The sequence below is a fragment of the Balaenoptera physalus genome (assembly GCF_965194825.1).
Source record: "Balaenoptera physalus genome assembly, chromosome: 5".
Classification (NCBI taxonomy): Eukaryota; Metazoa; Chordata; class Mammalia; order Artiodactyla; family Balaenopteridae; genus Balaenoptera; species Balaenoptera physalus.
The window spans coordinates 120,033-192,121 of record NC_138884.1 but is presented as its reverse complement, the minus strand read 5'-3'; the positions used below and the strand labels follow the sequence as shown (position 1 = coordinate 192,121).

Genomic DNA, 72,089 nt, shown 5'->3' with positions numbered 1-72,089 from the left:
GAGGGACACCGTCAGGGAAGAGAAGGAAAGAGATGACAAACATCTGGGCCCTAACACCACAAGGGACAGACATAAACTTGACATTTTAGCCTCAATAAATATCACAGCAGTGGAATCAGGGTGGAGAGGTACAGATGTGATTTTTCGAAAGATATTCAAAAGCTGTGTTGTGAGAACTCACAGAGGAAATTTGTTGGGGAATCTTTGGGGACAGTGATCGGAGACAACTGAGACTCAGGTGGTACGGCTCCATCTGTAGGAAACAGAAAAATTAAACTGTAGTTGGTTTTCTGAACAAGAGAGCAGGTGTTCAGGCTATCACAAATTACCTGTAGAAAGACTTAAAGTTTTGTCTTCCTCACTTCACCCTTCAATGCTTCTTGGAATCCTGTCTCCTTTCAGGGGGAAATAAGTGGCAGCAGCAGACAGGGTGAGGAAAGAGACTGGGGCCCCTGGATCCCTGCACCATGACACTTGTGACCTCATCATATTTGCTTATTCTTGTTTATCTAAGTTTACCCCTTCCCTCTCAATTCCATGCCTTTATCTCCTTATGATCTCATCCCTGTTATAAATTTATCCTGTTCATACTTAAGCACAGAGCCAGATGGCCAGCATGTGACAAGAATTTATTCTACGTGATCTAAGATGCAGAATTAGAATCATTCTGTAGAGGTTTCCAGGAAACAGTTGGAGATAACTACAAGAACGGAGTCTCTAGGAAGTCATAGAGTTTTACGAAATTGTGGCTTGGCTGGTGAAACAGAGAATTTCAGATCACCAGAGTTATGCTCAAGGAAGCTGGATGGCCCCTTAGCAGGAAGTGGCAGAGACATTCCCTGCCCTGAGTAAGAAGGTTGTGGACGACACCTAAGGCTTTGACTCATCACGCTTCCTAGCTGAGGAGCTAGATGCCAGGGCCTAGAGCGGGAGGGAGGGAAAGAGGCATGGCTCCTGAAGCTGTGGTATAGCCTGATTGCTCACACCAACCAAGTAAACAAACCCACATAGTGTTTATAAGCAAAGAAGTTCAGAATTCAACAAAATTGTCTAAATTTTATGAACCAGACACTTCAGCTCAACTTACGAAGCCAAGAAAGATTTTAAAAACCAAGGCAACTCCAAATACAGGAAGAAAACAAACTAGGTTGTCATTTTCAGAGTTCTAAGAAAGGAAGAGGCCACAAAAACTCCAAAAAAATGTTAAGGCAAGTATCTGGCTTGCCTCTGATTTATGTGAAATAGGAAAACCAGCGATGAGGGGCAGGATGGGGACCACTTTACCCACAGTGGTTAGAGAAGGCAAGAGTTGGGATTGGAATGTTGAGAAGAGGCAACCGTGTGGAAACCTGAAAATCAAGCATTTCCAAAAGAAGACATGCGAATGGAGAATCCTGAAATTGAGAACAAGCTTGGTGTGTTCCCGCAGCAGGAGAGAAGGTCCCAGTGGATGGAGCGAAGTGAATAAGGGGAAGGATGGAGGGAGACAGGTTGAAGAGAAAGGAGGAGCCCTTATGTAGGGATTGTAGAGTTTAGTAAGGAACTTGGATCTTATTTTGTTTCTAAAGGAAACCACAGACTTTTTGGCCTAAGCAACTAGCAGTGAGGAGAAGACAGTACAGATGGTATGAGACACACACTCTTTACCTCAAACCATCATGGAAACAGAGAGAGCGAGAGAGACAAGGAAGTTGAAACAAGAGCTTCAATCATTTCTAGGAATAAATGGCAATAGGGTTTTGAATCACATGATCAGCATTCATCTTGGCTGTGGGAACAGGCTCTGGGCTTCAGGAGGGCCATGAATACAATGGGGCAGTGAACTTTTATTCACAGAGAAGTCAAGGAAGAACTTCAGATACAGAGGAGTGCATGAAAAGTTGTAGATTTTAGAAATAGGAACTAAGATGATGTGTAATCCCTTGAACAAGTCAACATTTGGGAGGGAAGACAGAGCCATAAATGCAGACAATATACTCTTTGGTGGCTAACTCTGAAACCCAGGATCCTGGGTCAGATTGATTCTGAAAGACAAAAGGTGAAGAGAGGAAGTGTAGACTAACCAATGGTATTTTGAAGGCCTCACAAATTTGTGATGCTGACCGTTCTTGTGTAACTGGGAAGGAGTGAAGGCCACAGGTAGGAAAGTCTTTGAGGCTTGGGGACCTGTAATCAGACATTGAAGTAGAGCAGACAAAAAGGCTGCACTATAAAGCATTTTTTAAAGGAAATGAAATGTACTCAACTACCATATTTGTAAACTGTACAACCAAATGAATATTTCTTCAAAAGAATAATCTTAGGAGCTAGACACTAATTCCAGAAATGATTTCATTCCTCATGGCAACTTCAGAGCTCTTTTACAAGACACATCCATGTACATATCTACATGAACAGACCTGTCTGATTTCCTGAGTAATATTTCTCTGTCTTTGATATATGACTGAAGGCTGGTTCTCAAGCCAAACCTACTCAAAAGAATAAATATTTGATACCACTTATGATTTTTCAAAAAAGAGTTCTTTTTTTTTCTCTTTGCAATTGGAAGATTTTATTTTTTCCAGTTTTTTAAAATTCATTTTTATTGGTGTATAGTTGATTTACAATGTTGTGTTAGTTTCAGGTATACAGGAAAGTGAATCAGTTATACATATACATATATCCCCTCTTTTTCAGATTCTATTCCCATGTAGGTCATTACAAGTATTGAGTAGAGTTCCCTGTGCTATACAGTAGGTCCTTATTAGTTATCTATTTTATATATAGTAGTGTGTATATGTCAATCCCAATGTCCCAGTTTACCTTCAACCCTCCTTTCCCTCTAGGTAACCATAGGTTTGTTTTCTACACCTGTGACTCTATTTCTGTTTTGTAAATAGGTTCATTTGTACCATTTTTTTAGATTCCACATATCATATGATATTTGTCTTTCTCTGTCTGACTTACTTCACTCAGCATGAGAATCTCTAGGTCCATCCATGTTGCTGCAAATGGCATTATTTTGTTCGTTTTTATGGCTGAGTAATATTCCATTGTATATATGTACCACATCTTCTTTATCCACTTCTCCGTCAATGGGCATTTAGTTTGCTTCCATGTTTGGCTATTTGTAAATAGTGCTGCAATGAATATTGGGGTACATGTATCTTTTTGAATTATGGTTTTCTCTGGATATATGCCCAGGAGTGGGATTGCAGGATCATATGGTAGCTTTATTTTTAGATTTTTAAGGAACCTCCATACTGTTCTCCATAGTGGCTGCACCAATTTACATTCCTACCAACATTGTAGGAGGGTTCCCTTTTCTTCATGCCCTCTCCAGCATTTATCATTTGTAGATTTTTTTGATAATGGGCATCCTGACTGGTGTGAGGTGATACCTCATTATAGTTTTGATTTGCATTTCTCTAATAATTAGTGATGTTGAGCAACTTTCCATGTGTCTCTTGGTCATCTGCATGTCTTCTTTGGAGAAATGTCTGTTTAGATCTTCTGCCCATTTTTCTCAAGAAAGGAAAACAGAGCCAGAGGAATCAGGCTCCCTGACATCAGACTATACTGCAAAGCTACAGTGATCAAGACAGTATGGTACCAGCACAAAAACAGAAACATAGATCAATGGAACAGGATAGAAAGCCTAGAGATAAACCCATGCACATATGGTCACCTTATTTTTGATAAAGGAGGCAAGAATATACAATGGAGAAAAGACAGCCTCTTCAATAAGTGGTGCTGGGAAAACTGGACAGCTACATGTAAGAGAATGAAATTAGAACACTCCCTAACACCATACACAGAAATAAACTCAAAATGGATTAAAGACCTAAATATAAGTCCAGATACTATAAAACTCTAAGAGGAAAATATAAGCAGAACACTCTCTGACATAAATTGCAGTAAGATTTTTTTTTTCTTTTTTCTTTTTTAAATTTTTCTTTTTTTTTTCTTTTTTTAAAAAATTTTTCTTTTAATAAACTTTGACCACCTCTTCTTTACCAGACAATAGAGTGAGTGATTATACAAAATGACCTCAAGTAAGATATTTTTTGATCCACCTCCTAGAATAATGAAAATAAAAACAAAAATAAACAAATGAGACCTAATTGAACTTAAAAGCTTTTGCACAGCAAAGGAAACCATAAACAAAATGAAAAGACAACTCACAGAATGGGAGAAAATATTTGCAAATGAAACAACTGACAAGGGATTAATCTCCAAAATATACAAACAGCTCATGCAGCTCAATATCAACAAAAATGTTCTTTTAAGTTTGAAGGCATTTTCAAACTTGTTTTGAGCATAACACTGTTACAAAGCATGGGATTCCAAAGCAACTACAGAACATTTTTTGCTTTCATCTATAACGAATTTTTGAAAATTCATTTGAAAACTGTAATACACAAAAGTCAAAGAATAAACAGTCCCTTATAAGCTGGTTTGAAAACAAACCAGTATGGTAATCTCCAGGTCCATCCATGTTGCTGCAAAAGGCATTATTTCATTGTTTTTTATGGCTGAGTAATATGCCACTGTATATATACACCACATCTTCTTTATCCATTCATCTGTTGATGGACACTTAGGTTGCTTCCATGTCTTGGCTATTGCAAATAGTGCTGTGAACATAGGGGTGCATGTATCTTTTCGAATTATAATTTTCTCCAGATATAGGCCCAGCAGTGAGATTGCTGGATCATATGGTAGCTCTATTTTTAATTTTTTAAGGAACCTCCATACTGTTCTCCATAGTGGCTGTATCAATTTACATTCTCACCAACAGTGCAAGAGGGTTCCCTTTTCTCCACACCCTCTCTGCATTTATTATTTGTAGACTTTTTGATGATGGCCATTCTGACCAGTGTGAGATGATACCTCATTGTAGTTTGGTTTGCATTTCTCTAATAATTAGCAATATTGAGCATCTTTTCCTGTGCCTGTTGGCCATCATGTTTTCTTTGGAGAAATGCCTATTTAGATCTTCTGCCCATTTTTTGATTGGGTTGTTTGTTTTTTTGATATTGAGCTGCATGAGCTGTTTGTATATGTAAGGAGAGTAGAAAGCAATAAAATGTTGAAATAATTGCATGAACACTGCTGTGCAGGTAAAGGTGGCAGATAACAGCACAGTAAGCCTGGAGGTAGGTTGGCCAGAGCGTTAGTGCCAATCATTGTCTACTCCTGTCCTACCACGTGGTTCGCACACTCTAAACCCCCCTCATGATCCAGGAGGGTTGCTGGAACTTGAGCTTCCATGTCTGAGTTGCAGATCAGATGGAATGGGAAAGCTAAGAGAACTAGAGAAGTATTCCTTCTAGAAGTAGAATCTCTATAAGCAGGTTTTCCAGAAATCTCATTTATGTCTATTAATGTCTCACTGGCCAGAACTTAGTCATATGATTACACGCTGAAAATAAGCCCAGTTGGAAATTGATTTCTCAGACTAAGGAGGAAGAGGGGGACCATAGATACTGGGGAAGCAACAGGAAGTCTCTGCCCAAATTGCTTTCATCTCTTTAGCATACTGCTTGTGATACAGCCTCCATCTTCAGTTTCCTTTGACCATCTAGACAGGACCAGTAGTTTTCTCCATTACATGGTTAGTCCTTCTCTCATTTTTGAACAGAACTGGAGTATGATTTAGGACACTGACATTTAATTTGAAAAGTTATGATTTTGAAGCCTGACTTTTAAGTAAACAAGAACTATTTGAATAGTTTGTAGTTTTTTCATACTAAAGGACCTCTTTGTATAATATAATCAAACATCTAGCTCAATAGAAAGAGCACTGAAGAATGCAACTGAAAATGATGCTTTGAAGTTAAAGTTGGTTAAATCCCAGCCAAACTAGTTTGCTGTCATACTTCTGTTTAATATGTTTACATTGGAGAAATTCTAAAACTTGTATACTAGTAAAATTGGTTGACATAGCTTGAGAAACACAAATTCCTTTCATTAGGTCTTTACCTAGCAAAGGTGTTTTTGTAGAATTTGCTTGATATACTAATAACTTTGCAAACCCACATCTTGGCTATCTTGAATAATGCTGCAAGGAACATAGCAGTGCATGTATCTCTCCAAGATCCTTATTTCAATTCTTTTGGATAAAAATCCAGAAATGAAATTGCTTGATTATATGGCAGTTTTATTTTTAATTTTTTGAGAAACCTTTGTACTGTTTCCAAAAGCAGCTGCACCATCTTACATCCCAACAACAGTGCACGTGTTCCAATTTCTCCACGTGCTCACCATCACTTGTTAGATTTGTTTTTTGTGGGTTTTTTAGTTTGGTTTTGGATTTTTTTGTAATGGCCATTTTTTTTTTTAAACTTTGGGTTTATTTATTTATTTATTTATTTACGGCTGTGTTGGGTCTTCGTTTCTGTGCGAAGGCTTTCTCTAGTTGCGGCAAGTGGGGGCCACTCTTCATCGCGGTGCGCGGGCCTCTCATTATAGCGGCCTCTCTTGTTGCGGAGCACAGGCTCCAGACACGCAGGCTCAGTAGTTGTGGCTCACGGGCCTAGTTGCTCTGCGGCATGCGGGATCCTCCTAGACCAGGGCTCGAACCCGTGTCCCCTGCATCGGCAGGCAGATTCTCAACCACTGCGCCACCAGGGAAACCCTCATTGTGCTTTTAAGTTAAATTTTTTGATGATTAATGATGTTAAGCATCTTTCATATACCTATTGGCCATTTTTACGACTACTTGGGAGAAATGTCCATACAAGTCCTTTGCCCATTTAAAAAATGAGAATATTTGGTTTTTTATTAGTTTTCTTTTAACTGTTGAGTTGTAGAAGTTCCTTATATATTTTGTAGATTAACCCTTTATCAGGTATATTGTTTGGAAATATTTCCTTTGCTGTGTAGAAGTTTTTTCTTTTATTTTATATAGTCCCATTGGTCTATTATGCTTTTGTTACCTGTGTTTCTGGTGTCATATCCATGAAGTCATTCCCAAGACCATGAAGCTTTCCCCCTGTTTTTTCCTAGAGGTTTTTGATAAATGTGATCATAATGAATGTATATATATTTTAATCTTATTTTCAAAGAACTTTCCCTGACTCTATGCAATAACTGCGTCACAGCTCTTCTTTATTCAACTACCTCTTGTGAGTAGATTTCTCACAAGAATCCAGCTTTCTTGGTGACAACTATCCTTAATATACAAACAAGACATCTCTGTACCAAGTCATTTTCAACAGGTGTGTGTGTGTGTGTGTTAATAGTGAATCCCACTGCAATTCTATCACTAGCACAGAGTTCTGGTGAAGAAACAGCTGAAACAGAATAAAACAAAACAAAACACTGATGGGAATTCTCTATGAGCATTGCAAGGTTTGTCCTCAGAGAGTGTGGAGTAAAAACCTAGATTAAATGAGGAAAAGACACTAAGTATTTCTTTATTCCATTAGCCTTTTCTGTGGTATTTTATCACTCTATTATTATATACATTGTGCTAATATGTAACTTCCATATGGTATGTTGAAGTCAAAGTTGTTTGTTTTTTTATTAATACAGCAAATACTTAATACGAGCATAATCTGTGAACCCAGACAGAGTAAATTCAAATCTTTCTTCATCACTTACCAGCTGTTTAACTCTGGATAAAATATTTAGATTTTCTGGCTCTGTTTTGCTTTCCATAAAGTGATGATGTACCTACTCCTCAAAGCTGTAGTGAAGATTAAATGAGTTAATATATGTTAAACACTTAGAATAGCACCCGGACCTGGTAACGCTCAAAAATATCAGTCATCACTACTGTCTGTGCTATAGTTTGTCTCTGCTTCACAAGATCTATATAAAAAGCGCTCTAATTTTGGAGGGTTTTACTTCTTTTTCAAGCCAAAGCATTGTTGTTATTGTTTTCAGAGCACTTAAATCCATTCTTTACATGAATAACCAGAAACTCAGAATTTTCTTGACAGTAAGGAAGCTACTGCTTGGTTCTAGAATGATGTAACTCTGCCCCCTCCAGCCCGAGGGGAGATGAGCAGACCTGCCCCCTCCCCGAGCTCCTGCTCCATTCAGGGTCCAGAGTAAAAGAGAGAATGCAGAAAACAGGCTCTAATTGTAGGTTGTGCTAGATAGGGAATAATTTCGTGTGATTTTGGTTCTAATTTTATCCCCACAGACAAATCATGTTCAGTGTATCTGCTAGATTGTGACCCTTATCTTCCTCGGGTGGCAGTAGGCAAGTTCATTCTCTGAGGGTTGCCCAGATCCTCCTCTGAGTTTCACATTTATATATTTAACTCTCAACTGGTCATCTCCATGTAAGTGTCCATAAGCCGTTCTAATTCGATGTCTTTCAAATTGACTCATCACCCTCTCTCTGAAAAGACCTGATCTCTGGCGGCCTCTCAGTTACTCAGCCCAGAATTCTTGACAGCTGTCTCTTCTTCACACCTTACACTGAACCTTGACCTTCCTCCCAAATATTCTAGGAAGTAATCTTCATCCAGATTTCAAATATTCTGCCCAGTCGCCATAATTGATAAATAGTCCTAAGTGCTCAGCTGAGTCTGAAGACTATAAATTATGTGGAGCTGTGGAATTTAATGCTGCTCTGTTCAGCAAACATAAATTCTGATATTTGACCATGGGGTCTACATATGTTATGATATAGTGTGAAAATCAACTGATTCATGATCAGAAAAACAGTGTGAAACCTAAGTGCTAAAGAACCCAGCACCCAGAAACCAATGGTTCATAGTTAATATGAAATCAAATGTCAATCATATCTGGTAAAATTTTAATTGGTTTATCTGTTCAATAAGAAAGGTCATATGAGAATGACATTTGACATGATACTGAGTTTATCCAGATTAAGTAACGACTTCACAGTCTTTTGCTTTCCCTTTATTTTCCCCTTCATTCTTAATGGTGTAAAGTACCCAGATGGGGAAATATTTATATAACATTCTTTAAGTTCAATTAATGTCAAATATTAAGAATCTCCCAAATATAGAAACAGCTCATACAGCTCAATAGCAAAAAAAAGAAAAAACCCAATCAAAAAATGGGCAGAAAATCTAAATAGACATTTCTCCAAAGAAGACAAACGGATGGCCAAAAAAACACATGAAAGGATGCTCAACATCACTAATCATTAGAGAAATGCAAATTAAAACTACAATGAGGTATCACCTCACACCAGTCAGAATGGCCATCATCAAAAAATCTACAAACAATAAATGCTGGAGAGGGTGTGGAGAAAAGGGAACCCTCTTACTCTATTGGTGGGAATGTAAATTGGTACACCCACTATGGAGAACAGTATGTAGGTTCCTTGAAAGACTAAAAATAGAGCTACCGTATGATCCTGCAATCCCACTCCTGGTCATATATCTGGAGAAAACCATAATTCAAAAAGATACATTCACTGGGGATATATGTATATGTATAACTGATTCACTTTGTTATAAAGCAGAAACTAACACACTATTGTAAAGCAATTATACTCCAATAAAGATGTTAAAAAAAAAAAAAGATACATTCACCCCAATGTTCATAGCAGCACTATTTACAAATAGCTAAGGCATGGAAGCAACATAAGTGTCCATCAACAGAGGAATGGATAAAGAAGATGTGGTACATATATGCAATGGAATATTGCTCAGCCATAAAAAAGAATGAAATAATGCCATTTCCTCAACATGGATGGACCTAGAAATTCTCATGCAGAATGAAGTAAGTCAGGAAAAGAAAGACAAATATCATATGATATTGCTTATATGGGAATCTAAAAAAAGGATATGAATGAACTTATCTACAAAACAGAAATAGAGTTACAGATGTAGAAAACAAACTTATGGTTACCAAGGGGGAAAAAGGGGGTGGGATAAATTGGGAGATTGGGATTGACATATTCACACTACTATATATAAAATAGATAACTAATAAGGACCTACTGTATAGCACAAGGAACTCTACTCAATTCTCTCTAATGACCTATATGGGGAAAGAATCTAAAAAAAAGAGCTGATATATGTGTATGTATAACTGATTCACTTTGCTGTACAGCAGAAACGAACACAACATTGTAAATCAACTATACTCCAATAATTTTTTTTTTAATAAAATAAAATAAAAGAAGTTAGGAGCACTAATTGATCACAGAGCAACTATATCTCCAAGACTGGGTGATCTTGAGAAGTGTTCTAGGTGATGTTTTCCTGAAAATGTTTGGGAGTGTGGTATCTTATTCAAGGGTTTATCTTGAGTGGTATGTTGTGAGATGGGCAGAATTCATTTATTCTCCTTTTACTCCATTTAACAAATAATTACACTGCCATTACTAGTACGAGCATAGCACCAGGTACTAGGGTTACAGGAAGCAATTTGAATAAACTTTGCCATCAGCCTCAAAGAGTGCACAAATTGAATAAATGTATAGATCCTAGCAAATTTCTTGGCATTTAGGAGGCTCAATGAATATTATTTGCTTTTACTTTCTCAATTTTTATAATCTGGGCTATCTTTTTAAATTTTAAAATTGTGAAACTGCAGATGATCTTTGATGTGTGGAAATGAGAAGTTTCTTTTATGACGCAGGGAATGAATTGGATTTTATACATGAAGGATTTCACTGAAGCTGGGTGCTTGGGAACGTCTCAGGGATGGCAGATCCATTATTCCTATAGCTGACTTGGTAATAATCTGTATAAATAAACAAATGGAGTTTTGTGCATTCATTAAAAAAAAAAAAAAAAAGAATTACCACAAGAAGACCAAAAAGCCTGGCATTTTCTAGCAATGCATGGCTACTGAGTTCAAAACAGAGCCAAGGCAAAAAACAGTAATGCCCTGCCCAAAGTCCATATTGTAGATGAGAAATTTGGTCCAAGAATGGCTTTTCATTTCCTAGGACCAAGACAAAACATAGTATGAGGGCTAATTTTATGTGCCACCTTGGCTGGGCTAAGGGGTGCCCAGAGAGCTGGTAAAACTTTCCTGGGCGTGGCTAGGAGGCTGTTTCCAGAGGAGATTAGCATTTGAACAGTAGACTAAGAAGCTCACCCTCACCCATGAGAGCGGACACCATGCATGCACCGAGGGCTTGAACAGAAGGAAGAGGCGGAGCAGGGGCAGATTCTCTATCTGCTTGAGCTCAGACATCCACCTTCTCCTGGCCTTGGACGTGGATTCCCTGCAAGCTTGCAGACTGCAGATCTGAGGACTTTGTAGCTTCTGTAATCGAGTGAGCAAATTTCTATAACAAATCTCCTGTTGTGTGTATATCTCTGTATAGCCTATTGTTTCTGCTTTTCTGGAGAACCCTGACTAATACACATAATAAACCAGATTTACTATTTTTGTTGTTTGCATGTTAACTAGCGACAAAGCAACACTTTAGCATACTCGCTGTTCATCTGTGCCATTTTAACTGAACTTTATTATATATTTAAGAAATTCAGAACAGTGATAAACCAAGGCATCCTGCTTTTTTAAGTGTTAGCCGTGGGTGTGGGGTGCTGCTTTGATGGGCACACGTGCGCCTTATGGTTTTATCTTATACTGAGGGATACTAGGAAACTCAAGCCCTCCACATTTCTTCTCACACTCACAAAAGAACACTTAGTACAAATAAAAGAAAATAAGTGTAATATTGAAATGAATGTAGATGTGCTTAGTGGCAAGCAGAGGTGTGTGTGTATGTGTGTGTGGTGCGTTTGCCATCCCTACCTGATGAGAACCGGGTGGCCAATCCAGCTGTCTGTGACATTTACTTCTGAAGATGCAAAAAAGTCTCAATTTAATTTAAGAGAAAGCAGCATTATTGTTTACAGTGAGACAGAAATCTCCAAGTTCTTAACAGCATTGTTTTCTCCATGACTCCTCGTATGAGGCAATCAAATCATCATCAAAGGAATGTCTCCGATGAGGAAACCAGCTCAAAGAGGTCAAATAATTCCTCCTGAATCACACAGCTCTGAGGCAGAACATTGGATCAAAGATCAGAGAACCCGGCGCTGAGTCTTCCCGCATCTTCCACCCAAGAGTTTTGTGTTTTGGAAGAAACAACATTTGACCTCATATGAATCACCACCAAAGTGCTTAAAACCTGGAAGAAGATAAGGGCTAACAAAATATAAATAAATCATAAGCCCAGAAATATAGCCACAACTTTGTCAAACCATCGAATAGTTGGCAGCTCTTTCTTTACTTTTAGGGATTTTCTTGCTGGAGTTCACTTTCAGGTTAAGCGTAAAACTTCTGAAGAGGTTACACTCATACAATTTTGTTCCCACCCGGAACTACTGCCAATAGAATCTTCCAGAAATGCCAGTGAAGTACAGGTTTGGTTGGGAACAGAGGTTACACAGATGTCGGCAGTGTGACAATTGGTTTCAATAAAGTAGGACTACAGGCCTGAAGTAAGTTCAAGCCCTAGCCCCACCAGAGATAACCCAGAACTAGCCATGTCCCCAACCCCTGCATCCTCAAGGCCCATGAGATCCTTGGCATGATCGTGTTGAGTGGATGCTCTGCTGGGACTTGCCAAGTCTATTCCCTGTTTCCCATGGGACATGATCATGACATCAAGATTTATGGGGAAGATGAGTCCATTTTAAGATCCTCTTGGGTGTTTAGATCTACATCCAACCAGCCTGGGTGTATGAGCTATCTAATTCTGTAATAATGCTGCATGGCACGCAACTAGTAAGTCTCAGGGGCACTAGCCACTATAAATATTTATTTAGGGTCATGCATCTATAACTTGTCTGGGTGGTTCAAGGGATCTAAACTAGATTCAACAAAGCTCATTCATGTATCCGAGGTCAGCAGCAGGCTAGCTAGGTAGCTTTTCGCATCACAGGTGGGCATTCTTTCATGTAGTGGCTTTGGGATACCCGACCCGGTTGCGTCCTCCAGCCGGCTCGTCTGAGGATATTTTCCTGGCAGGACGGATGGAAGAAAGAGAGAGCAAGAGGGAAAGAGAGAGGGGGAGATGGGGAGATAGCTTGAGGGTTAGCCTCAAAACTGGCACACCGGCATTTCTGCCATATGCACTTGGCCAAAGCAAGTCGTAAATTCAGGCCAGATTCAAGGAGTGTAAAAATAGATTCCACTGCATGATTGGAAAAGCAGAAAAATCACATTGCAAAGAATATGGATATGGCAGGGAGTGGGGCTAGAGTGGGAAATGAGGTCTCTTTTCACAGTCCGTATAGCCACCTGGGGACCTGAAGCCCAACGCATAAGGCACGCTCCTTCTGAGGGTGTGTCACCGCGGCCAAGCTGGGTCTCGGGGCGATTCCCAGCCGGCGAGAGCAGAGACGCGCACTCAAATTCCTCCCCAGCCCCCGCGGTGCCCACACTCTCTCATCTTTGGCCTTTCTCCCTGACCTCCTTCATGCAAAGATGTTTCCCTCATACATGGGCAAAATTAACACACCCCAGAATAGAAAGTCACAGGCACTGTTAGAATCAGGCAGCATCAGAACGGACACCCGGCAATCAAATCAGACACCGACGGTGAACGGCGGGCCCTGCTCTGTGTCTGCACCTCAGCCCTGCATCTCCCGCGGGGGAAGCGGGTCAAACCGCCCGTCGCAGACCCAGGCTCCCCGGGCCTGTGTGAGGCATCATTTCTTTTGAGTCTCTTGGACATGGTCTAAATAGTCCATCGAGAATGTGAAATTCAGTACAACACTGTCTTTGTATATGTGTGTATTTTTCTTAAGAAAAGGTCTATAATTTCCACTCTATCCTGAAACAAGAGTCCATGACTCAGAAAAGTTAAGAACCACTACTTATTTGGGTTACGCCAATAAATAAATCATCATATTAAATACTAGTGAACAGAATAAACTTCACTCTTCAAAACAGCACTTGAAAATTCCCTAACAGGTTAGATAGTTGATGCAGCTTAGGGGCAACTTCAGGACCAAGGGGAGCAGCCTCTAGGCACATACATTCTTCCTTTCTTTTTTTTTTTAATTGGGGTATAGTTGTTTTACAATGTTGTGTTAGTTTCTACGGTACAGCCAAGTGAAGTGTTCTTCCCTGTGCTCTACGGCAGGTTCTCATTAGTTATCAATTCTATACCTATTAGCGTCAATCCCAGGCTCCCAGTTCATCCCACCACCACCCACCTCTGGCTTTCCCCCCTTGGTGTCCATACATTTATTCTCCACATCTGTCTCTACTTCTGCCTTGCAAACCGGTTCATCTGTACCATTTTTCTAGATTCCACATATATGTGTTAATATATGATATTTGTTTTTCTCTTTCTGATTTACTTCACTCTATATGACAGTCTCTATGTCCATCCACATCTCTACAAATGACCCAATTTTGTTCCGTTTTATGGCTCAGTAATATTCCATTGTGTATATGTGCCATGTCTTCTTTATCCATTCATCTGTCAAAGGACTTAGGTTGCTTCCATGTTCTGGCTATTGTAAATAGTGTTGCAATGGACATTGGGGTACATGTGACTTTTCGAATTATGGTTTTCTCTGGATATATGCCCTGCAGTGGGATTGCTGGGTCATATGGTAATTCTAATTTTTGTTTGTTAAGGAACCCCCATACTGTTCTCCATAGTGGCTGTACCAATTTACATTCCCACCAACAGTGCAAGAGGGTCCCCTTTTCTCCACACCCTCTCCAGCATTTGTTGTTTGTAGATTTTCTGATGATGCCCATTCTAACCGGTGTGAGGTGATACCTCATTGTAGTTTTGATTTGCATTTCTCTAAAAATTAATGATGTTGAGCAGCTTTTCATGTGCCTCTTGGCCATCTGTATGTCTTCTTTGGAGAAATGTCAGTTTAGATTTTCTGCCCATTTTAAGATTGGGTTGTTTGGGTTTTTTTTTTTAATATTGAGCTGCATGAGCTGTTTATATATTTTGGAGATTAATCCTTCGTCTGCTGATTCGTTTGCAAATATTTTCTCCCATTCCGAGGGTTGTCTTTTCGTCTTGTTTATAGTTTCCTTTGCTGTGCAAAAGCTTTTAAGTTTCTTTAGGTCCCATTTGTTTATTTTCGTTTTTATTTCCATTTCTCTAGGAGGTGGGTCAAAAAAATCTTGCTGTGATTTATGTCAAAGAGTGTTCTTCCTATGTTTTCCTCTAAGAGTTTTATAGTGTCGGTCTTACATTTAGGTCTTTAATCCATTTTGAGTTTATTTTTTTGTATGGTGTTACGGAGTGTTCTAATTTCATTCTTTTACATGTAGCTGTCCAGTTTTCCCAGCACCACTTATTGAAGAGGCTGTCTTTTCTCCATTGTATATTCTTGCCTCCTTTATCAAAGATAAGGAGACCATATGTGCATGGGTTTATCTCTGGGCTTTCTATCCTGTTCCATTGATATATATTTCTGTTTTTGTGCCAGTACCGTATTGTCTTGATTACTGTAGCTTTGTAGTATAGTCTGAAGTCTGGGAGCCTGATTCCTCCAGCTCCATTTTTCTTTCTCAAGATTGCTTTGGCTCTTCGGGGTTTTTTGTGTTTCCATGCAAATTTTAAGATTTTTTTGTTCTAGTTCTGTAAAAAATGCCATTGGTAGTTTGATAGGGATTGCATTGAATCTGTAGATTGCTTTGGGTAGTATAGTCATTTTCAAAATATTGATTCTTCCAATCCAAGAACATGGTATATTTCTCCATCTGTTTGTGTCATCTTTGATTTCTTTCATCAGTGTCTTATAGTTTTCTGAGTGCAGGTCTTTTGTCTCCTTAGGTAGGTTTATTCCTAGGTATTTTATTCTTTTTGTTGCAATGGTGAATGGGATTGTTTCTTTAATTTCTCTTTCCGATCTTTCGTTGTCAGTGTATAGGAATGCAAGAGATTTCTGTGCATTAATTTTGCATCATGCAACTTTACCAAGTTCATTGATTAGCTCTAGGAGTTTTCTGGTGGTATCTTTAGGATTTTCTATGTATAGTATCATGTCATCTGTGAACAGTGACAGTTTTAGTTCTTCTTTTCCAATTTATATGACTTTTATTTCTTTTTCTTCTCTGATTGCCGTGGCTAGGACTTCCAAACCTATGTTGAATAATAGTGGTGAGGGTGGACATCCTTGTCTTATTCATGATCTTAGAGGAAATGCTTTCAGGTTTTCACCATTGAGAATGATGTTTGCTGTGGGTTTGTCATATATTATTTTGAGATAGGTTCCCTCTATGCCCACTTTCTGGAGAGTTTTTATCATAAATGGGTGTTGAATTTTGTCCAAAGCTTTTTCTGCATCTATTGAGATGATCAAATGGTTTTTATTCTTCAATTTATTAATATAGTGTATCACATTGATTGATTTGCATATATTGAAGAATCCTTGCATCCCTGGGATAAATCCCACTTGATCATGGTGTATGATCCTTTTAATGTGCTGTTGGATTCTGTTTGCTAGTATTTTGTTGAGGATTTTTGCATCTATATTCATCAGTGATATTGGGCGGTAATTTTCTTTTTTTTTTGTAGTATCTGTCTGGTTTTGATATCAGCGTGATGGTGGCCTCGTAGAATGTGTTTGAGGGTGTTCCTTCCTTTGTAATTTTTTGGAAGAGTTTGAGAAGGATGGGTGTTAGCTCTTCTCTAAATGTTTGATAGAATTCACCTGTGAAGCCATCTGGTCCTGGACTTTTGTTTGTTGGAAGATTTTTAATCACAGTTTCAATTTCATTGCGTGTGATTGGTCTGTTCATATTTTCTTCTTCTTCCTGGTTCAGTCTTGGAAGGTTATACCTTTCTAAGAATTTGTCCATTTCTTCCTGGTTGTCCATTTTATTGGCATACAGTTGCTTGTAATAGTCTCTTATGATCCTTTGTATTTCTGCAGTGTCAGTTGTGATTTCTCCTTTTTCATTTCTAATTTTATTGATTTGAGTCCTCTCCCTCTTTTTCTTGATGAGTCTGACTAAAGGTATATCAACATTGTTTACCTTCTCAAAGAATCAGCTTTTAGTTTTATCGATCTTTGCTATTCTTTTCTTTGTTTCTATTTCAGTTATTTCCACTCTGATCTTTATTATTTCTTTCCTTCTACTAACTTTGGATTTGTTTGTTCTTCTTTCTCCAGTTCCTCTCAGTGCAAGGTTAGATTGTTTATGTGAGATTTTTCTTGTTTCTTGAGGTAGGATTGTATTGCTCTAAACTTCCCTCTTAGAACTGCTTTCGCTACATCCCATAGGTTTTGGATCATCGTGTTTTCATTGTCTTTTATTTCTAGGTATTTTTTTTTATTTCCTCTTTGATTTTTCAGTGATCTCTTGGTTATTTAGTAAAGTATTTTTTAGCCTCCATGTGTTTGTGTTTTTTACGTTTTTTTCCCTGTAATTGATTTCTAATCTCATAGAGTTGTGGTCGGAAAAGATGCTTGATATGATTTCAATTTTCCTAAATTTACCGAGGCTTGATTTGTGACCCAAGATGTGATCTATCCTAGAGAATGTTCTGTGTGCACTTGAGAAGAAAGTGTAATCTGCTGTTTTCAGATGGAATGTCCTATAAATGTCAATTAAATCTATCTGGTCTATTGTGTCATTTAAAGCTTGTGTTTCCTTATTAATTTTCTGTCTGGATGATCTATCCATTGGTGTAAGTGAGGTGTTAAAGTCCCCACTATTATTGTGTTACTGTCAATTTCCTTTTTTATAGCTGTTACCATTTGCCTTATGTATTGAGGTGCTCCTATGTTGGGTGCATAAATATTTACAATTGTTATATCTTCTTCTTGGATTGATCCCTTGATGATTATGCAGTGTCCTTCCTTTTCTCTTGAGACATTCTTTATTTTAAAGTCTATTTTATCTGATATGAGTATTGCTACTCATATAGCAATATTCTTTTGATATCCATTTGCATGGAATATCTTTTTCAATCCCCTCACTTTCAGTCTGTATGTGTCCCTAGTTATGAAGTGGGTCTCTTGTAGACAGCATATATATGGGTCTTGTTTTTGTATCCATTCAGTGAGCCTGTGTCTTTTGGTTGGAACATTTAATCCATTCACATTTAAGGTAATCAATATGTATGTTCCTATTACCATTTTCTTAATTGTTTAGGGTTTGTTTTTATAGGTCTTAATTGTTTCTTAATTGTTAATTGTTTAGGGTTTGTTTTTGTAGGTCCTTTTCTTCTCTTGTGTTTCCCACTTAGAGAAGGTCCTTTAGCATTTGTTGTAGCACTGGTTTGGTGGTGCTGAATTCTCTTAGTTTTTGCTCGTCTGTAGAGCTTTTGATTTCTCCATCGAATCTGAATGAGATCCTTGCTGGGTAGAGTAATCTTGATTGTAGGTTCTTCCTTTTCATCACTTTAAATATATCATGCCACTCCCTTCTGGCTTGTACAGTTTCTGCTGAGAAATCAGTTGTTAACCTTATAGAAGTTCCCTTGTATGTTATTTGTCATTTTTCCTTGTTGATTTTAATAATTTTTCTTTGTCTTTAATTTTTGTCAATTTGATTACTATGTGTCTCGGCATGTTTCTGCCTGGGACTCTCTGTGCATCCTGGACGTGGGTGGCTATTTCCTTTCCCATGTTAGGGAAGTTTTCAACTATAATCTCTTCAAATATTTTCTCGGGTCCTTTCTCTCTCTCTTCTCCTTCCACAACCCCTATAATGCGAATGTCATTGTGTTTAATGTTGTCCCAGAAGTCTCTTAGGCTGTCTTCGTTTCTTTTCATTCTTTTTTCTTTACTCTGTTCTCCAGCAGTGAATTCGACCATTCTGTCTTCCAGGTCACTTATCTATTCTTCTGCCTCAGTTATTCTGCTATTGATTCCTTCTAGTGTAGTTTTCATATCAGTTATTGTATTGTTCATCTCTGTTTGTTTGTTCTTTAATTCTTCTAGGTGTTTGTTCTTTAATTCTTCTATGTCTTTGTTAAACATTTCTTGCATCTTCTTGATCCTTGCCTCCATTCTTTTTTTTTTAACATCTTTATTGGAGTATAATTGCTTTACAATGGCGTATTAGTTTCTGCTGTATAACAAAGTGAATCAGCTATACATATACATACATCCCCATATCTCCTCCTTCTTGTGTCTCCCTCTCACCCTCCCTAACCCACCCCTCTAGATGGACACAAAGCACCAAGCTGATCTCCCTGTGCTATATGGCTGCTTCCCACTAGCTATCCATTTTACATTTGGTAGTGTATATATGTTCATGCCACTCTCTCACTTCGTCCCAGCTTACCCTTCCCCCTCCCTGTGTCCTCAGGTCCATTCTCTATGTCTGTGTCTTTATTCCTGTCCTGCCCCTAGGTTCTTCAGAACCTTTTTTTTTTTTTTTTTTAGATTCCATATATATGTGTTAGCATATGGTATTTGCTTTTCTCTTTCTGACTTACTTCACTCTGTATGACGGACTCTTGGTCCATCCACCTCACTACAAATAACTCAGTTTGTTTCTTTTTATGCTTACCTCCATTCTTTTTCCAAGGTGCTGGATCATCTTCACTATCATTATTCTGAATTCTTTTTCTGGAAGGTTGCCTATCTCCACTTCATTTAGTTGTTTTTCTGGGGCTTTATCTTGTTCCTTCATCTGGAACATAGTCCTCTGCTTTTTCATTTTGTCTATCTTTCTGTGATTGTGGTTTTTGTTCCACCGGCTGCAGGATTGTAGTTCTTCTTGCTTCTGCTGTCTGCCCTTTGGTGGATGAGGCTATCTAAGAGGCTTGTTCAAGCTTCCTGATGGGAGGGACTGGTCCACATACATTCTTTTTTGAATATTCTTTTCCATTATGGTTTATCCCAGGAGCTTGGATACAGTTTCCTGTGTTATACAGTAGGACCTTGTTGTTTACCCTTTCTAAATGTCATAGTTTGCATCTGTTAACCCCAACTCCCAGTCCATCCCTCTCCACTCTCCCCTCCCCCTTGGCAACCAGAAGTCTGTTCTCTATGTCTGTGAGTCTGTTTCTGTTTTGTGGATAAGTTCATTTGTGCCATATTTTAGATTCCACATATAAGTAATATCATATGGTAATTGTCTTTCTCTTTCTGACTGACTTCACTTAGTGTGATCATCTCTAGTTGCATCCATGTTGCTGCAAAAGGCATTATTTTGTTCTTTTTTATGGATGAGCAATATTCCATTGTATAGATGTACCACCTCGTCTTTATCCATTCCTCTGTTGATGGACATTTTAGTTGTTTCCATGTCTTGGCCATTGTAAATAGTGCTGCTATGAACATAGGGGTGCATGTATCTTTTTGAATTACAGTTTTGTCTGGGTATATGCCCAGGGTGGGATTGCTGGATCATATGGTAATTCTATTTTTAGTTTTCTGAGGAGCCTCCAACTGTTTTCCGTAGAGGCTGCACCAACTTACATTCCCACCAACAGTGTATGAGTGTTCCCTTTTCTCCACACTCTCTCCAGCATTTGTTATTTGTAGACGTTTTAATGATGGCTATTCTGACTGCTATGACGTGATACCTCATTGCAGTTTTGATTTACCTTTCTGTAATAATTAGTGATGTTGAGCATCTTTTCATATGCCTACTGGCCATCTGTATGTCTTCTTTGGAGGAATGTCTATTAAGGTCTTCTGTCCATTTTTCAATTGGGTTGTTTTCTTTTTGTTGTTGTTATTGAGCTGTGTGAACCGTTTGTATATTTTGGAGATTAAGTGTTTGTTAGTCACATCACTTGCAAGTATTTCTCCCATTCAGTAAGTTGTCTTATCATTTTGTGTATGGTTTCCCTTGTTGTGCAAAAGCTTGTAAGTTTGATTAGGTCCTATTTGGGGTTTTTTTGTTTTTATTTCTATTGCCTTGGGAGACTGACCTAAGAAAACACTGGTACAGTTTATGTAAAGAATGTTTTGCTTATGTTCTCTTCTAGGAGTTTTATGGTATCATGTCTTATGTTTAAGTCTCTAAGCCATTTTGAGTTTATTTTTGTGCATGGAGTGAGGGTGTGTAAAGAACTTCATTTACTTCTTAGTCAAGGACAGAAACTTTCTTCTGGGAACCTGGATAGGACAAGTCTGAATGGGTTGAGATCAGAGTATATACACTGCTGCCTCATCTTGCTTTCAGAATATGGACAGAAAATATAGCAAGGGAAGAAGCATTTTTGGTGATGAAAAATATTAGGAGAAAAATAGAGGTGACTTGGTAATTAGTCTTAGAACTTATACCATCAAATTAAGTAACATTTACAAAATGTCACTTGTCGCCAATCAGCATCTAATTTTACCTTTAATTTATATTTCAAGACTCAGAAAGAAGTAACTTTTAGTTTATTTTTAAACTTTTTTGTAGGTACCTCATTGGGAAGGCAATTACTGGGACTGCCCTTTCTGGACTTCAACCCAGTAGCCCTTTTCTCTTTTATTCTGCTAAACAGAGTCAGAAACCCACGGTCGTTTTTATTTCCCACGCAGAGTCACATCGATGATTGGTCCACATCTTCCATCATCAATGAGCAGCCATTGTCCTTGCTATTAATCCCTTTCATTAATCCTATTGTTTTCCTCCCTCCAAGGAGATGGTATTTTTCTTCTATCAAATATTCTAAAACAGGTTCTAAATCATTTCAATATAAGTAGACCTCTAGTCAGACAAAATGTTCTTTTTATTTTTAAAGGGGACAGATTAATTTTCTTCCTGTCATTGAGAAACAAAATCATGCAATAAAAACAACAATAACAAAACAAATAAAAACATCTAACAAATACGGACTGGAATGCTGTTGCTACTTTAAACGGAGCCTTCACTGTTATCATAGTAAGGCTGCTAACATTTGTCAACAAGCCCTTTTCAACAAATCTCTTCTATTCATCTGTGTCGGGTTAAAATAGCAAGAGAAAGTGTTGTGAGAATTCTTGAACCTAGAAAAGAAGGACAAAAATTTGCAAATACTTGCAATGAACAAGGCACTCTTTCAGGTGTCTTATATGTGTTATGTTATTTTCTATTCACAGAAAAACCCATTTTACATAGAGAAAACTAAATTTCTGGGACTACATTTAATAACCTAGCCGAAGTCTCCATTGCTGGGTTTTGAAGAAAGGATTTAAACACAGAGATGCCTGAATATAAAAACATGTGCCAAACCTCTGCTCCCACACAATAGCTTTTGAATTCTCAGACAAAATCAGAGGAAACTAAATCAAGACTACAGGTAAGATGCTTTAATTAATATGACTAAAATCAGGACCGTGAGACATTTAAGAAATGCTGAAAGTGAGATAGGAAAAAAAACCTGCAACTTTCCCTAGGGTCTGCTTGAATTAGAGAGGATTTTTTTTCCCTGTACATTTTACCAGTGAAGGACAAACTGTCTGCAGGCCAGTATTTACATCTCATTTTGAATCTATCAACAACAGCTTGTCTTTTTACACTTCCGTCCTTGAAAATGTTCTTCAAGCCCCAGCTTCTTTTTCAAAGTCTGTCTCTTAATTTGTAGCTCAAATGCAGAAACAGAACTTACCCTTGAGAAAACATTCGGAGCTATCCCTTAATTTAGGGTATGAGTCAGAAACGAGCAAAGCCATCCCATAATTCTACAGTGTACAATTCAGCTTTGGGTATCAGACTAGCAAGACAAATTCATAAAAATAATGAGAAATAAAAATTCTTCTAAAATCTCTTGAAAAAGATAAGACTTGAAAACTCATAAATTCTTATTATGTTTATCGGCATCAATGGATTCAATTATAACACTGTACAAGAAACTTTTCATGTGTATCCAAACATTTTCAATAATTAACTCGTATTTTTTCATGTTGCCTAACACTTGCTGGCACCAACAGTGCACTAATCTCCATAGAGGGCCAAAGAAATCAAGGGTAATGATCTCCTACTGTTAATCCACAGGGAGGTTTGCAGTTTTTACTGTAGGAAGTAAATTGCAGATTCACCATTACTGAACAAACAGCTTGAAATGATAGCTGAAAGAAAGAAGATGAAACTAGGGGGAAATGCATGGATGAATATATAGCCCTAAATTTACGTCACAAAATCTTCTAGATAAATACAGAGTGAAGAAAAGTAGTCTAAGAGTAGGGCTTATGACAAAGATTTAGAGACTTTTTAGGTTTAAAATAAATTACTGTAATAAAGAAGCTTTCAAAAAAGCAAATGCTATTTCAGGCTTTATTAATAAATGTATAGGCTGAGAGTAACTGACGTTCTATCTGTGTTGATTGCCCCACCTGCTAAAGGGGCTGTTCTCCAGATGGACACAGTAAAAATTTGGAAAATTTCCATACGGGGAATGATCAAAGGAAATAGGGATTACTCTATATAAGTGGATATAACATAAAAATAGAGGACTACTGCCCTCAAATACTTAAAAGACAGTCATCTAGAAGAAGGATTAAAATTAGTTTCCATGGCTTTGGCAAGCAAAATGAAGACCTAAGGGTAGAAATTATAACTAAGCTCCTTTTGACTTAAAATATGGAAATCTCTCTAATGTTAGTCATACAAGTGACCCAGTTGCCCCCAAAGTATTGTCTTAGATTTCTGGTGCTAAAGGAGGAGATATGGTTAGAAAAGATGCTTATGTCTGATAGGGATGTGATTCTAAATGGCTCTGTGTTCTAGACTGTGGAAAAGGCTGAGCCAGGTGTCTTTAGAAGAACAAACTAAAGGGAGAAGATGATACTAATTTACAAATGAAACTTAAAAACAACAATCTAAGAATAGGTATAAGTTCTTAACTATAATACAAATACCCTATGACACATGTCTTAAGGGTATATTGAAAATTCTCTTTGGTTCCATGTTTGTTCATTTGTATTTTTAATGTACTTTCATGCTCTTTTTGAATATAAAAATTCTGAAACAATGAGGTGAAGTTTCTGCTCATTGTTTTTTGCTTAGTAAGTTTCTACAAGGTAGTGGTTAGTATTCTTCAGACAACCATGATCTCTCTTTCAAGACATACAATGACACCAAACCCTTTATAACTGAGCAATCCCAAATCACTCTGGATTTTTATCTCTGATAAAAGATTTTATGATACCTACAAGCCAATCCTCTCAAACCTCCATCAGTATACGTCACTGACTGACTTTTTAGGAATAGAGATTAAAGGTATCATTTCCTCACCCCTGAAATGCTAATTGATATCAACATAATGCCATCAAAATGGCCTTTTTGGGGGAAGTTAAATGTACTTCTAAACTAAATCATGCAGTTCTGTATTACCTAAAAGCTTGTTGTGGGTACGCACTTTGTGAGCTTTAAATAATGACAAATCTTTATTTTGAGCAGTGTCAGAATTGGAGTTATAGGTGCATTCATGAAAGAAGCATGATTATAGACAGCATTAGTTAAAAATATATTGTATGAACGCTATAAGACATTTATACATAAGGATACAGGAGATTTTTAGAAAGAAGTAGTTTTCTGCAATTATCTTATTTCCCTAAGACTGAAGAATATAAATATATGCCTACCCATTATTGAGACTTCCAGAATGCAGTTATTTCCCCAGGGCTATGTCTCCCTTGCGTCCTTTTTACCATATATTCTTAAATAGTTATAAATCTTTCCCTTCTTTCCTCACCTTCTTGTCTCTCTTTTTCTCTCTTCCTGTCCTTCTTTCATCATCATTTCCCTCAAGGGCAAACAAGGACGATTTCTTTGGCTTCTCTTTCGGCCATCTGTGTAGTAACGTAAGAGAATTAGACCCACTTATTCTCTAGAAAATGAGTGACATTTTATGGGGTTCGGAGCAGGTCACCCCAAAATATGACACTTTAGCATATTGATTATTTTGAATTAAAGTTACTGAAGAAACAGCCAGTGAAAGAAGGATACTCTGACCCTCCTCTATCCTCCTGAGAGAAGGAATAACTCCCATGTGAAAGGTACTCTCCCCGCACCAGGAAATAGAGAAACATCATTATTCCCAGAGATCCGGAGTGCAGGGCCAGGACGGCTACGTAAGCAAACACTGCGTAGCCCTTTCACTAATTAGTACACAAGCCTAAATTCCTTTGTCTTGTCAGTTCTTCACAAATTTATTGCTTCTTTGTCTAAAAGGTACAGGTGTCCCTTGCTGTTCACATGGGGATTGGTTCCAGGAGCCCCCTGTAGATACCAAAATCCACGGATGCTCAAGTCCCTTATATAAAATGGGACAGCCTTCCACATCTGCAGGTTTCTCAGCCATGGATTCAACAAACCCCGGCTCGAAATTTTGATCTGTGGTTTGTTGAATCCATGGATGCGAACCCTGTGAATAAGGAGCGCCAAGAGTATGTTTATTGAAAACAATCAGCGTATAAGTGGACCTATACATAGAACTTGTGCTGCTCCGGATCAACTGTACAAAAGCTGCCCGCTCTGGTCATTTCTCTGAGTCTCATATTTCTATAAACAACTGTAAGTACAAAATTAAAATTTGATTTTCCTCTGTAATCTGTGTCATGTCAGTTTAATTATTCGGCCAGCTAGGAGCACCTAGGAGAGAAAGAGCTTCTTCCCCAACAGTTGGCACAGTGAGACGGATAAGCTTCGCTGGCTGAACGCTCTTTGCGCTGAGGCTGCTGCAGCTGAGAAATCCCGGGACCTGTGACAGCACCGGCTGAAGGTACGGCTTCTTACCTGTCAGCCTCCTAAGTCTTTGCCTTCAAGGCCTGATGGAAATGAGAGTAGTTAGAACCCTTTTTTTCCCTTTTGCTAAACTGAGATTAGCATGGGGCTTCCCTGGTGGCGCAGGGGTTAAGAATCTGCCTGCCAATGCAGGGGACAGGGGTTTGATCCCTGGTCTGGGAAGATCTCACATGCTACGGAGCAACTAAGCCCGTGAGCCACAACTACTGAAGCCCACGCGCCTAGAACCCGTGCTCCACAACAAGAGAAGCCACTGCAATGAGAAGCCCGCGCACCGCAGCGAAGAGTAGCCCCCGCTTGCCGCAACTAGAGAAAGCCCGCGTGCAGCAACGAAGACCCAACGCAAAAATAAAATAAATAAATAAATTTATTAAAAAAATTTATTAAAAAAATAAATTTAGATTAGCAGGAGAAAATATCTGTGGAACTAGTTTCTTTGGCATAGCCACTGTGGTAAAAACTTGGTTTGAGTACTCTTGTTTTCTACTGATCGCTTTCCTCCCAGAGATAGTCACCGTGTTTCTCTGTCTCTGTCTGTTGTGTCGTTTGTCATAAGGAGGAAAACCATAGGATGCGATTTTCCTTTTGCCTTGTTCTTTGTCTTGAGAGTTTGCCTTTGTGTCCATGAGAACATTCTCTCCGTTCTCCTCAAGTCAGAAGATGCACATACCGGTGGCAGCCAGTCAGATAGACTGGAGTTCTGAGACACAGTCACAAGCAGCACTCTGTTTGGCCATGCCAGCTCTTGGGGGGAATTTGTCTTAAAGTGTCTCAGTCCATAAGAGACCGCCCTGTAAGGCTAGAAAATCCCCATTCCAATAGCACCCGCCCAGGTCAGAGATTAACTGGTCTGTAGCTGGAGGCTTTTCAAGTTCCCATGAGAGGCTGCAGATACTCTTTTCTCTACACCATCCTTACCACCTGTATGACCAAGGCCTCTTATTTCTTAGGCTATCTTTGGGAGTGAAATTCATGGATCTTGTGAGGGTTACATCTTGCAGTCTCTTGTGGACCCCTCTTGAGCCCTTGGTTTAGCCATAAAAAGGCTTATTAGCTTGAGTCACTATTGAGATTAATAGATCCTACTTGTCAATGGCCAGATGATAGATCCTTTGAATGGATTATATTTAAAAGAAAGAAAAAAAAATATTTTTAGAGAGCTCTGATCCTCAAAAATTGTCTTATTGGTACATATGGAAAGTCCAAATTGAAAAGAGGACACAAAGAAATGTAATGGCTAGCCTTAGGAACTCTCTTAACAAGATGAAACAACAGAAATTAAACTTAGAACAAAATTAAAGTCCCCATCCAACATAAATTCCTCTTCTCGAAATGGGAACACATCTCATCAGCAAAACTGCTTAACTTTCAAAACTCCTCCATTTTCCCCCGAAAATTCAGTAAACACCCAGCTGCCTGTTTTAACTTTCCTTTCCTACAAGATTTACAGAGAGCACTCAGCCTAATCTTTAAACCTAAGATATACAGGTCACTCATGTAAATACTAGAAGTCAGGAAATAAATTTAACACAAGCACTCAGAACAGGCAGTAAGTCTCAAACATAAGATTTGTTTTCTGGGCTATATAATCAGGCCCTGCCAGCTTCAGACTTTCCTGTGCAATGTCCCTTGTCGATATGCCTTAGACCCTAACCACAGAGAATTTATGTCCCCTGGACAGCAACAGATCCTTTAAATTATAAAGCCCTTTTACCTTCACTTCAGAAGATCCTACCAAATTTAGAGAGGTCAAGAAAAAAAAACAAAACAATACCACAAAATTTCATTCTTTTTCTGTCCCTTGAAGTTGTAAGTTTTACCATGTTTTTTAAATATAAACACCATGGCTCACAATTGCCGGAGACTGAGCCTGGTTAATTTAATCAGCAAAGTCTGAGGGGAAAAAAGAAAAGAAAAGAAAAAGAAGAAAACTAGCCTTTTTAAAATACAAACTGCTGGAAAATCTCTTTTCCCAAAATCTAGTTCACAGCCTCATTAAGATTACATGTCAAAGACCAATACAAATCTTAAACGTATTCTCCACAAATAGTAAAAACCTGTAGCCATCTGAATGGATATACTTAACTTATTCCAACTGTTATTTATAAACTTGGGAGTTTTCTATTGTTATACTTGACTCATGGCTAAAATTTTTAAATGAAAGCTATAAGATCTTTGTGTTTGTGTGTATGTCTACCTATGGACATTACAATTACGGTATTTTTCTACCTCTGGATGGTATTGCCAATATTAATTTGTAAAAGAACTCTAATTCGCTTAAAAATAAGCACTTATGAATTAAGCATTTCTAAATTTCAGAGATATAATAGAAACAAACTCAAATGTTTTTGAAGTTCACATTATGTAGTATAATTTTCAGTAAGTAAAAAGAAGCTTAAGTTTGTTGGTTTAATTAATACAGGCACACCTTTAGAGTAATTGACACTAAGTCTAATACTTTTATCCTACCTAGATTTACTAAAAGTCAAGTAAGCTCATGTTATCTCTGTTACAAAATTTGTCAGCAAGAAAAATAATATAAGATGATGGCTAAGTGCTTTAATATCTTATAAAATGTTCATAAGCATAATTGTTAAAAACAAATGAATTCAATAGATGCAAGTAAGATAAGAGTTTTAAGGTAAATTTTTAGTGATGAGTTTTTTAATGACATATCTACTTAAATAGTTCCCCAAATCTCTTTGGTCACTTCCACACTTAGAATTTTGCAAGTTAAATTAAATGATGGGGGTCATTGATAGTCCAGATTATTTCCAGATAAGATAAGACACTGAAACCTTAGTTGCTAAATACATCTAAGTTTACCAACTTTTGACCTCTTATTATAGGGACTAAAGATATTTGCATCTCTTAGTAAAAATAATTTATGCCACATTGAGAAATTGTACTATAAGGAAGCATATGTCTCCAAAAATTATGAAATGTACTCATAAATTTGCCAATATAAAGAATGCTGGTATAGAAAAAATTGACAGTTCACAATTGCTTCCTTCTTAGATATCACTAGAAATTAAAGTTTTTAAGATCAAAGAATTCTAATGAATACATGTAATTATAATTATTAGAACTAATAAAGGAAACAACTGTGTATACCAAAAAAAGTAGAATATATTTTTTGGTAAGAAAAGGTATGAAGAATGGAGATACATTTTTATTGAGGAAAGAGAAAGTAACATTTTTATTGAGGAAAGAGAAAGTTAGTTTGTCCTAAAGTAAAGCTTATTCTTTCTGAATAGGCAAAAAACAAGGGACAAACCAAAATGGACATAAAAATTTATAGAAGGGGCTTCCCTGGTGGTGCAGTGGTTAAGAATCCGCCTGTCAATGCAGGGGACACAGGCTCGAGCCCTGGTCTGGGAAGATCCCCCATGCTGCAGAGCAACTAAGCCCGTGAGCTACAACTACTGAGCCCGTGCGCTACAACTACTGAGCCTGCGCTCTAGAGCCCACGAGCCACAACTACTGAGCCCACGTGCCACAACTACTGAAGCCCGCGTGCCTAGAGCCCATGCTCCCCAACAAGAGAAGCCACCGCAATGAGAAGCCTGCGCACCACAACAAAGAGTAGCCCCCGCTTGCTGCAACTAGAGAAAAGCCCACGCGCAGCAACAAAGACCCAATGCAGCCATAAGTAAAAAAAAGAAAAAAAAAATTTATAGAAGGTTTGTGAAAAAGGAATCTTGGGAAAGTAGTTTTATATGTGATCAAGCTGGATAAGATTGAATCAATTTATTACAAAGGGTTTTGAAATAAGCTTTACTGTCAATAGTTCACTCATCTAACACTGCGTCTGAATGTTCTTTCACCTGCTAGAAAAACAAATTTCACTGGGACTGCTCTTATCACTCAGTTGCCTCAACTTGCAGTCTAAGCAGCTGACAAAGTTATGCCAAGCACACATTAAAGGTTGAAAACATATTCCCTTGTCCCTTAAGATTATCTTTGCTGCAATTTTGGCTCTTGGGGCTCACAAACATAGCAGTGAGATTGAGTTATTGGTATAATACTGCCATAAAATGTGCCATGTTATGAAGTAATTTATTAGGTTGGTTGCCTAAGAGTTAACCTGCCAGAAATAAATGTCATGAATCACAACTGTTTAACTGAACTAACCTATTCTCAGGACTGAGAAACCGGTTCAATGAGATATGGAACAATTTACTAACTCAGCTACTAACCTAATTCTTGTTTCACAGCCACCAGCTAAGTTTAGGGTTAGGGTTAGGGTTAGGGAAACAGCAAGGAGGATACTCTGACCCCCCTCTCTGTCCCCCTGGAAGCAGGAAATACATCTACTAAGTGAAAGATGCTCTACCTGCACCAGGAGGTAGAGAGACAGCCTTGCTGCTGGAGATCAGGAGGAGCTGAGGGCAGGAAGGCTATGTAAACACCTCTGCGTAGCTTCTTCAGCAATCAGACCCAAGCCCAAGTCTCGTTCTTCTCAGTCCTTCACAAATTTATTGTTCCTTTATCTAAAAGGTTACGCACGCCACCTGCTTTGGTCATCTCTTTGAGGCTCATATTTCTGTAAACTCTTGTAGTTATGATATTAAAATTCAAATTTCTCCTGTTAATCTGGGTTACGTCAATTTAATTATCAGCCAGAAGGACCTAGAAAAGTAGAGGAAATTTTTTTTCTCCCCAATCCATTCAAAGGTCCTGGAGAAGATGAAGAAATATATATATTTGATCCTTTGTATAGTTCAAAGGGATTACATTTTTAAACTGTAAGCTAAATGTTTCAATAATTCACACACATTTTATAACTAAAAGTGAAATGAAAATAGGGAATACGGTTTATGCAAAAAAAGTTTTGGCTTTCACCCGCCTAGAAAGCATTGTTTATTTTATCATCAGTGGAAAGAAAAGCCCGGCGGCAGTTTCCAGCTCTTAGCATCCTCTGGCCGCACGTGTCCACTACACGGATTATCACAATGCCAGATAGGAACATTAGGTTACCAGCTCAGCGGCCAACCTAAGGATCACACCCTCCTCCCTGTCAATATAAACCAGTATTAAAACAACTATTAAACAAGTATTAAAACAACTATTAAACAAGTATTAAAACAAGCTCTGAGAACAGCGACTTTCTGAAATGAAGTCTGTGCTAAAGGAGAGAAACTGCGCTCAGAAAAGTTGCCATCCAAAATACTAACTTCTCCTGGGAATGAGTTATAGAAACCTTCCCTTAGTTGGAAAAAAAAAAAAGGTACCTAACAAATTAGATTGTCAAGGCAACTGACGCTTATGCATACTTATAGGTTGCACAAATGCTAGGCTGAGAATAAAAGCTTATAATTTTGGTACCAGCTCCCCACATGAGAGACTAAACACAGACAATTACAAATGATAAAAATATATACACAGAATCCATTTCTTTGTTTAAAGATACATGTACCCAAAGCAATGGGAAAGCTAGCAAGAGAAATAGTCTGTCCAGAAAGGCTTCCAGAAGAATGTAAGCAGTGTAGAAAGAGGGCTTCAAATTTAGAACCTGAAGGCATCTTAAAATTATTCAGTCCACACTTCTGTTTTTCAGATATGGAACTAAAGAAATGATGTAAATGAAACAAAGACACAAAATTCAAAATTTCACACCGAAACTTGGATCTCTTGAGGACTCATTCAGAGTTCTTTCCGCAACAACAAACATTCTATTCTGTAAGCACTTATTAAGGGACTAAAACATGGGTGGCAGCTGGTGACCGGAGCACCTAAAGATGAATCTTCACCCAAAAGACGTACACTATAGGAAGAGGATGCCATATGAAGAGCCTCTCTAACACAGTATAAAGTGGTGTGTGCCAGAAAGGAAGAGTAACCTAAGTTCTACCACATTAAACACAGCCTTTGAGAACTGGCAAATACTCAGCCAGTTTATAAACATGGTCCACGACCTGATAGTTTTGTTGTTGTTGATGATGATGACGTTTTAAGATATAAAAAGTCAGTGTTCTTTGGTTCTGGCTACTTTTGACTACAAATTATTCAGCCTTATTGTTTCCTTTATCTTTCATAAATTATTTGTTTCCCTTTTACCTTGCTTATTACCCTGTAATACATTAATACAACCTGGCTTGCGATTGGCATCTGCAGTGAGGAGTGGGGCAGTCTTGAGGGACCGGTGCCAGAGGGTTGCTTGGTGGTGCAGGAAAACCTGCCCCACTGGGTGCAGAACTTCAGATACTACTACCTAAATCCAAGCACAGGGCAGTACATTGTTTCCAACTGAAAATTAGTTGTCAGTAATACGATACACTCTAGATTTACTTAGTGGATTACAAACATTAAATGAGACTTGAAAGGAGAATATATTCAACTACATATTCCCTTTGAAATGAATCCGCCTAGCTTACATTTTGCATATAAGCTTTACTATAGTTTGGCTTTTACATTGTTCCTAGAATTCGCTCCTGAAAAGTAAGCTGGAAAGGAGGCTAGAAGTTAACTTGTTAGCCACAATGAAGGAGGTGAAATGTGGACCAAGAAGTTTAGGGATTATTTGGAAAATGTCATTTATGTTAAATTTTTCCTTTGTTATCTTAAAGAAATAATGGAGAGGAGAAAACGCTACAGTTTCATTAAAATGTAAATTTCTATCACAATAAATCCCAGAAGTAATTTTATGGAAATTTCACAAAATATAACAGAAAATCATTTCTTCATTTCTTTCTCTTCTTGTTATCAACACGTTCCTTACTTTTTTTCTTCCCAGTCATCACAAATTATCCCCATTAGTTTTCATAAAAGCTCAGGCCTCTGGAAAATTCTGGGAGCTGTTTATTTTAAAGGATTTTCTTAAAATATGTTCCTTCCACATGTGAGGATGATAGATAAAAACGTTCTTTGTTTAAATTAGTCGAAGACAACTTACTATGTGCTCTGTTATGTACTAAAATCCAGCTAAACCAATAAACAGAATATAGTATATCTGTACAGTGAATACGATGTATCAATAAAAAGGAATGAAGTACTGATACATGCTATAGCATGAGTAAAGCTTAAAAATATTATGCTAAGTGAAAGAAGTCGGTCACAAAGGGCAACATGTTCTATGATTTCAGTTACATGAAATATTCAGACCAGGCAAATCAACAGAGATACGAAGTAGTTTAGTCGTTGCTTGGCCTCAGGCCTGGGGCAAGGATATGGGGGCCTGGGCAATGACAGCTAATGTGCATGGGATGTTTTAGGATGAGTGTTGGAAATGTTCTAAAATTAGACTGTGGTGATGGATGAACAACTATGTGAATTTACCAAAAAGCACTGAATTGTAAACTTTAAATAAGTGGATTTTATGGTACATGAAATGTTTATCAATAAAAGTATAAAATGCAAAACAACACCGACATACACATAGATATATTAATTTGTATGGTTCTGTGAAATTTAAAATAATGTAAAATAATCATTAAGGTGATACAGGCACCTGATTATGAAATTAAACTACTCAGAATGCACCAAAAAGCAATATCCTTATACATAAATTCTTTACACTGGTTGGTATATAACACTAGACTGAATCTCTAAAACTGAACTTGTTACATTGAAGAGTACGTAGATTTTAATATGATTTTGTCAGATTGCTCCCAAAGTTGTACCCTTACCAACGGAAGAGTCCTAATTTCACCACACTCCCACCAATGGGCATTATATACCTTTTATTCTCATCTGTTTTATCAAATCTGATGTCACAGTTTTTAGTATTTATCATACATGCACTTAAAAAAAAATCCTGACAGCCTTCTACCTTCTTATGCCATTTTAAAAACTATGTAATTCCCTTGACTTCATTGGTTCTGGTTCTACAAAATATAAATTCATTATACTAGCCACGTAAGTCTTTTATCTTATCAATGTTTTTTTCATATTTCTCTCACAAATGTGTTACTTATAAGACTCAAAAGTTACTTTCCTATTCTGTGCTTTGTCATAATTTACATAATTATCCAAATAAGGAATCTGACGTTTCAGGTTTCCAATTTTAATATATTATTTTGTATTCTGACAAAACAATTTAAGTTAAATTATAGTTCCTTACTTGCACATAAGTTTAAAAAACCATATTGATTTTTTCACGAATACATATTTTACCTAATATAGCCCATTGATGGTAAAGTTGCTAATTTATTTTTTAAATATCTTTCATTTATCCCTCTTCTCTTTCTCTTACATATTGTCCTTTCCATGCACACACACATACAACACACATACATACACATGCATGCACACACGTACATACAATTTACAGTAGGTCAAGAATGCAAAATGAGCATTATTGTGGGTATAACTTTCCTTGTTTGTAATTATTTCCTTAGGATGGATTTCCGTAAGTGGTATTACTATGTCAAGTATTTCTTTTTTATTGTTCTTGATATTATAATGTTGATTTCCAAACAGTGGTTATACCAACTAGTTACCATTAATTTTAGAAAATATAACTGTCATTGGTTATATAATAACTAGCATTGGTTTTTTATTCTGTATATCTGATTAATTTAATTGGTGAAAATGCTCTCACATTTATGTTTTAATTTGTATGTCTTTTTTGACTAGCATCATGGTACTAGCAAATAATGTTTCTTTACTAGTTCTATGTATCCTTGATGAATATATAAACATGATTATCTATTCATGCTTTAAATGTGTATATTTTAAGTATAAAATATATAAATCTTATACTTTCCCATTTTTATATTTTAAGTATATTAACTCTTCATCATATGATTTTTTTTATCATTCTTTTGTTTTCTTTTTGTTGCTTTAGGATATGTTTGATTATGAGATTTGTGACACACAAAATTTTTCAGTTTTGAAGGAGTCAAATCTGTCCTTTTCTTTTGTGATTACCACTGTCATTTTTAAGCTTAGACAGATATCACCTCCTCAAGACTTGGCAATTAATTAGCTTTAGTATCGTCTAGATTTTCCTGGTGTGATGTTTGCATGCAAAATCTAGTTTAGAAAACAAATTACAAAAGCAACTGATTAATGATAAAACTCTTTCCAAATGACACAATCTGTTCCTATTGAAATTATTTTAGAAAGCTATTTAAAATAAATAGCTTAGCAATTTGTATGGGAGCAAAAAGGTGGACACTTTGATCCTTTTATTCAGTGAATCTTAAATTGTAGGTCAAAGTGGCAACAGATGCAAACACGCGTAGAGAGATTTTCCATAAATGTTGCACTTTAATATAAACTACTTTGCTTTTTATAAATTTTTAAATTGAAGTGTAGTTAACTTACAATTTTGTGTTAGTTTCTGGTATACAGCGCAGTGATTTATATATATGTATATATATATGTATATAATATACATATATATATATATACATACACACATTGTCTTTTTCATATTCTTTTCCATCATAGGTTATTACAAGATATTGTGTATAGTTCCCTGTGCTATACAGTAATTCCTTGTTGGTTACCTATTTTATATATAATAGTGTGTATTTATTAATCCCAAACTCTTAATTTATGTACTTTAAAAGAATAGAAAACTTTTCACTCTTTTATTTATTTTAATAACTTTTTCTGATTTAAAAGTAATACATACCGTATTAGTTTCCTTAACAAATTGCCACAAATTTAGCTGCCTATAACAGAACATTACAGTTATTGGGGTCAGAAGTCAGAAATAAATACTTCTGGACCTAAAGTCAAGGTGATGGCTGGGCTGGCACCTCCTGGAGACCCTAGGAAGACTCCGTTCTTTGCCTCTTCCAGATCCAGAGGTTGCCGCCCTCCAATCTCTGCTCCTGTTCTCACATCACCTTCCTTGACCAACTCTCCTGTTCCCTCTTATAAGAACCACTGTGATTCTATCACCCACCCAGATAATTCATGATAATCTAATTTAGATTACCCTAGATCACAACTGCAAAGACCTTTTGCCATATAAGGTAACATTCACAGGCTCTGGGGATTAGGACATGGAAATCTTTAGACCATTATTTAATCCACCACATGTCCTTATAAAATAGAAAAGCTTTAGAGAGCATGAAGTTGTTACAATTAAATCCACAAAGACAAAAAGCTATATTGTATTTCTGGAATGATTGATCATCCTATTAAAAAGAAAACGTAGAGAAAACAAAGAAGCAGAAAAACAAGCTAAAAATATCATATTCTTTACTTTCTCATTCTTTCCTAAGTTTACACACAAATGGCTTTTTATTGTGCCTCTGTATTTGCACCCTCTTCATTCCATCATTCAATAACAGCTGCCACTGAAGCTACCCTCTAAAGCATTGGAATGGATGGAAACTCCACCCAATTTTCCCAGAAGATCCAAAAAAGAAAAATGTAATGACATATATTTAAATATTTCTCACTGATATTTCACAATAACATAGATTTGCTCAATTCACTTAGTAAGACTATGTAAGGAGGAGGACAGTAGACAACAATGCAGAGGATTGTTCTCGGCTGCATTTGCCTTTGCAAATTCATCAGGATCACTGCTTGATCTGACCCCTTGTAATAATACCCTTGGGATTCGTGAAATTGTAATTCAGTTCTAAATTAGCTTGCGTGTCACGTAGGAGTTTATTCTCCATCAATCTTTATCTCCACCCTACTCACCTACCACCTACAACACTTTTCAGATGTCCTTCTGTGCAAGGGGTTTCTTCTCGCTTTGCCATTTTAATGGTTCCGGCCATATTGTTCACTGTAAATTCCTCAGATGCATGTTTTCTATTTCCTTTTGTATCTCCAGTGCTTACTAAGTATTTCTAACAGAGTGAAATGAAGGGTCTACCTATCCTAGAGTTTCACATTTTGTTCTTGATTCCAATGTAACCAGTTATTGCCTGAGCAGCAGAGTAAAGTGATAGCATAGTAAAACTAAAATCCGTTCAACAAAGACTTCCTACCAAGCGCAAAGCACTGTGCTACCTGCTATGACGAAAACAGAATCTATATGACCCTGGTCCCAGTTTATAAGAGTTAACAGTTTCACTGAGGATCGTGGTTGCATTATGGCCCCTAAGTGTTCTCCGCTGAGAAACCTCTCCAGGCGCCAGGGCTTGTGCTGTTTCCCTGCAGCCCCCTTACCACCGCTGGGGGCTGGCACAGGTGTTCTCCTTGCTCCTCGCTGCGGCTCAGATCATCCGTCCTCCCTTCTCTGGGTTGACCCTCATCCTTCCCTGAGGCCGTCATCTGTGGAAACCCGGTCTCAAGCCTGCGTATCTCAGACACGTGCGCCTGATTCCCGATCTTGTCCGACTTCTTGGCTGTCCACCTGCGCACAGGTACCTCTTCCCCGCCCCTGGGCTCTCCGTTCCTGCACTTCTCTCCTCGGAAGCTCTCATCCTCCGCGTGTCTCAACCACCCCGGCCGGGTCACCTCTAATAAACCAGCCCTCCTGTGACCTCACTTCCCTTCGCCCGACTCTTGGACCACCAGCTCCTTTCCTTCCGCACATCTCAGTTCTCTGACTCCAAAGCCCACCGAAACGTCTAATCCTGTGATGCGACCCTTTTCACGCCCTTTCATCTTCTTCATTTCCTTTTGCTCCTGAGTCAGTTTAAATTCCACTGTCATTACAGTCACTCCCATGAAATCATCCTCAGCTCTCTCGCTTTCTCCCACTTGGCACCTTACAACAGCAGCTAATCCAGCTCTGCGCGCAGCTCACACCTACAGCAGAGCTCGCGAGCGAGGCTGACGGCAAACACGAAGCCTGGCTGCCCGTGGACCCCCAGCAGCCGCCAGCGCCCGCGGCCCCCCCGCCGCGCCCGCGAGGACCCTCCCTGCCCCCTCCTCGGACTTCTCACACCTCCGCCCTCATCACTCCCGGCCGAGAACCTTCTTCCTCTGTAACTGAGAAAGCCCAAGCTGTCAGAAAAGAAAGGCCAGATTCCCCTTTTCTATCTCCAACTCACCAGCGTTTGTCCCATGAACTCAGCTTTACGGAACTACTGGTGTTTTTATCTAAAGCTCATTCCTCCACGTGCGCACTAGAGCTTGCTCGCCAGCCATCTTCCCTCTGTTCCTGTTTCACCAAATTTTCTCCCGCTCCTGGATGATCTCCAACAGCACGCAAGCATGCAGTTGTTTCTCCCGTTAGAAAAAGTAAAATCTTTTGACCCCACTTTTTGCACCAACCACCGCTCCTTTTTCTAGTTCCTCCTTTGGAGCCAAAACTTCTCAAAAGGTCATTTATATTTGATGTCTCCAGTTTTCCTCCTGAGTTTTTCGTTTAAACTGAAAAAAAAAATAGTTTTAGTTTTTTAAACAATTTGAAGTCATTCGTGTAAAGTTCAAAAGCATGTAGGACTAAATGTTGAAAAAATAATTGTAACATTGACAGCAATTTCTGATTACTAAGCTGATTATATTGTGGTCTCTATAAAGATATTCAATAGATAAAAAATTATGAGTAGTATTTCTTTGTGATATCTCAAATGAAAATGACAAGTTTGAGAGGGACTGACGTTCTCCTGCATTAAATGATAATTGTATATATTTTATTTTTTATTTTGGACTTATACTGGTCTAAACGTGGTCAGGTTTCTCAACATCTGTTGGATAGAAATCTATACCTTAGGGACATGCTTTCATTAATGTAGTAGTAAAGATTAACAATTAATTACATAGAAAACTTTGATTGTTGTAATGAAGTTTAAGTTTGTTTCCACTTTAAACTGGTTCTAGACTTGTCCTGAAAATAAGCAAATGATTTTCCTGGGATAAATTTCAAAACCAGTTTCTAGCCTCAGGATGTATGCTTTTAATTCAAAATGTTAAAAGGTCTATTTGTGGGAGCATTTTCCCCAATGTTTGATTTCATTTCAAGGTAAAAGAGAAGTGAAATCTGAAGCCACATTCTGAGAACTTCTAGCCTTTCCAGCCATCCTCAGAGTTGCCAAACTTGAATGTTTAGAATAAAGTAAATGCTCCCAGCGCCAACACCAGGGAAATGTTTGCACAGTTCTCCTCTGGCGCGTATCAATGTGAGTGCCGCTCTTATTTAATCTTTGTAAAGCATCAGATTAAAAAATTAGTTTAGAACAGAGAGCATTTCTAAATAGTAAGATTATAAATCACCTAGTTTCCAGTCATAATACCTATCTCAGTTTACTTCCCTTAACTCTAAATCTGGAACTGATGACTTCACGGAAAGATAAATTTCTAAAGAGCGTTTGTGTAAGCAAGGTATTAAATGCTAGATACGAGGTCTCAAAATTGTGCTCTCCTTTGTCCTTATATTTACCAAACAAAGGATTTGCTGGTAAGAGGAATATGTCATTTTTATTATTTCTATATTAAAAATGTTTAAATATATTGCTTTGAATTATTTAGTGTTTAATAAACTGTAGCTCTGTTCTTGGGTGGCCAGTTCACTGTGGAAGAAGAAAGTAATTATAGTAACATATTTGAATAGACCATCTGCCTTTGAAAGTTTGCCTTTGCTTGTAGGAGGTGCATCCAAAAGCTGCTTAGAGCTCTGACAGAAGATTGTCAGTAAGAATGGAGAGAGACAGCAGAGGAGAGTGATGACAGTCACGTTTCTAAAGCTAATAAGTCAGTTATTTGAAGGCAAATGGATGTCGGTGAAAAAAGGAGGGGATTCGGGATGACAGGATAGTGTCTAGCTTGGGTGCCTGGATAGATAGCAAGCCAATAAATAGATAACAAAGAAGTGGAAACTGGTTTGGGGGAAAAACAATGAACTCACCTTTCATTTGAAATGCCTAAAAAAATACAAACCAGCATTAAAATATTTTAAGAAAGAGATAAAAATGTAAATTCTGGAGTCATAAGAATATAGTCAGTAGGTGAAGCCCTGGGGTCATGCCTATAGGAAATGCAGGGAATCTGGCCAAGGAGAGAATCCTGGTCCGTGAGAACCTCCCCCGAGCTCACAGCAACCTGACCCGGCAGCTGACCACACACCGTTAAGCACTTCACCCAGAATTAGCCTTCTCTCGGCACCTTAACATTCTTAATTATTGCTTACAATTTCAGTCTTCAATATATATATAGTCTTACCCTGTCCTCGTGTTCCCAGCTCACCGTATTCTGTGCTACTTCTCCCAATGATCCTTATCATGCTCTAGGGGCCATATACTTTATTGCTGTCTATGTCTGCTCTTTACCAAGTAAATGCATTAGGATGTCTCTCCCGTACAAGGGCAGGGGTTTTAATGTTCCTTCGTTGATATGCTGCTGGAGTTACAGGAGTGCTGAGCACGGACCAGGTGCTCAGAAAGTCTTTTAAGTTAGTGAGTAAATGGATGCTTCCTCTGTGGTCATTTCCAGCAGTGGCTGTTCCCTCCCTCCCAGGGGCCACTGCTCCTCCTCCTCGTCCACACCATTCTCTCTCCCTCTACTATAACATCACCATATTTCCCTGTTGCCATCATCTGTCTCCTACGCCCCCGGGGGCATCCACGTCGCCCTCCCCCCATAAGTCTGTCCTACTGTGTTTTAGCTCCTGGCTCACTGGCAGCGTCTTTGACCCTACTTGTCCCAATTCTTGGCGATTTCAATATCCACGTATATGATGGTTGGAACCCTTTAAAGAACCTTTTCAGTTCTTGGCCTTTACTTGTCCTCCACCCCACCCCAGCCAATAATTTCCGTGGTCAGACCCTTAAATATTTTTTTTTAAACATCTTTATTGAAGTATAATTGCTTCACAATGGTGTGTTAGTTTCTGCTTTATAACAAAGTGAATCAGCTACACATATACACACGTTCCCATACCTCCTCACTCCCGCATCTCCCTCCCTCCCACCCTCCCCATCCCACCCCCCCAGGCGGTCACAAAGCACCGTGCTGATCTCCCTGTGCTATGCGGCTGCTTCCCACTAGCTATCTATTTTACATTTGGTAGTGTATATATGTCCATGACACTCTCTCACCCTGTCACATCTCACCCCTCCCCCTCCCCATATCCTCAAGTCCATTCTTTAGTAGGTCTGTGTCTTTATTCCCATCTTGCCACTAGGTTCTTCATGACCTTTTTTTTTTTTTCCCTTAGATTCCATATATATGTGTTAGCATACTGTATTTGTTTTTCTCTTTCTGACTTACTTCACTCTGTATGACAGACTCTAACTCCATCCACCTCATTACAAATACCTCCATTTCATTTCTTTTTATGGCTGAGTAATATTCCATTGTATATATGTGGCATATCTTCTTTATCCATTCATCCGATGATGGACACTTAGGTTGCTTCCATGTCCTGGCTATTGTAAATAGAGCTGCAATGAACATTTTGGTACATGACTCTTTTTGAATTATGGTTTTCTCAGGGTATATGCCCCGTAGTGGGATTGCTGGGTCGTATGGTAGTTCTATTTTTACTTTTTTAAGGAACCTCCATACTGTTCTCCATAGTGGCTGTATCAATTTACATTCCCACCAACAGTGCAAGAGTGTTCCCTTTTCTCCACACCAGCATTTATTGTTTTTAGATATTTTGATGATGGCCATTCTAACCGGTGTGAGATGATACCTCATTGTAGTTTTGATTTGCATTTCTCTGATGATTAATGATATTGAGCATTCTTTCATGTGTCTGTTGGCCATCTGTATATCTTCTTTGGAGAAATGTCTATTTAGGTCTTCTGCCCATTTTTGGATTGGGTTGTTTGCTTTTTTGTTATTGAGCTGCATGAGCTGCTTGTAAATCTTGGAGATTAATCCTTTGTCAGTTGCTTCATTTGCAAATATTTTCTCCCATTCTGAGGGTTGTCTTTTGGTCTTGTTTATGGTTTTCTTTGCTGTGCAAAAGATTTTAAGTTTCATTAGGTCCCATTTGTTTATTTGTGTTCTTATTTCCATTTCTCTAGGAGGTGGGTCAAAAAGGATCTTGCTGTGATTTATGTCATAGAGTGTTCTGCCTATGTTTTTCTCTAAGAGTTTTATAGTGTCTGGCCTTACACTTAGGTTTTTAATCCATTTTGAGTTTATTTTTGTGTATGGTGTCAGGGAGTGTTCTAATTTCATACTTTTACATGTATCTGTCCAATTTTCCCAGCACCACTTATTGAAGAGGCTGTCTTTTCTCCACTGTATATGCTTGCCTCCTTTATCAAAGATAAGGTGACCATATGTGCGTGGGTTTATCTCTGGGCTTTCTATCCTATTCCATTGATCTATATTTCTGTTTTTGTGCCAGTACCAAACTGTCTTGATTACTGTAGCTTTGTAATATAGTCTGAAGTCAGGGAGCCTGATTCCTCCAGCTCCATTTTTCATTCTCAAGATTGCTTTGGCTATTCGGGGTCTTTTTTGTCTCCATACAAATTGTGAAATTTTTTGTTCTAGTTCTGTGAAAAATGCCAGTGGTAGTTTGATAGGGATTGCATTGAATCTGTAGATTGCTTTAGGTCGTAGAGTCATTTTCATAATGTTGATTCTTCCAATCCAAGAACATGGTATATCTCTCCATCTATTTGTATCATCTTTAATTTCTTTCATCAGTGTCCTATAATTTTCTGCATACAGGTCTTTTGTCTCCTTAGGTAGGTTTATTCCTAGGTATTTTATTCTTTTTGTTGCAGTGGTAAACGGGAGTGTTTTCTTAATTTCACTTTCAGATTTTTCATCATTAGTATATAGGAATGCAAGAGATTTCTGTGCATTAGTTTTGTATCCTGCTGCTTTACCAAATTCATTGATTAGCTCTGGTAGTTTTCTGGTGGCAGTTTTAGGATTCTCTATGTATAGTAGCATGTCATCTGCAAACAGTGACAGCTTTACTTCTTCTTTTCCTATTTGGATTCCTTTTATTTCTTTCTCTTCTCTGGTTGCTGTGGCTAACACTTCCAAAACTATGTTGAATAATAGTGGTGAGAGTGGGCAACCTTGTCTTGTTCCTGATCTTAGTGGAAATGGTTTCAGTTTTTCACCATTGAGGACAATGTTGGCTGTGGGTTTGTCATATATGGCCTTTATTATGTTGAGGAAAGTTCCCTCTATGCCTACTTTCTGCAGGGCTTTTATCATAAATGGGTGTTGAATTTTGTCGACAGCTTTCTCTGCATCTATTGAGATGATCATATGGTTCTTCTCCTTCAATTTGTTAATATGATGTATCACGTTGATTGATTTGCGTGTATTGAAGAATCCTTGCATTCCTGGAATAAACCCCACTTGATCATGGTGTATAATCCTTTTAATGTGCTGTTGGATTCTGTTTGCTAGTATTTTGTTGAGGATTTTTGCATCTATGTTCATCAGTGATATTGGCCTGTAGTTTTCTTTCTTTGTGACATCTTTGTCTGGTTTTGGTATCAGGGTGATGGTGGCCTCGTAGAATGAGTTGGGGAGTGTTCCTCCCTCTGCAATATTTTGGAAGAGTTTGAGAAGGATAGGTGTTAGCTCTTCTCTAAATGTTTGATAGAATTCGCCTGTGAAGCCATCTGGTCCTGGGCTTTTGTTTGTTGGAAGATTTTTAATCACAGTTTCAATTTCAGTGCTTTTGATTGGTCTGTTCATATTTTCTATTTCTTCCTGGTTCAGTCTCGGCATGTTGTGCATTTCTAAGAATCTGTCCTTTTCTTCCAGGTTGTCCATTTTATTGGCATAGAGTTGCTTGTAGTAATCTCTCATGATCGTGTGTATTTCTGCAGTGTCAGTGGTTACTTCTCCTTTTTCATTTCTAATTCTATTGATTTGAGTCTTCTCCCTTTTTCTCTTGATGAGTCTGGCTAATGGTTTATCAATTTTGTTTATCTTCTCGAAGAACCAGCTTTTAGTTTCATTGATTTTTGCTATTGTTTCCTTCATTTCTTTTTCATTTATTTCTGATCTGATCTTTATGATTTCTTTCCTTCTGCTAGCTTTGGGGTTTTTTTGCTCTTCTTTCTCTAATTGCTTTAGGTACAAGGTTAGGTTGTTTATTCGAGATGTTTCCTGTTTCTTGATGTAGGCTTGAATTGCTATAAACGTCCCTCTTAGCACTGCTTTTGCTGCATCCCATAGGTTTTGGGTCGTCGTGTCTCCATTGTCATTTGTTTCTAGGTATTTTTTGATTTCCCCTTTGATTTCTTCAGTGATCACTTCGTTATTAAGTAGTGTATTGTGTAGCCTCCATGTGTTTGTATTTTTTACAGATCTTTTCCTGTAATTGATATCTAGTCTCATAGCGTTGTGGTCGGAAAAGATACTTGATACGATTTCAATTTTCTTAAATTTACCAAGGCTTGATTTGTGACCCAAGATATGATCTATCCTGGAGAATGTTCCATGAGCACTTGAGAAAAATGTGTATTCTGTTGTTTTTGGGTGGAATGTCCTATAAATATCAATTAAGTCCATCTTGTTTAATATATCATTTAAAGCTGTGTTTCCTTATTTATTTTCATTTTGGATGATCTGTCCATTGGTGAAAGTGGGGTGTTAAAGTCCCCTACTATGATTGTGTTACTGTCGATTTCCCCTTTTATGGCTTTTAGTATTTGCCTTATGTATTGAGGTGATCCTATGTTGGGTGCATAAATATTTACAATTGTTATATCTTCTTCTTGGATCGATCCCTTGATCATTATATAGTGTCCTTCTTTGTCTCTTGTAATAGTCTTTATTTTAAAGTCTATTTTGTCTGATATGAGAATTGCTACTCCAGCTTTCTTTTGATTTCCATTTGCATGGAATATCTTTTTCCATCCCCTCACTTTCAGTCTGTATGTGTCTCTAGGTCTGAAGTGGGTCTCTTGTAGACAGCATATATATGGGTCTTGTTTTTGTATCCCTTCAGCCAGTCTGTGTCTTTTGGTGGGAGCATTTAATCCATTTACATTCAAGGTAATTATCGATATGTATGTTCCTATTCCCATTTTCTTAAATATTTTATGTTTGTTATTGTAGGTGTTTTCCTTCTCTTGTGTTTCTTGCCTAGAGAAGTTCTTTTAGCATTTGTTGTAAAGCTGGTTTGGTGGTGCTGAACTCCCTCAGCTTTTGCTTGTCTGTAAAGGTTTTAGTTTCTCCATCAAATCTGAATGAGATCCTTTCTGGGTAGAGTAACCTTGGTTGTAGGTTTTTCTCCTTCATGACTTTAAGTATATCCTGCCACTCCCTTCTGGCTTGCAGAGTTTCTGCTGAAAGATCAGCTGTTAACCTTATGGGGATTCCCTTGTGTGTTATTTGTTGTTTTTCCCTTGCTGCTTTTAATATGTTTTCTTCATATTTAACTTTTAATAGTTTGATTAATATGTGTCTTGGCGTGTTTCTCCTTGGATTTATCCTGTATGGGACTCTCTGTGCTTCGAGGACTTGATTAACTATTTCCTTTCCCATATTAGGGAAGTTTTCAACTATAATCTCTTCAAATATTTTCTCAGTCCCTTTCTTTTTCTCTTCTTCTTCTGGGACCCCTATAATTCGAATGTTGGTGCGTTTAATGTTGTCCCAGATGTCTCTGAGACTGTCCTCAGTTCTTTTCATTCTTTTTTCTTTATTCTGCTCTGCAGTAGTTATTTCCACTATTTTATCTTCCAGGTCACTTATCCATTCTTCTGCCTCAGTTATTTTGCTATTGAGCCCGTCTAGAGTATTTTTAATTTCATTTATTGTGTTTTTCATCATTGCTTGGTTCCTCTTTAGTTCTTCTACATCCTTGTTAAATGTTTCTTGCATTTTGTCTATTCTATTTCCAAGATTTTGGATCATCTTTACTATCATTATTCTGAATTCTTTTTCAGGTAGACTGCCTATTTCCTCTTCATTTGTTTGGTCTGGTGGGTTTTTACCTTGCTCCTTCATCTGCTGTGTGTTTCTCTGTCTTCTCATTTTGCTTAACTTACTGTGTTTGGGGTCTCTTTTTCACGGGTTACAGGTTCATAGTTCCTGTTGTTTTTGGTGTCTGCCCCCAGTGGCTAAGGTTGGTCCAATGGGTTGTGTAGGCTTCCTGGTGGAGGGGACTGGTGTCTCTGTTCTGGTGGAAGAGGCTGGATCTTGTCTTTCTGGTGGGCTGGACTGCATCCGGTGGTGTGTTTTGGGGTGTCTGTGACCTTATTATGATTTTAGGCAGCCTCTCTGCTAATGGATGGGGCTGTGTTCCTGTCTTGCTAGTTGTTTGGCATAGGGTGTCCAGCACTGTAACTTGCTGGTCGTTGAGTGAAGCTGGGTCTTGATGTTGAGATGGAGATCTCTGAGAGATTTTCGCCATTTGGTATTACGTGGAGCTGGGAGGTCTCTTGTGGACCAGTGTCCTGAAGTTGGCTCTCCCACCTCAGAGGCACAGCCCTGATGCCTGGCTGGAGCAGCAAGAGCCTTTCGTCCACATGGTTCAGAATAAAAGGGAGAAAAAAATGGAAAGAAAGAAAGAAATAGGATAACATGAAATAAAATAAAGCTATTATAATAAAAAATAAGAAAAAAATTATTGAGAATAAATATATTCAGAAAAAAATTTTTTTAATTTTTAAAAATAGATTTATTAATTTTTTATAGTAAAAAATAAGAAAAAAATTATTAAGAAAAAAATTTATTAAGAAAAAAAAAATTTTAATTTTTTAAAATAAAAATTATGAAAAAACTTATTAAAAAATTTTAATTTCTAAAAATAGAAAATAAGCAAAAGTTATTAAGTAAACATTTATTAGGAAAAAAAGTTTTTTTGAGTAAAAAAAAAAAAAAACAAAACGGACGGACCTAACCTTAGGACTAATGGTGAAAGCAAAGCTATACAGACAAAATCTCACCCAGAAGCATACACATATACACTCACAAAAAAAGGAAAAAGGGAAAAATTAATATATCCTGCTCCCAAAGTCCACCTCTTGAATTTGGGCTGATTCGTTGTCTATTCAGGTATTCCACAGATGCAGGCACATCAAGTTGTTTGTGGAGTTTTAATGCGCTGCTTCTGAGGCTGCTGGGAGAGGTTTCCCTTTCTCTTCTCTGTTCGCACAGCTCCCGGGGTTCAGCTTTGGATGTGGCCCCGCCTCTGCGTGTAGGTCGCCTGAGGGCGTCTGTTCCCGCTCAGACAGGACGGGGTTAAAGGAGCAGCTGCTTTGCAGGCTCTGGCTCACTCAGGCGGGGGGAGGGAGCGGTACGGAGGAGGCGGGGCGAGCCTGCGGCGTCAGAGGCGTCGTGACGTTGCAGCAGCGTGAGGCGCGCCTTGCATTCTCCCGGGGAAGTTGTTCCCGGATCACGGGAGCCTGGCCGTGGCGGGCTGCACCGGCTCCCGGGAGGGGCGGCGTGAAGAGTGACCTGGGCTTGCACACAGGCTTCTTGGTGGCGGCAGCAGCAGCCTTGGCGTCTCAGGCCCATCTCTGGGGTCCGCGCTGACGGCCGCGGCTCGCGCCTGTCTCTGGAGCTCGTTTAGGCGGCGCTCTCAATCCCCTCTCCTCGCGCACCAGGAAACAAAGAGGTAAGAAAAAGTCTCTTGCCTCTTCGGCAGCTGCAGACTTTTCCTGGACTCCCTCCCGGCTAGCTGTGGCGCACTAGCCCCTTCAGGCTGTGTTCACGCGGCCAACCCCAGTCCTCTCCCTGCGATCCGACCGCAGCCCGAGCCTCAGCTCCCAGCCCCGCCCGCCCCGGCGGGGGAGCAGACAAGCCTCTCGGGCTGGTGAGTGCTGCTCGGCGCCGAGCCTCCATGCGGGAATCTCTCCGCTTTGCCCTCCGCACCCCTGTGGCTGCGCTCTCCTCCGCGGCTCCGAAGCTTCCCCCTCCGCCACCCGCCGTCTCCGCCCGCGAAGGGGCTCCTAGTGTGTGGACACCTTTCCTCCTTCACGGCTCCCTCCCACTGGTGCAGGTGCCGTCCCTATTCTTTTGTCTCTGTTGTTTCTTTTTTCTTTTGCCCTCCCCAGGTACGTGGGGAGTTTCTTGCCTTTTGGGAGGTCTGACGTCTTCTGCCAGCGTTCAGTGGGTGTTGTGTAGGAGCAGTTCCACGTGTAGATGTATTTCTACTGTATCTGTGGGAAGGAAGGTGATCTCCGCGTCTTACTCTTCCGCCATCTTGCCCCTCCTCCCCTTAAATATTTTAGTTTTCTCGGACTGATGTAACAAAAGTACCACAGACTGGGGGGCTTAAACAACAGAACTTCACTTTCTCACAGTTCTGGAGTCTGAAGTCTGAGATCGAGGTATCACAGGGTTGGTTCCTTCTTTGCACCACGAGGGAAGGACCTACTCCAGGCGTCTCCTTTTGGCGTGTAGATGGCTGTCTTCCCCCCATATCTTCACATCATCTTCCCTCTCTTCCTGTCTGTGTCCAAAGCTCTTCTTCTAAGGATACCAGTCGTATTAGATTAGGCCCAACCTGATGAGCACATTTCAACTTATTCACCCCTATAAAGGCCCCGTCTCGTCTGCAAATATGGCCACATTCTGAGCTACTCGATATTAGGACTTTAACCTGTGAACACTGGGGGAGACACAGTTGAGCCCATGACACAGATTACCCTAACCCCAACCATCACCCCCCTACTGGATGACTCCTGTTTGCTCCCCTAGATCATCTCCCCTCTCCTCCAAGCTGTGCTGTGTCCTGTGTGGACTGCATCAAAAAACTCCCTCGTCCCCTGGCTTCCTGATGGGTTAGGCCAACGGGAGTTGTTGTAGGAAAGTGGGGGCAGGGGTAGGGTGGAGCCAGATCTCTGCAGCCCCAGGATCCCCTCCCACCCAGTAGGTGGGTGGGCTTGGCATCCTCTCAGCTGATCTGCTCCAGATGGTCACCTTCTCCAGCTCCCCGCTTCCTCCATTGTAATAATGCATTGGTGATCCTAAACTGGTTCATTTCAGCACTTCCTGGCTATGGGACCTTGGACAGGTTACCTAGCTTCTCTGAGCCTCGGCGTTCTTATCTTTAACATAAGAAGAGCAACAACTACTGCCTGCCGTGCACATAAAACATCCAGTGTCTGTAAGCATAAGTTACCTTCCAGGATGGGATGATGAAAGATTTTACCAGATATTTTAAACACCCTCCTAAATGTTCAGAAAAGAGACAGAATCTCTTCTAGATCAAACTCTCGTTCTGCTCCTCTGAGACCCCTCCTCACCCAAAGCCTCCCGGGGGCTCTGGCCTCATAAGGTCCAATTTCAGCAAGAATCCTGCTAAGTCGGTTTAGCCAGAATCATCCACTCTTGATATCTGATCAGATCCCTCATGCCCCACCCTGGACATCTGATCTCTGAGCCGCCTTCAGCAAGAATCCCGCCAGGCTGGTTAGCCAGAATCCCCGCCGCCTGCATGCTCCTCTTAGTAATCCCCGCACTGACCCCTACCTGGCCCTGGCGTAAGTCCTCACGTTTCCTTCGTCGGGAGCTGAGCCTGCTCTCTAGCTCAGGGGCCCCCCTAGAGTAAAGTCTTCCTTACCGTCTTTACGAAGCGTCAAGGAAAAGTTTTCTTTAACAAAAATGTTCAAAACAAACGGGTTTATTGTATTTATTGTTATCTAGACCCAAGTGAGAACTTTTTACCAGGGAGAGACACGCAGAATAAAAGATGTTTTTGAGTGAAGGGAGCAAAAGTATTATAAAATGTAGTAAAAATCAGGATGTAATAAGTCTATTAAGATTGAAAGCCACAAATAAAAAGATTATCCTTGTTGTTTATACATTTGGGAATAAATTATTGGAAGAGAAAATTGTCATATATGAAAATATAGTAGTAACCAGAATGTAATTCCCATACCTCTGCAATCCCTCTGAACTAAAGTCAATGCCCTTTAGGCCCCTTGGAGAAAAAAACTCTAAAAGGCCTATCATGAGAGGAGTAGCCACTGTGTTTCTCCACATCACAGGGCCAATTACCGGAGGATCAGAAGGAAAGAGACCAGGGCTCTTTCATCCCACTTGGATTTTCACTTGAGGGTGAGTTCAGAAGGTTGAGTAGAGATTGTGAGACAATTCTACTCTCCTGTGAGGACACAATTATTTTTACAATGGAGGCAGATAAGTCAGTAAACCAAGATATAAGATGCTTGTTTATCATCTCAGCAAAGAACAAGACATTGTAGCCAAATGGAATTATATTTTTAGAAAGAAAGAGAAAGTGAGGAGGCCTTTATTCTGCATAATATGTCAAAGAACTAGGATCACAGTCACTAAAATGTTAGATTTTAATTACACATCATACACATTTCAGATGAATAATGTTCAGTCTGTCAATCAAGATTCCAGTATTTAGTGATCAGAAATATGCGAATTGGATGTAACCTCTGCAGGTTATATTAGAAGCAGTTTTAGGCCCGCCTGTGCTCTGAGTTGGTATGTGACCCCGGGGGAGGGTCTCTCTCCGATTTCTCTGCATGTTATATTAGAAGCAGTTTTAGGCCCGCCTGTGCTCTGAGTTGATATGTGACCCCCGGGGAGGGTCTCTCTCTGATTTCCCTGCGTGTTTAGCATCCTCACATTTGTTCGCGATCATTTCCTCATTTGTCCGTCTCTCCAACTAGGCTGTGGGCTCTTTGCGTATAAGAACCTGGTCTTCTTGTTTTGGTAAACCTAAGGCTTAGCACTTGAATATAACAAAAGCAGATTTAGAATACAACAAAAATGAGTAAATTATATTTTCAATATCAGTCACCATAAGGAATATTTATAATTGTAAAGCTTATTAAATGTAATTAAATAAAAATTGATAGCCATATGCAAGTTTCTGAACTTGTTATTATGGAGGATAGATAGAAAACAGAGATAAAAAAGGACACACTTTTTTCCTTTCATCCAACCCACAGTGTAACAGGCAATTACACATGTTTAGTTTAGACACATAATTATTTTTAAAAATGAGATTAGTGCCATTAGAAAAATATCAACACATTTGTGGATTTAAAGAAGAGGTCACCTATGTAGGGGTCCGAATAATGGCCACCCAAAAGCAAAGGTATCAGATACTAGTCAATGGAATGTGTAAATCTTGCCTTACCAGGAAAAAGGGCCTTTGCAGATGTGATTAAGTTAACTATCTCGATTTGGGGAGATTATCCTGCACGAAGTGAGTGGGTCCTCAATCTAGTCGCAAGTGTTATAAGCGAGAAGCAGAGGGAGATTACACAGACAGGAGAAGAGAGGGTTAATAAACGTGAAGAGCAACACAGACGCTGGCCTGGAAGACGCTGGCCTGGAAGCCTGGGGTGCTGCTGCCACAATGCACAGAACGCCAGGACCCCCCTGAGGCTGCAAGAACACAGGGACGCTTCCCCCCTGGAGCTTCTGGAAGGATCATGGCTGGGCGGACGCCTCAGTTTGAACTTCTGGCCTCCCGAACTGTGAGAAGATAGGTTTCCGCTGTTTTAAGCCGCCAACTTGGTAGCAACTTGTTACAGCAGCTCGGAAACTAGTACCTCCTTGGAATAAGCAACAGGTAGTGAGAAGGCCCCGGGAGGCGCATGTGAAGCGGTCGTGGAAAGAGCGCAGTGATCGCGGCGGGAGGGGGCGGCAGAGGAGGGGACGCCCGTGAAAGTCCGTATTCCTCATCTCAGCTGATTCCGGGAGAGTGCTGTGATCAGACAAATGGAAACACAAGGCAAATTCTGTCCTTTTCTCAGTGAAGAGAAGCTGCTAAAATCCCACATTCAGGGGCAAAATCCCTCTGGACCAAGCACCGTTCTGAGCGCGTTATAACCCTTTGTCTTAGTCAGTGTCGCTGCCCTAACCAAGTGCCTAGACTGTGTGCCTTCTACACGGCGGTTACTGACGCAGCGCGGCTGGATTGTGGTGAGGGCCCTCGTCCACACCGCAGGCTGCCACCCTCTCCTACCCTCCCACGGCAGAGGGCTAGGGCTTCAGCTCTCTCTCGACTCTCCTAGCAGAAGCGCACTGATGCCGTTCCCGAGGGCTTCGTCCTGGCAACCCCGCCTAACCCTGACCACTCCCGGAGACCCCACATCCTAAGACTGTCACACTGGGGGATAGGGTTCCAACATATAAGTAGCACAAACATTTATTCACATAAAAATCACAACACGTCTGGTATTATTCCTCCTGACAGACGAGGAAGCTGAGGCACAGAGATGTCAGAAGAAACTTAGTCCGGGATGATTCACCGCTCTGCACCACTGCGTCGCCTGCAAAGGAGCTGAATTTGGTTTTGCTGGTGGGGGGAGGATAATGCAGATCAGGGTAAAAATAATCTGACTGTTGCCTTTAGGGATGGTAATTCTAGTCAACCTTACCCTACTCTCCAGCTAACTGGCCCTCTATTAGCTTAATTGAAATAAAAACGGACCAGCACATATGACTCAATTATTTTTCTTTACTATTTTCCTTCCACTGTCAGGAAAAAAATAAATGCAAATTGTTTATAATTGGAGAATGAAAAGTAAATCGATACCACACATCGTCAACTTCTTTAAGAAAAATTCTCTTCCATGTCGTCTTGAACTGTACTTTAGTTGGAGACTTATTTTGTCTAGCAGAGGGACAGGCATTTTGATAAACACGAGTGTGTAATATTTTCTATGGAATCTGTCAGCTTTCAACAAGAAATTAAATGACCATTTTTAAAGGATACTCAGTGTCCATAATAACATGCTCAGGTATGTTATCACCAAGAGCTTCTCCCACTGCCCTGGGAAATTCTGGTCTGGAGGAACTGATGAGTCAAATAACTGGATCTGAAGAGAAGTAGGTCCTGCACGTTTTGATTCCTGCTCCTCTGACTTCAGGCATAATTCTCCATAATCCTTCTTTCTCACACACCTTTGATTTGGTTTTGACCAACAAAAATGAATGAGAATCTATTTTCATTATTAATTTGTGTGACCCACTGAGTTAAAAAAGCAGAGAAGTTAAAAGTAGAAGGACAAGTGCAAGTCAGCCTTCGCAGGGGTGTGGTCCCTTGATGGTCACGGTGGTTCCAGAAGGTGGTGCTTAGCTCTGCAGGTAAAGAGACATATTGTCACCTAACGTAGGGGCGATGAGGCAAAGGAAAACAGAGACATTTTATAAAACATTGTTATATAAAGCCAATTCCAATTCTTACTCTTGTAAACGGTTCATGCATCCTTCACCTAATAGGAAAGTATATAGTAAAATTACCATCTAAAAATTACTTTGTCATCATGGGATTGGGAAGTTATGAAAAGGCAATTTTATCAAGTTCATCAAACAATATGCAAACATTTTTAATGTGATAAGGGTACAACTACCAAGCAAACTAGAATACTTTTGATGGACATCACTGAAGACACAATAAAACACCCTTACTGACAAATGCTCTTTTTTATATAATCCATGGAAAGTGGCATGGAGATGGGATTAAAAGCATGACCTTAGAGTCAAATTATTGCTCTGTGATCTTGAGGAAAATCTCTTCAAATCTCAATTTCCTCACCTCAAATGGGAGCAATAATATCTTGTTCACAGAGCTTTGATCATGAAATTCAACAACGAAACCAAACATATAAAAGTGTTTTTCTCCTTTTTTGCAGAACATTGTTTCTGACTGATGTCCGCGTGCATTCCAGTCAGAAGGCCATAAACCATATCACCTTATTTTTCTGTATTTTCAAATCTTAATCATCAGTATAGTTATAAATCATAGTTTACGGGGGACATTTCCCTACTGATCAACCTGAAGGATTAAGTATTACTTCTTCTTCTTATTTCCCTTTCAGAAAGTAGCTTTCTTTTGAAGGTCTTAGAACCCCACACAATAGCCTTCAACATAACAGTTAAATTGACTAGATAATTCAACTGTTGTTGACTTTTGATTCTCATGTACAATTTCCTAATCTTTGAGCATGTGTCTTATAAATAAAAGGCAAATGAAGGTGATACGTATAATTAATTAATTAATCATCTAAATTAATTAATCATCTAAAAATGAGAAGAACATTTATAGCTATTTTTCCCATGGAAAGGTTAATGGTATAATTTGGTGCAGACACGTGTTAACAAACCTTTGCTATCTGATAACACAGATTACAAAATTCAAGTATATACAGCTTGGGAAGTGGGATTCATTTTCTTTGCTTTGATTATCTGCAGTCAATCTTAAAAGCTAGTTTGAGAATAATTTAAGAAGAATAATTGGGTGTATGTTTAAAACCTGGACTTTAGGGTCAGTTCTGGCCCTAACATACCCGATAGAGTGTAGCTTTGTGACCTTACCTCTGATTCCTAGTTTCCACATCCGTAAAGGTGAAATGTTGGGTTTCTAGCATATGCAGCTGACTTAGCACTGCAACTGGCCCAGCAGTGCTCACTAACTGCTCAGTTATTTTTATCAACTACAGTAATTAATGTTAGGACTTTGGCCCCAAAGCATGTAAACCGACCTACATATTATACACACATGTATGTCCACAAAGACATTTATAAACATGCAAAACACTAAACAGTCACATGGCACAAGTGAACAGGCTCTCACATAAATCAGTAAGAACATAAGTGATATTTGGCTTGGCACACAGTCGAAACTACAAGAAACATCTGCATCCCATCCCGTACTCATAAGGGTGGGGTGAGTCAAAAGAATTCATGTTAACATAAGCAGCAATACGTGTCACCACCCATTAAGCTCACCATAGAGCAGTGTGGCTATTGGCAACAGAAGCAACAGGAAAAGCCAGCTAGTGGCAAAGACGTGTCACTCTCCATTATCACTAAGAGCACAAAATAGAATCTCTCTTCCATGGTAAAGTCCTTTCCCAGTTTAAATTTAGCACCATGCTCTTTTTGATTATGAAGTTTTGCACGCTGACGGTTTTATATCAGATAGAATGATTTTGCATCATGAGCAGTAAGTTAGCTAAGAAAGCCAAGAGAAAAATGTTCAAAAAGATATGTATTCCCTCTGGTACTCTGTCCTTTCCTGAGAGCAAGATGGAGCTAAATAAAACCCATGACATGTGAAAAGCAAAAATATGTTATCCCCACTTCAAGTTCAAGAACTTAGGCTGTTTTTATAGAAAGGCGAACCAGCACATCAGGATGGAATTAGCGGTCGTCTTTTGGAAAGCTGTTAGAAATATAAATGTTAGTTTAGGGCAGTACCAGATGCCCACTTAAAGACTGCAGTAAAATACATTGGCTAGCCCTTAACATCTCAAATAAAGTTTTATGGACCAAAAGTCAGTCATTAAAACAGGCTTTTATTTTTGTCCCTCTGGTACTGCATTTCCACCCTGTGTGCCAACTCATTATGTCCACACTGTGCGTAACACAATCTAAAGCAATTTATTGGCTGACATTATGAACAACATTCATACAGGACATTTTAGTGGAGATACCACTCAGCATTACTTACCTCTTTTGCTGCCCTGTTCATTCCCCTAAAAAACCCTGCAAGCCTCAGCCTGGATTGAAACCATCACCTGGGTGTGCTGGTAGTGCGCCCCCAACTATCCTGCTGGGCTGGAGAAAATCACACAAGTGGACATAGGTGGCCCTGCAAAGCCGTGGTATCCAGCCCCATCTGGGCGCTCAGTGCAACCCAGCAAATCCCTTTATGCCCTGGTCAGTGTGCTTTCCCACAAATGTCCAGATCTACCATCCCATCACCTTCTCCCTCATTTACAGTTTCATTCTCTGTATCATTTCATTTTCCCTTCACTCGTTTCTTTTTCTTTATCACAGAAAGAGAAACCTTCAGAGGAGGTCTCTCCTGAATGTCTTGCTACGTAATCTGTATAAACTTCAGCTCTTACTTTCCTCGCTCTCAGGGAGGAAGAGGCATCACTTCCTGCCCAAGGGAAACCTACACACCCTTCTCCTCCCTGGCTTTAGAGACTTAACCCATCAGATAGCACCTCCCCCTCTAGATCTGCAGAACTGTTCTTATCTCTCACAGTGTAAATATGGTAAAGGGTCCTCAATTCAAAAGAAAACTTCTCATCTCTGCCTTGACTCAACATCCCTCTGCGGCTGTGATCCAATCATCCACTGCTTGAGGTCGCTGTCTGTCCTGTAGAGCCCTTCATCCGCCGTGGCTTAGTCCGCTGGGACTTCTGTCACCACCACTGCATGCCAACTGCTCTTTGTAAGGTCAACCTTCAAGACGTATTATCTAATGAACTATTTTTAGTCCTTATCTGAATTTCTTTGTGGAATTTTGGACCCTGAATTCTCTTTTTCTTTAGCTTTGGTGATTCATCTCCTGCTATTTTGCTTTTTCTCCCATCCTTCTGGCCACTCCTTTCACTCTCTGAGGTCATCTGTTTTCCTTCTGTCCGTCTTTAAATCAGTATTTCCCATCACCAGTTTGAGGGCCTGTGCCATTCCCTCAGCCAGTTTTCATTGCTTCACATGAAAATGACAGTACAAAGTTATCAACAGCCCAGACCTCTTGCCTAAACTCCAAATCGACTTATCTTTTAGACATGTCTTCCTCAGTTCTTCAGTGCTTTAGTGCCAAATCAAAGTCAATGTGCTCAATACTTAACTTATTCCCTGTGCATCTCAATCATGGTCCTTCTCTAAATTTCCTACACAGTGTCTAATCACTTACACAAGCCAGACTTGTGGGTCACTCTAGACTTCTTTGTGTCATTCATCTACCACATCCAGTCAATCACCAGCTCTTACAGATTCACCTGCTAAAGATCTTGGGTTTGCAAGTTTTCCATTTATATTAATTGCCATTGCCTTTTTATTTGGCAGATATATATCACCATATCTCTCAGATTTAAAAAGAAGTGAAGGACAGGAGGGAGGGAAGGAGGGAAGGAAGGAAGGAGGGAGGGAAGGAGGGAGGAGGAGGGGGTTAGGGTGGGAAACTTTCTGTCCATCAGATAAAACTCTCTGTCTTTCTCAGTCCAGGTCCTCACCAAATCTATCACAGTCGCCTCCTAAGTGATTCCCTCCCATCCTTATCATTGCTGCTAAAGATATAATTCCAAAGTACAGTCTGATTATAACACAACCCAGATTGAAATATACCAGTGTATTCCAAATTTAGTTAGGGTTGTCCAAACTTCTTTAATAACTAGACCTGGTCGTAATAACCGCACATTGGTAACGCAATAGTTTAGGTCAAGAGTTAGTGGCAGCAATCAGGCCAATAGAGGTTCTGGAACTTTCAACACATGGCATCCAACAATGCTCAGAGCGTCACCATCCCAGGGGGCCAGCGGAGGAAAGAGAGTGGACACACCCACAGGAGGGACATCTGTCTCTGCTCTTTCCATTCACTGGAACTCAGTCATGTGGCGACACCCTGTCCTGAGAGAGACGATGACCCAGAAAGAAAGATTTTGGAGGAGAATTATCAGCTTTTGCCTTTCTTCCCCACAGATAGAAAATAAATTCAAATTCCTTTTCTTAACACTCTGGATCTGTCTACTTTCCACATCACCCAGCTCCAGCTCCTCTACATTGATCAACCTGTGATACGGCCGTGACCAACTTGCTTCCCCAGACTTACCATGCTCTATGACACCTTCATGACATCTACGACAGTCCCCTCTGTCTTCATCACCAGTTTTCTTACTCCCCCTTCCCCCCTTTAGAAAGGAAACTCTCACCTTCATAACCCAGATCAGACCACTTTCCATGACACCTGATTGTATGTGGATGACCTTCTCCCATGTTGCCAAAGCTCCTTGAACAGAGCACTGAACAAAAGGATAAGTAGATGTAGGTTTACTCGTCCATTTTCCCCATTGACTGTATATACTGATGGAGTTCTTCACTGCAATGATTATGTAATGCTTCTTTTAATACATCCAAAATTATCTCTAGGCTTATTCTAATACTAATTAAATTAGACTCATTTTTTAGACTAAAAGAATTCACTATTGGGCTTCCCTGGTGGCACAGTGGTTAAGAATCTGCCTGCCAATGCAGGGAACACAGGTTTGAGCCCTGGTCTGAGAAGATGCCACGTGCTGTGGAGCAAGTAAGCCCGTGCACCACAACTACTGAGCCTGCGCTCTAGAGCCTGCGAGCCACAACTACTGAAGCCCACGTACCTAGAGCCCATGATCCGCAACAAGAGAAGCCACTGCACTGAGAAGCCTGTGCACTGCAATGAAGAGTAGCCCCTGCTCACCGAAACTAGAGAAAGCCTGCACGCAGCAACGAAGACCCAACACAGACAAAAATAAAAATAAATAAAATAATAATAAAATAAATTTTAAAAAAAGAATTCACTATTGAAGACAAATTCGCTATTACTGAATATTTTAGAGATTTGTATTTGTCAATTAGGTGTTTCAGAAATTATCCTCTGGTAGTCTCTGTGAAAATGCATTTCTTGAGTTCTACTCATTACAAGATCTAAATATTAACAGCTCAGAGCCCATGTGCTATTGACTGATTAAGTGTATAGTAGGGAGCAGAAACATACACATACACAACCACAGATGTGAGGATATATGTATACACTTGTGATTGTAAGTATTTTATATTTATGTCTTCATAAATAAAAATTTATTTTGCGGCATCTGCAATTTCATAGACTTCACATGTCTTAGAGCAAAGAAAACTTTGATTAGAATTTAAATAAAATTAGTTTTTTCCCTTGATTCTATATGTCAAAGAAAATGAGTTGAATTTTAAATAGTTACTTATATTAAGAGAGATAATTTTAATTAAAAAATCACTGAATTTATGAAAACACTTTACTAAAATAATATTTTATTATAATCGTAGTAAAGTATTAGATTCAGAAGACCTGAATTAAATTTCCTACCTTACAGTTTACTAACTGTATGACACTGGGAAAATTATTAACCGTAATCTGTGATATTCTCATCTACTAATTGAAGATTTACCTCACAGACTTAAGAGATCAACCCTATGGAGAGATTCTATTACAAAAAAAAAAATAAATTAAATTAAAAAATATATATATTTTTTTGTTATCCTTTCAATGAGACAATAGGATTTTGTGGCAGACTAGTGTTGAGCCCTGGACCGGGTTATATTTGAACTTGAGAAGGTCATTTTGCCAATTTAAATGTGAATAAACTTCTCAATAAAGTTAGATCTCCATGTGGTCCTTTGTATGTGAGTGTGTGTGTCTGCAGATTTTTCTGTACAGACACACATATACATACAGTCGGCCCTCCATATCCGCGGTCCTTGATGTGTTGAATCCATGGATGTGGAGCCGTGGATACTGGGGGGCCATTTTATATAAATGACTTATATTCTGGTATCTGCGGGCGTCCTAGAACCGGTGCCCTGAGGATACCGAGGAAATACTGGAGCTCGAGGAAGTCAGAGGATGGCAGGGTTCTTTCTGACAGGGAAGAGTATTTTATTACCGATAATGTTAATAATCACCAGCACAGTGATAATAAACGTCACCCTGACTTTTATTGGTTTTATTATTATTTTTCACTCTCTAACGACATGTCCCTAAACAGCCTGCCCCCAGAGTAAACAGATCTCACTGCCCCACCATTGATAAACCCACCTTATTTGTGTACACTTATTCACCAAGAAGCAGTATCATCCAAAGACAGTTTTCTGTTACCGAAGCATCTGTAAAAGAGAGATCTATCTACCCCGTTAGCTTTCTGTGAGGCAAGGCAACTGTTTACATCAAGCTATCACAACTCTGAAATCATACCTAATATTCTCTCTCATACTTATCAGAGAACGTCGTCTGTTGGTTAGCGGCTCGGTTACAAAAATACAATTAAAAAAAAAGACAAACTAGCAACTCCTGCCACCTCCTTCCGCACCAGCAGGTCCCTCCCTGCTCCTTTAGCAGTGCCCTCTCCGTCCAGAACAACTGCAGCAGCGTCTACAGGAGGGACGCCGGACTCTCCTCGCTTTGCGGGCTCTGTTTGCTGCCCTGATGACAACAGCGCTGGCCTGCTTCCACCAGCTAGTTTTCTGCTGCGGAAGTGCAGCCGCCCAGCGCCACCATCCCAGCGCTTCCTGCGCACCTGTCAGGTCTGCCTTCCCGAGAAGCCTGGGGACCGAGGCTCAGCTCTCCCGGGTGTTCGCGCAGATGCTTCTCCCTCCCTGCCGTGCGGAGCGGAGCCCCTTGATCTCGGTCCCTCCTTGGCAGGGTCACTTTGCATCTGCTCTGCTCCCCGCCGACACAGGGCACCAGGCAGTGGCTGCCTTCTCTGCTCCTGATAAATTAATTAACAACCTCGGAGGCTTAAACGGTTTGGAAGGATTCTCAAGTCCTCTCACTTGATGACTTCCACTAAGTTGAACATGTTTATCCCTTTCACAGGACCTGTATTTTTAGATCAATGACCTTTGGGTGTATGATTCATTCTGATTTCATTTTTTCCCAGCGGGCACAGTTTCACATAAGCCTATTTAAAAACAGTAAAGCAAGCAATGTTTTAAATGGAATATAATCTATTCTACACCTGTTTCCTCAGACTGTTTTGATGGAAGAGGATGGTCTCTACAACAAATTATGCTTCTACAATGTAATCCACAGCTAAAATATTTACGTATCTTTATTTACATGAATATTTTAATTTTAAAACCAATTAATTGAAAGTAATTTTCTGCAAAACAGCCATACATACAAAGTGAGATATTTTCAGTTGAAATGACAGAAATATTTTCTAAGTATAATTATTTAGGGCAAGAATTTTGTAGAATTTTCCCCGGTTTTCTTGTCCCTTATGTAATGAGAAATGCATCCAGATAGAAATAACCTTTAGATAAAAAATTGTGTAACACAATCTGCTTACATTATTTTGTCCATTATGGTAACCAGATTTTTTAATATATAAATTTATTTATTTATTTATTTATTTTTGGCTGCGTTGGGTCTGCTGCTGTGCGCGAGCTTTCTCTAGTTGCTGTGAGCGGGGGCTGCTCTTCGTTGTGGTGCGCGGGCTTCTCATTGCGGTGGCTTCTCTTGTTGCGGAGCACGGGCTCTAGGCACACGGGCTTCAGTAGTTGTGGCTCGCGGGCTCTAGAGCACAGGCTCAGTAGTTGTGGCACACAGGCTCAGTAGTTGTGGCGCATGGGCTTAGCTGCTCCATGGCATATGGGATATTCCCAGACCTGGGCTTGAACCCGTGTCCCCTGCATTGGCAGGCAGATTCTTAACCACTGTGCCACCAGGGAAGTCCCTGGTAACCAGAATCTTGATTGTAATAGTTAAGCAGGTTTCATACAGATCTTGATAACGCTATGTAACAATAAAAAAAGGTCCCATTTACCTGGAAACAAGATCAAAACTGTAAAACAATCTCTTAAGTATGACTGCATTTAGAAAGAAAGATACAATCTAGCATGCTAATTACAAAGTTTACTATAACTATCTTCATAAAACATACCACGAACAAAATTCCTCTTTTTTCTCCTAGCATGCTGTTATATTTACTTCATATGTAAGAAACAAAGCACCCTTCTTACCACCTCTGCTTTGTGTCTGAAAGATTCACTAGTTCTTCTCATCTGTGGATGAAATTTCCAAACTAGATACCATACATTTTTGCGTCATTCTTGGATTGGATACCATATAATTTATCATCTGAACCATGTCCCTGTTGAAAGTGAAAAGGATGGCTCTTATCTACATGAGGGCATGAGGTGAAAATTAGGGCTGCCACATGCAAATCAGAGGTATAGTCACACTACCTTTGTATTATATAAAAGTTGAGTTCAGTTCCATCCACCATAATAACATTTTAATTCTTGCCCAATTCCTCTTCTCCCTCCACCAACTAACACCTGCTTCAGGAAGCTCACGGCGGGTGGGCCAGTGGGGGGAGATGGTTGGCTTCTTTTTTTCCCCCTTTCTCCACCTTTTCCACTTATGTGATGCTGCTTTGGTATATTCTAAGGTGGAGTGTAGAAGACAAGAAAGACAGGGGAAAATGTCCCTCCTGATTGACATAGTTGCAGCATGGTGTTGGTACCCCTTAAACAAAACAGAGGTCCAAGCAGACTTTACTGATTCCACACTGGTTACTGCAGTGCTGCAGGCCGTGCGTCCAGCCATCAGGGCATTTATGACTCCCCACTCAGCACTTGAACTTCTGGTGGTTCCTCCCTTTGTGGGACCCATCTTACCTCTAGACAGTCCTCCTGGGTAGGGTCCCTTCCAAACGACTCCAGGCTGTGTCCCTTCCATGAAGTCCATAATTGGTCCATAGCAAAGATCCATTTTTGCTCTGCCATGGATGGAAGTATAACTTGCGCTCTTGGTCTTCCAGCTCCAGACAGCCTCTTATCATTAGATCTCTCCTAGCAAGAACAGCCCCTGCCTGTGTTTCCCCAGCCCTAGGGAATGCATGCCAGCACTCTGAGGAATGTTCTTGAATCTCTGTCCCTTGGTGAGAGGGAGAGCGGTGGTGGTGAGGCGGGGAATGCATGCCAGCACTCTGAGGAATGTTCTTGAATCTCTGTCCCTTGGTGAGAGGGAGAGCGGTGGTGGTGAGGTGGGGAAGTCCCCGGCACATCAGCCGCCCGCTCCAAAATGAGCCCCCTGACCCCCCTGGGCTCCGTAGCTCTCTTCATAGGTTAGAGGGGAGTGATTGGCTGGTGCTGACAGGTTTGGACTCACTGCTTCCCGGTCCATCTTATATAAGTGATCCAGTACTTTGCCTTGGGGGGTGGAAGTGCTTGCTGTTCTCGGCTTTTAGGTCCACCCAGCCTGGGGTACTCTGTTATGGCAGCCTGAGCTGACTCATATAGTGATGCTGTAGTTTATGGTCTGAGCCCCAGGGACCCGCAGAAAACACCCAAACAGCAAGAAGAAAGTTACTGAATCTGTTGTTATATATGAAAATGACATGTGTAAATTAACGTATACATAGTGTCTAGTTCAGTAACTGCCATGTAGTAGATGCCCGGTAGATAGTAGCTTAACACTCCCAAATGTAGTGTGACTAAGGGACTTGATCTGATCACCTTTTATCTACCTTTCTGGTTTCCACATGGCTCTAGTCTCATGTGCATTGCTGGTAGGTAACTACTTCCTGCTTGGGATCTCATGACTCTAGGACGTTGCTCATGTAGTATTTAAAGGGCAGCTTCTAGGCAATTTCTCTTTATCCAGACATTTCTGTGGAAACTGTATTCTGAAAATACAATTCAGAATACAAGTGGGTTGGGTGATATTGTCACGCTCTCGATCTATAATGAATCCTTTGTATTTTCTGATTAAGAGTGTTTTATAAGCAAGAGTGGCTTTAAATTTTTTGGAGTCAGAGGGTCCTTTGAGCAGTTAATAAAAACTATAAGCCTTCTCAGTAGAAAATGTACATTTACACACACAATATGCACATTTCAAAGGGTGCTGTATTTCCTGAAGTCCAGTAGACGGGAATCCCAGGTTACAAACTTCCCAGGCCCCTAAGAACAGGACTTCTGCACTGTGATGAAGTAAGAGGGCAGGTTGATTAGGATTATTCCATAATCTTTTGGAAGGATGAGAAATTTTTTGCTTGGAATCTAAACTGAAAACTGAGCCCCCCTAGAATAAACATGTGTTCTCCATGCAAGGTTTTCTTCTTTTTTAAACATTGTCTGATCCTTCCTTTTTCCCTTCCTCTTGGTCACCACTACTGCTATCACTACCCTCTTAATTTTAGGCAAGGGCTAAATAGGGAGTCTTTGTGTTTATTTGCTTCTCGTCCAGTGATGTCACTGCACCAAGATTTTAGCATATACATGATGGATTTCCCTCAGAAGTTTACTGTTTTCTTCAAGATCATCAGTGTCTACCCAGGCAGAGGTATTATCACAACCAGAATCCTTTGAGAGAGCTTCCAAGCAGCTCATGTTACCTGAACGGTTGCATTAAGGAGGACTGACAGCCACAGGGGAGGGGTGACCAGGGTGGAGGCTGGGAGGGAAGAAACACAAACGCCAGTTTCTTGAGGCTGCACCGCAGCAGAGGCTCAGAGCGAGACTGTGCCTGTGACTGGTATTCAGACATCGCAATCGTCACAGTTGAGCCCTTGGCCCCCCTTTTTTGGGGCCTGTTTGGCACTGCTAAACAGCTTTCAGACAGTAAACCAAACTATCAGAGATCATCAAACTCTCCCCAGAGTACTTAAATTTTTCTCATGTCAAAGATCTTGGGACTTCCCTGGTGGTGCAGTGGTTATGAATCCACCCGACAATTCAGGGGACACGGGTTCGAGCCCTGGTCTGGGAAGATCCCACATGCCGTGGAGCAAGTAAGCCCGTGTGCCACAACTACTGAGCCTGCGCTCTAGAGCCCGCGAGCCACAACTACTGAGCCCGCGTGCCACAACTACTGAAGCCTGCACGTCTAGAGCCCTTGCTCCACAATAAAGAGTAGCCCCCGCTCACTGCAACTAGAGAAAGCCTGTGGGTAGCAACGAAGACCCAACCCAGCCAAAAATAAATAAATAAATAAATAAATTTAAAAAAAAGATCTTTAATGGGTGGGTTTTCTCGCTCTCCTAAAGGTAATAGTTTCAGGACTGAAATTATATCCTCTCAAATTGTGCCCTGACAATATATCTTCTAGCAGTTGTGCTATACATTTCTTTCTCGTAGCTATAACTTTTTTTAAAGTGTGTTTTATTCTCTGGCTTTTGGCTTTTTCTAAACAACTTTAGGGCAAAGACAGTGGAGGGACTATTGCTAGGGCCGGACGGTCCAAAAATGTGAAATAAATGCACTGCATTCAGTCCTCCCTACCCTTCCTTCAACCTGCTTTTCCCAATTAACCCTTGACACATTCCAAGCAGAATTCACAGTAACACACACCCAGACATTGACAAAGATGTCTGATGAGCTAACACCCTAGCCATAATGGTCTCTGGACTTTATTGGACTGTAAGCTCCTCAAAGGCAGAAGCCATACTTTTTTTTTTTTTTCATATATAGATATCGAGGGAATTCCCTGGATGTCCAGTGGTTAGGACTTTGTGCTTTCACTTCTGGGCACTGGGTTCGACCCCTGGTTGGGGAACAAAGATACTGCAAGCTAGGCGGTGCAGTCGATAGATACATAGGTAGATAGATAGATACATAGATAGATAGATACATAGATAGATACATAGATAGAAACATAGATAGATATCAATATTTGATCTCCAGTGTTTAAAGGAGTAATTATCACAGAGTAAGTGGGCAATAAATGCTCAAATGAATGAGTGACAAAGAATAGAAATTTTAGGGCTTCCGTGGTGGCGCAGTGGTTGAGAATCTGCCTGCCAATCCAGGGGACACGGGTTCGAGCCCTGGTCTCGGAAGATCCCACATGCCGCGGAGCAACTAAGCCCCTGAGCCACAATTACTGAGCCTGTGCGTCTGGAGCCTGTGCTCCGCAACGGGAGAGGCCACGACAGTGAGAGGCCCGCACACCGCGGTGAAGAGTGGCCCCCGCTCTCCACAACTGGAGAAAGCCCTCGCACAGAGACGAAGACCCAACACAGCCAAAAATAAATAAATAAATAAATTAATTAATTAATAAAAAAAAATAGAAATTTTATAATTTTAATGTTGTTTTCACCTTCGAGTTTATTAAAGTGAGCATTCCGAAGACCTAAGACAATACTATCATTGATTGAAAGAACACAGTCTTCGAAACAGCAGCCCAGTGGAGCAGCTACATCATTTTCTGGCCCAAATATCAGGCATCTTCATTAATATTAAATATAAACAAACATAATGATTGGCAATGCTGCTGAGGTGTTCAGATAACTAAGCTTGGAAAGAATCTATTGTCAGAGTAGGTTTTTCTATTTATCATCTGCTCTAAATAATAAAACAAATGTGTTCACCAAGATCCTCATGGCTTTAAAATTTTGATTTTTAAAAGACAGACAAGGACTTCCCTGGTGGCGTAGAGGTTAAGAATCCGCCTGCCAATGCAGGGGACACGGGTTTGAGCCCTGGTCCAGGAAGATCCCACATGCCCCGGAGCAACTAACCCCGTGCGTCAAAACTACTGAGCCTGTGCTCTAGAGCCCGCGAGCCACAACTAGTGAAGCCCGTGCGCCTAGAGCCCATGCTCCGCAACAAGAGAAGCCCGCACACTGCAAAGCCCATGCGCAGCAACAAAGACCCAACACAGCCAAAAAAAATAATAATAACAAATTAAATAAATAAATTAAAAAAAAAAAGACAGACAAACATTAACTTGTACTCAAAGCGTTTATATAATTCTATCTTTAGCTATAACTGTGGGTGAGACTCCCTTACAAAAAGTCTTATTCATCCTTTGGATAATTGATACCTTTACAATAGGTCCAGATATACTAACTTTATTAAACTCCACTTTGGGGAAAAAATGTTACTGCCCCTTTCCAATGTATGAGGAATCCATCAAACAGAGATAGTAGAGCTCTGAAGAGAGAATTCTTTCAGAGAACAAAATGAGCTTGCCGATCACTAAAAATAACCAAGGATATTTATCAAAAAAAAAATTTTGGCCATATAAGTAATACAAATAATCTTCCAGAAAATGTGTTGGTTTTCATCCTAGGATAATATTGAGTTTCTATGGGCATTTGTGTGTTGGCAAGGAAAGGTAGGAGGGGCGCCAGTTATTTTTTATATAGTTATGCCCACAATAGCACCAAGTGATTTATCAGATGCAATGTAAGAAGATCATTTGACTACCTGAAGGTTCCAAGAATTTTTTTTCCAACTCTTCAAAATAACTGAGTTTTGAGAACATATGGTGAAACACTGGCTATTTTCTAGTATATATACCACATACCCCACTACCACCTTCACCCACACTCACAAGATACTGGTATTTTTAATTTTCAAAGTAAATCTGTCTTGTGAATTAAACTATTGGATAGTCCACACTAATAAAACTAAAAAGGTGATTGTCGAATGTTCACATCACACAGTGCTGCATACTCACCGCCCTGGTGGTTATACTCAGTTACACGTGCGCCCAGCTGCTGCTAAGGCCACATAAACTTGGGAGACATTCCCAAGTGGGAGACATTCTTCTGAGTTGTTTTTCCCCACTTGTGGCATTATGTATATTTTATTTTTGTTCACACTTTCCTGTTTATTTACTTTATGATCAATTACAGGCCTCTGTGAGAATTTGTTCCAGGTTATGGGTCTAATATGTGGTTACAAGACAGCAAAAATGAAATAAATTCATATAGGAAGGAATCCAACTGGCATGATTATTCTTATTTTAATTAAATTAGTTTATTTTTCAGCACATTAAATATTCTCAGTGATAAAAGACTGCATGACTTTGAAAAACGTAATATGCTTTCCTTATGTGACATAGCCTCTGTAGAGAAAATACATTTTAGTCTCTACCACGTCATGGGACAGAAAGAAGGAAGGACATGGAAAAGTTACAAGACAAAAGTTGCTTGAGTTAAGCATTGACGCGAACTCACGGGGACTCCCGAAGCTTGTGCAGACCTGCAGGCATGTAGAATGCATGAATATCTGGAGGAACTTCTGTTTCTATATTTGATAAGCAAAGGTCATCCTGCACTGAGTCATCATTTCAAGTTAACAATAGCTCTGGAATTTATGCTGTACTACCAGTAATTGTGTAGTAGCCTACCCACAAGAAATCATGTGAAAGATGAAGTCATTAGCTGAGATGAGATTACGGTCAACCCCACCATAATGTCAAAAAGCAAAAATACAATTTTTTAAAAAAAGTTATCTTCTAAATATGTGGTACCACAGAAAGAGACAAAGAGTCTCCAGTTCGAGCTGCGCCACCTTGTTGTGTGTCTGCATAGCCATCCCATAGCGCTTCTGGGCTTCAGTCCCCTTATTTACATAGCAAACGAGTGGGACTGAATTCACTAAGTCTCCTTCTATTTGTAGACATAAGTCCATCTGCAGCTTTTCTATCACCTCTTTTTGGAAATTCTAAGAGGAACAGGCCGATCCTGTCAGGTCCTTTAGCCACCTGAGGTTTAGTTCAAAAAGGGGGTTGTGGGTGTTCCTGCCCCGAAGAATCACTTTATGCTTCTGCAGAAGAAGACACTTCAGCGAGCCATTAAACTTGTCTTTAATAAAAGCTACTTCCCTCATGTTCGCAGTCATGACATTTGAAAGACAGCTGAAATTCTCTACTTTGGATTTTTTAAAAAAGGAAGGGATGTAGTAAAAACACAAGCGCAACCTGGAAAGCAGATATGCTAGACCAAGTTTTTTAAGTTTTTTGATCCCAGGAATATTTTATACTCTTAAAGTTTTTTGAGGACCCCAAAGACATTTGTTTTTGTAGGATGTATACATAGATACAATGTTAGAAATGTAAAATGAGGCAATTTAAAAACTATCTTAAAGTGTTTTAAATAATAAAAAACCTGTTAGATATTAAGAAATAGCATATTTTATGAAAAACATATTTTTCCAAACAAAAAATTGTTGAGAAGGGTGGCATTGTTATATTTCATAAATGTCTTCAGTGTCTGGCTGGATCGATTACAGCTAAGTTCTCATATTTACTTCTGTGTTCCATCCATTTGAATGTGCTGCTTTGGTTGAAGCATTTGACGACAATTTGATCTCCCCCAGACATAGTTGGAAAGATAATTGTGGATCTTCTTTTTGCTACTACACCAGAACTTAACAACTTGTATTTTTTTACAGGCTAGTGCAATATGGAGTCAGTCATATTAATAACTTTTTGTATTTTGATACATCAAAATCCATTGTTCTACCTTGCAATTTGAACGGGTCTTCTCCTGTGCTTTATTTTGTAACCCTACATACTGATCATTCGAAAAATATTGGTTTGCTAAATTATAAAGATCTTCCAAATTCAATATACAATATCAGAACACCATATTCACTAACATCACCATCAATCTCATCAGGAAAGTCCTTAACAATTAAGAGGGTGCCAAGCTCTCAGGTGCCGAGTTTTCTAAAACTCTAATTTTTGCTTAACATCTTGAATTGTATTGTTGACAACAATACTGTTTGGTTCACTCTGCTCATTTTCACAAAAATATCTGTCAAGTGCCCAAGTGTGAATAACCATGGTCTGTCGGTTAGTCTTTCAAGTAAAAATGTGTTTCTAATAAAGAATCAGCTAGTTCAGCTTACAACTTAATCACATAAGAGCTTTTTCTAAAGACAACCATTCTACTTTGGAATGCAAGCAGAAGTTTTTTATGGGACCTTCCCATTTTGTCACACAGAATGTTAAGAAGACTTGCCCTCAAGGATGGGAATTTAATAAAATAAATGTTTATTGCTTCATCAAGAACACTCAAATGGGGGCTTCCCTGGTGGCGCAGCGGTTAAGAATCTGCATGCCAATGCAGGGGACACGGGTTCGAGCCCTGGTCCCGGAAGATCCCACATGCCTCGGAGCAACTAAGCCCGTGTGCCACAACTACTGAGCCTGCACTCTAGAGCCCACGAGCCACAACTACTGAGCCCACGTGCCACAACTACTGAAGCCAGTGCTCCGTGCTCCACAGCAAGAGAAGCCACCACAATGAGAAGACGACACACTGCAACGAAGAGTAGCCCCCGCTCGCCGCAACTAGAGAAAGCCCGCATGCAGCAACGAAGACCCAACGCAGCTAAAAATTAAAATAAATAAATTAATTAATTAAAAAAAAAGAACACTCAAATGAAACTGACCTTTGTTTTTTTAAGTTTAATTTTATTTATTTATTTCTTTATTTTTGGCTGTGTTAGGTCTTCGTTTCTGTGTGAGGGCTTTCTCTAGTTGTGGCAAGCGGGGGCCACTCTTCATCGCGGTGTGCGGGCCTCTCATTATCGTGGCCTCTCTTGTTGCGGAGCACAGGCTCCAGATGCGCAGGCTCAGTAATTGTGGCTCACGGGCCTAGTTGCTCTGTGGCATGTGGGATCTTCCCAGACCAGGGCTCGAACCCATGTCCCTTGCATTGACAGGCAGATTCTCAACCACTGCGCCACCAGGGAAGCCTGAAACTGACCTTTTTAAAAAAATAGTTAATTTGTGACAGTAAAATGTACAGTGAGTACTAGTATATTTTGGTGTCAATGCTTTGTTTTACGCTAAGACGTCAGCAGTTTAGCTCTCATTGCTTTTATACCATCGCTGTAGATAAAACGTAGTGGAAAAGGCAAATGAACTATAGGAATAGTTTGACTTCATGGGTCCCTTAAAATGATCTCAGGGACCCGTGGTCTTAGAGTTCTGTGGTCAAAGTTTGAGAACTACTCCAGAAGATTAATAGTCTCAAAGAGATGCAGTTTATCAGATGACCCTGAGCAGAGAGGTCCTGGTTGGACCCCCTGGAGACCTGAGCAGAAAATGCTTGACAGATGGAGGCCAAGAGATAAGCAAAAGGGAGACGCAGTTACAGAAAAGGGCAGTGGAGAGTCCTAAAAGCATTTCATAGTTAATATCTTCTATAGTTGAGTGCTTCTGTGTGTTATTCCCTAGATCTCACTGTGGAGGGCTGCAGGATATTTGAAAGATGAAATAATCAGAACCTGAAAGCTTGGCTTTAAATCCTGGGTTTTCTTTGTGGATTTAAGCAAATCATTTAATATCCCTGAAAGTGTTCATTCTTTCTTCAGTAACATGTGAATAAAATTATCTAACTTAACTACCTTAAATGTATGGAAAGCCTTACAGTTTATCCTATCTCTTGAACTAGTAAATTCACTTCAGTGAAGTTACCTAAAGATATAAGGCCAGGAAACTGGTATGCACAGAGGTGTTCCCTGTTCTCTATAAAATGTACAGACCTCCAGTCCGTTAAAAGCAGATAAACCAGAACAATAATTTACACACACACAAAAAAAAAACCTGTGGTGAATCTGCTGTGAAATATTCCATAGCATTTATATTTACCTATGTGAGGGTTACCCAGTAGCGTGCATCATGCATCACACTCGGGGCCACACTTGCTTCAAGTACCAGATAACAGATACCTAATTACTAGTGACTTTTACAGATTGTGGTTTATTTTTCCCATCTAACAAGTTGTCCCAGATAGGGGGCTGCTGGCTGGCTTTGGTTCAGCCGCTCAGCAAATATATCCAAAAACCAAGCTCTCCATTTTTCTGCTCTGTTACATACACCCCGCTGACAGTTCATTTTTTGACTTATCACTGCATGATCACAATTTGGCTTCTACAGAAGGCGTCAAAACCAAATGCCAAGGAAGGGGGCAAAGCAGTAAACTTTGATGGCAAAAGATTTTCTCCTTGTGTACTTGACTCTTTGCACAGAATAAATGTATCTTCCCTGCTGCCTCCAATAACCTCTCCTGACATCTCAACAAGCAGAATTGGGCCCCAGAGTCAGCTCCTCTGCACAGAACTAACGTGAAGATGGGCAAGGAAGGTGGAATTGGATCTGTCACAAAATGTTATATGCAAAAAATACAACACTGTACAAAATGTGTAGTCATAAATCGATTTTTAAAATAAAGCAAAAAGAGACTTCCCTGGTGGCGCAGTGGTTAAGAATCTGCCTGCCAATGTAGGGGACACGGGTTTGAACCCTGGTCCAGGAAGATCTCACATGCCTTGGAGCAGCTAAGCCCATGTGCCACAACTACTGAGCCCGTGTGCCACAACTACTGAAGCCCACGAACCTAAAGCCCGAGCTCTGAAACAAGAGAAGCCACCGTAATGAGAAGCCCATGCACTGCAACTAGAGAAAGCCCGCGTGTAGCAACGAAGACCCAACGCAGCCTAAAATAAATAAATTTATAAAAAATATATTTAAAAAAAAAAGCAAAAATATTTGCACTTGAAAAGTGCTTGGAGAAGGAAACATGCCAAAGTTTGATAGTGTTTTTCTTAAGTTACCAGGGCTAAGTGTACTTTATTTTATTTTAATTTGTTTCTCTATTCTCTACTTGGTCTCCTTGAGGACTTCTGAACATCAACGGTGAAATGGAACATCTCCTACATTTGATGCTACGTGTTCCACTCAGTGCCATTAAGTGAAATTGAAAACTGTGTTGTTCTCATGTGTAGCTGTTATGTCCAAGTAAACACATATGTAACCTGGTGTTATTAAGCCATCATTTCTGCCAGTCCTTTGGGTCCACTACTCACATGTCTAATACTATAATGAATGTCGCAAATACAGGCAAATAACAAAGCAATTTGTCTTTCAAGTATAAATTATACACGTATACCAGAAAAATACTATGCATCTGAAATATCACAAACCTTTCTCACATCTTCCCTTATCTCTTCCTTTAATTCACAGATAATTACCAAATATTAACCACCTTGGCACACTTTAAGATTAGATCAAGACTGTAATGTTTAAAGTACATTTGTGGCATTTGACATACAGATACTTCATATATACTTCCTGTTGGTTAAAAAGAATATCTTTATGGTAAAATCATTCTAATGACTATCCCGTTTCTGCTCTTGCTGCAGTTAATAAAAGGACCTAGAGCTAAATATGGTCTTTGTGTTTTAATTGGTGTTCCCATTCTGCTGGGTTGTGCGTACCACAGAGCAGGAGACCATATCTTACGGGAGACTGAGCTCTTTTTGGTAAAGGACATCAGTATCTTGGGATGTAGTACCTATAACCCTATACCACTAACACCAGTCAACTATTCTTATGAAATACTATGATGGTGAGGGAAGCAATACTGAGATATGTATGAAGAGCTGGTTTTCCTCAAAGGGGACTAATGGTTGATAAGTTAATTTTGGTCCTTTTGAAAAGCAGAAAAAACATCTAATTCGTTCCACATTTTTTATTATTTTTAAAGGTTTTGTTGAAGTAGAGTTGATTTACAGTGGTGTGT

The 72,089-nt window shown here is 39.6% G+C and overlaps 1 long non-coding RNA gene across 3 annotated transcripts; it reads right to left on the bottom strand.

Annotated features, from left to right (window-relative positions):
* Window positions 1-47,055: 47,055 nt before the first annotated feature.
* LOC309660822 lies at window positions 47,056-69,269 on the bottom strand. Of its 3 annotated transcripts, none has more exons than XR_014263645.1 (4): window positions 59,012-69,269; window positions 58,856-58,923; window positions 50,835-52,368; window positions 47,056-50,757 (listed from the first exon to the last, which is right to left on the bottom strand). It is a non-coding gene; the product is annotated as an uncharacterized lncRNA (long non-coding RNA). The 3 variants fall into 3 exon arrangements; XR_014263647.1 differs by having other exon boundaries at window positions 47,057-50,757; window positions 59,334-69,269; XR_014263646.1 differs by having other exon boundaries at window positions 47,057-50,757; window positions 58,856-69,269.
* Between the last annotated feature and the right edge of the window lie 2,820 nt (window positions 69,270-72,089).